This window comes from Tachypleus tridentatus, chromosome 10, assembly GCF_004210375.1.
Source record: "Tachypleus tridentatus isolate NWPU-2018 chromosome 10, ASM421037v1, whole genome shotgun sequence".
In the NCBI taxonomy this organism is placed as follows: Eukaryota; Metazoa; Arthropoda; class Merostomata; order Xiphosura; family Limulidae; genus Tachypleus; species Tachypleus tridentatus.
In genome coordinates this window covers 118,825,861-118,893,789 of record NC_134834.1, presented here as the reverse complement: position 1 = coordinate 118,893,789, position 67,929 = coordinate 118,825,861, and the positions used below count along the sequence as shown (strand labels likewise).

The window sequence follows — 67,929 nt, the reverse complement described above, 5'->3', positions numbered from 1 at the left end:
GAAAACCCACCAGTGTGGTAAATAAAGTAGTACAGTTAGAAAACCCACCAGTGTGGTAAATAAAGTAGTACAGTTAGAAAACCCACTAGTGTGGTAACAAAGTAGTACAGTTAGAAAACCCACCAGTGTGGTAAAAGAAAGTAGCACAGTTAGAAAACCCAACTAGTGTGGTAAATAAAGTAGTACAGTTAGAAAACCCACCAGTATGGTAAATAAAGTAGTACAGTTAGAAAACCCACCAGTGTGGTAAATAAAGTAGTACAGTTAGAAAGCCCACTAGTATGGTAAATAAAGTAGTACAGTTAGAAAACCCAACTAGTGTGGTAAAGAAAGTAGTACAGTTAGAAAACCCACCAGTGTGGTAAATAAAGTAGCACAGTTAGAAAACCCAACTAGTGTGGTAAATAAAGTAGTACAGTTAGAAAACCCACTAGTGTGGTAAACAAAGTAGTAGAAAATCCACTCCAGGTGGTAACAGTAGTAAAGAAAACCCCAAGTAGCACACAGTTAGAAAACCCACTAGTGTGGTAAATAAAGTAGCACAGTTAGAAAACCCAATTAGTGTGGTAAATAAAGTAGTACAGTTAGAAAACCCAAGCTAGTGTGGTAAATAAAGTAGTACAGTTAGAAAACCCACTAGTGTGGTAAATGGTAAAGTAGTACAGTTAGAAAACCCAATTAGTGTGGTAAATAAAGTAGTACAGTTAGAAAACCCACCAGTGTGGTAAATAAAGTAGTACAGTTAGAAAACCCACTAGTATGGTAAATAAAGTAGTACAGTTAGAAAACCCAATAGTGTGGTAAATAAAGTAGTACAGTTAGAAAACCCACCAAATAAAGTAGCACAGTGGTAAATAAAGTAGTACAGTTAGAAAACCCATCTAGTGTGGTAAATAAAGTAGTACAGTTAGAAAAAAATAACTAGTGTGGTAAACAAAGTAGTACAGTTAGAAAACCCACTAGTGTGGTAAATAAAGTAGTACAGTTAGAAAACCCACCAGTGTGGTAAATAAAGTAGTACAGTTAGAAAACCCACTAGTGTGGTAAATAAAGTAGTACAGTTAGAAAACCCACTAGTGTGGTAAATAAAGTAGCACAGTTAGAAAACCCACCAGTGTGGTAAATAAAGTAGTACAGTTAGAAAACCCACTAGTGTGGTAAATAAAGTAGTACAGTTAGAAAACCCACCAGTGTGGTAAATAAAGTAGTACAGTTAGAAAACCCACCAGTGTGGTAAATAAAGTAGTGGTTAAAAACCCACTAGTGTGGTAAATAAAGTAGTACAGTTAGAAAACCCACCAGTGTGGTAAATAAAGTAGTACAGTTAGAAAACCCAATTAGTGTGGTAAATAAAGTAGTACAGTTAGAAAACCCACCAGTGTGGTAAATAAAGTAGTACAGTTAGAAAACCCACTAGTGTGGTAAATAAAGTAGTACAGTTAGAAAACCAACCAGTGTGGTAAATAAAGTAGTACAGTTAGAAAACCCACTAGTGTGGTAAATAAAGTAGTACAGTTAAGAAAACCCACTATGTGGTAAATAAAGTAGTACAGTTAGAAAACCCACTTAGTGTGGTAAATAAAGTAGTACAGTTAGAAAACCCACTAGTGTGGTAAATAAAGTAGTACAGTTAGAAAACCCACTAGTGTGGTAAATAAAGTAGAAAACCCAGTTAGAAAAACCCACTAGTGTGGTAAATAAAGTAGTACAGTTAGAAAACCCACTAGTGTGGTAAATAAAGTAGTACAGTTAGAAAACCCACTAGTGTGGTAAATAAAGTAGTACAGTTAGAAAACCCACTAGTGTGGTAAATAAAGTAGTACAGTTAGAAAACCCAACTAGTGTGGTAAATAAAGTAGTACAGTTAGAAAACCCACTAGTGTGGTAAATAAAGTAGTACAGTTAGAAAACCCACTAGTGTGGTAAATAAAGTAGTACAGTTAGAAAACCCACTAGTGTGGTAAATAAAGTAGTACAGTTAGAAAACCCACTAGTGTGGTAAATAAAGTAGTACAGTTAGAAAACCCACTAGTGTGGTAAATAAAGTAGTACAGTTAGAAAACCCACCAGTGTGGTAAATAAAGTAGTACAGTTAGAAAACCCACTAGTGTGGTAAATAAAGTAGTACAGTTAGAAAACCCACTAGTGTGGTAAAAACCCAACTAGTGGTAAATAAAGTAGCACAGTTAGAAAACACTAGTGTGGTAAATAAAGTAGTACAGTTAGAAAACCCACTAGTGTGTGGTAAATAAAGTAGTACAGTTAGAAAACCCACTAGTGTGGTAAATAAAGTAGTACAGTTAGAAAACCCAATAGTGTGGTAAATAAAGTAGTACAGTTAGAAAACCCACCAGTGTGGTAAATAAAGTAGTACAGTTAGAAAACCCACTAGTGTGGTAAATAAAGTAGTACAGTTAGAAAACCCACCAGTGTGGTAAATAAAGTAGTACAGTTAGAAAACCCACCAGTGTGGTAAATAAAGTAGTACAGTTAGAAAACCCACTAGTGTGGTAAATAAAGTAGTACAGTTAGAAAACCCACTAGTGTGGTAAATAAAGTAGTACAGTTAGAAAACCCACCTAGTGTGGTAAATAAAGTAGTACAGTTAGAAAACCCACTAGTGTGGTAAATAAAGTAGTACAGTTAGAAAACCCACTAGTGTGGTAAATAAAGTAGTACAGTTAGAAAACCCACCAGTGTGGTAAATAAAGTAGTACAGTTAGAAAACCCACTAGTGTGGTAAATAAAGTAGTACAGTTAGAAAACCCACTAGTGTGGTAAATAAAGTAGTACAGTTAGAAAACCCACTAGTGTGGTAAATAAAGTAGTACAGTTAGAAAACCCACTAGTGTGGTAAATAAAGTAGTACAGTTAGAAAACCCACTAGTGTGGTAAATAAAGTAGTACAGTTAGAAAACCCACTAGTGTGGTAAATAAAGTAGTACAGTTAGAAAACCCACTAGTGTGGTAAATAAAGTAGTACAGTTAGAAAACCCACTAGTGTGGTAAATAAAGTAGTACAGTTAGAAAACCCACTAGTGTGGTAAATAAAGTAGTACAGTTAGAAAACCCACTAGTGTGGTAAATAAAGTAGTACAGTTAGAAAACCCACTAGTGTGGTAAATAAAGTAGTACAGTTAGAAAACCCACTAGTGTGGTAAATAAAGTAGTACAGTTAGAAAACCCACTAGTGTGGTAAATAAAGTAGTACAGTTAGAAAACCACACTAGTGTGGTAAATAAAGTAGTACAGTTAGAAAACCCACTAGTGTGGTAAATAAAGTAGTACAGTTAGAAAACCCACTAGTGTGGTAAATAAAGTAGTACAGTTAGAAAACCTCACTAGTGTGGTAAATAAAGTAGTACAGTTAGAAAACCCACCAGTGTGGTAAATAAAGTAGTACAGTTAGAAAACCCACTAGTGTGGTAAATAAAGTAGCACAGTTAGAAAACCCACTTAGTGTGGTAAATAAAGTAGTACAGTTAGAAAACCCACTTAGTGTGGTAAATAAAGTAGTACAGTTAGAAAACCCACTAGTGTGGTAAATAAAGTAGTACAGTTAGAAAACCCACCAGTGTGGTAAATAAAGTAGTACAGTTAGAAAACCCACTAGTGTGGTAAATAAAGTAGTACAGTTAGAAAACTCACTAGTGTGGTAAATAAAGTAGTACAGTTAGAAAACCCACTAGTGTGGTAAATAAAGTAGCAGTAGAAAACCCACCAGTGAAAAATAAAGTAGTACAGTTAGAAAAACCAGTGTGGTAAATAAAGTAGTACAGTTAGAAAACCCACTAGTGTGGTAAATAAAGTAAGTACAGTTAGAAAACCCACTAGTGTGGTAAATAAAGTAGTACAGTTAGAAAACCCACTAGTGTGGTAAATAAAGTAGTACAGTTAGAAAACCCACTAGTGTGGTAAATAAAGTAGTACAGTTAGAAAACCCACTAGTGTGGTAAATAAAGTAGTACAGTTAGAAAACCCACCAGTGTGGTAAATAAAGTAGTACAGTTAGAAAACCCACTTAGTGTGGTAAATAAAGTAGTACAGTTAGAAAACCCACTAGTGTGGTAAATAAAGTAGTACAGTTAGAAAACCCACCAGTGTGGTAAATAAAGTAGTACAGTTAGAAAACCCACTAGTGTGGTAAATAAAGTAGTACAGTTAGAAAACCCACCAGTGTGGTAAATAAAGTAGTACAGTTAGAAAACCCACTATGTGGTAAATAAAGTAGTACAGTTAGAAAACCCACTAGTGTGGTAAATAAAGTAGTACAGTTAGAAAACCCACTAGTGTGGTAAATAAAGTAGTACAGTTAGAAAACCCACCAGTGTGGTAAATAAAGTAGTACAGTTAGAAAACCCACCAGTGTGGTAAATAAAGTAGTACAGTTAGAAAACCCACTAGTGTGGTAAACAAAGTAGTACAGTTAGAAAACCCACTTAGTGTGGTAAATAAAGTAGTACAGTTAGAAAACCCACTAGTGTGGTAAATAAAGTAGTACAGTTAGAAAACCCACTAGTGTGGTAAATAAAGTAGTACAGTTAGAAAACCCACTAGTGTGGTAAATAAAGTAGTACAGTTAGAAAACCCACTAGTGTGGTAAATAAAGTAGTACAGTTAGAAAACCCAATAGTGTGGTAAATAAAGTAGTACAGTTAGAAAACCCACTAGTGTGGTAAATAAAGTAGTACAGTTAGAAAACCCACTAGTGTGGTAAATAAAGTAGTACAGTTAGAAAACCCACCAGTGTGGTAAATAAAGTAGTACAGTTAGAAAACCCACTAGTGTGGTAAATAAAGTAGTACAGTTAGAAAACCCACTAGTGTGGTAAATAAAGTAGTACAGTTAGAAAACCCACTAGTGTGGTAAATAAAGTAGTACAGTTAGAAAACCCACTAGTGTGGTAAATAAAGTAGTACAGTTAGAAAACCCACTAGTGTGGTAAATAAAGTAGTACAGTTAGAAAACCCACTAGTGTGGTAAATAAAGTAGTACAGTTAGAAAACCCACTAGTGTGGTAAATAAAGTAGTACAGTTAGAAAACCCACTAGTGTGGTAAATAAAGTAGTACAGTTAGAAAACCCACTAGTGTGGTAAATAAAGTAGTACAGTTAGAAAACCCACTAGTGTGGTAAATAAAGTAGTACAGTTAGAAAACCCACCAGTGTGGTAAATAAAGTAGTACAGTTAGAAAACCCACTAGTGTGGTAAATAAAGTAGTACAGTTAGAAAACCCACTAGTGTGGTAAATAAAGTAGCACAGTTAGAAAACCCATTAGTGTGGTAAACAAAGTAGTACAGTTAGAAAACCCACTAGTGTGGTAAATAAAGTAGTACAGTTAGAAAACCCACTAGTGTGGTAAACAAAGTAGTACAGTTAGAAAACCCATTAGTGTGGTAAATAAAGTAGTACAGTTAGAAAACCCACTAGTGTGGTAAATAAAGTAGTACAGTTAGAAAACCCACTAGTGTGGTAAATAAAGTAGTACAGTTAGAAAACCCATTAGTGTGGTAAATAAAGTAGTACAGTTAGAAAACCCACTAGTGTGGTAAATAAAGTAGTACAGTTAGAAAACCCACTAGTGTGGTAAATAAAGTAGTACAGTTAGAAAACCCACTAGTGTGGTAAATAAAGTAGTACAGTTAGAAAACCCACTAGTGTGGTAAATAAAGTAGTACAGTTAGAAAACCCAATAGTGTGGTAAATAAAGTAGTACAGTTAGAAAACCCACTAGTGTGGTAAAAAAATAAAGTAGTACAGTTAGAAAACCAACTAGTGTGGTAAATAAAGTAGCACAGTTAGAAAACCCACCATTGTGGTAAATAAAGTAGTACAGTTAGAAAACCCACTAGTGTGGTAAATAAAGTAGTACAGTTAGAAAACCCACTAGTGTGGTAAATAAAGTAAAAACCCACAGTAAGTAGTAAAAAACCCACTAGTGTGATAAATAAAGTAGTACAGTTAGAAAACCCACTAGTGTGGTAAATAAAGTAGTACAGTTAGAAAACCCACTAGTGTGGTAAATAAAGTAGTACAGTTAGAAAACCCACTAGTGTGGTAAATAAAGTAGTACAGTTAGAAAACCCACTAGTGTGGTAAATAAAGTAGTACAGTTAGAAAACCCACTAGTGTGGTAAATAAAGTAGTACAGTTAGAAAACCCACTAGTGTGGTAAATAAAGTAGTACAGTTAGAAAACCCACTAGTGTGGTAAATAAAGTAGTACAGTTAGAAAACCCATTAGTGTGGTAAATAAAGTAGTACAGTTAGAAAACCCACTAGTGTGGTAAATAAAGTAGTACAGTTAGAAAACCCACTAGTGTGGTAAATAAAGTAGTACAGTTAGAAAACCCACCAAGTGTGGTAAATAAAGTAGTACAGTTAGAAAACCCACTAGTGTGGTAAATAAAGTAGTACAGTTAGAAAACCCACTAGTGTGGTAAATAAAGTAGTACAGTTAGAAAACCCACTAGTGTGGTAAATAAAGTAGTACAGTTAGAAAACCCACTAGTGTGGTAAATAAAGTAGTACAGTTAGAAAACCCACCAGTGTGGTAAATAAAGTAGTACAGTTAGAAAACCCATCAGTGTGGTAAATAAAGTAGTACAGTTAGAAAACCCACTAGTGTGGTAAATAAAGTAGTACAGTTAGAAAACCCATTAGTGTGGTAAATAAAGTAGTACAGTTAGAAAACCCACTAGTGTGGTAAATAAAGTAGTACAGTTAGAAAACCCACTAGTGTGGTAAATAAAGTAGTACAGTTAGAAAACCCACTAGTGTGGTAAATAAAGTAGTACAGTTAGAAAACCCAATAGTGTGGTAAATAAAGTAGTACAGTTAGAAAACCCACCATGTGGTAAATAAAGTAGTACAGTTAGAAAACCCACTAGTGTGGTAAATAAAGTAGTACAGTTAGAAAACCCACTAGTGTGGTAAATAAAGTAGTACAGTTAGAAAACCCACTATGTGGTAAATAAAGTAGTACAGTTAGAAAACCCACTATGTGTAGTAAATAAAGTAGTACAGTTAGAAAACCCACAGTTAGTGTGGTAAATAAAGTAGTACAGTTAGAAAACCCACTTAGTGTGGTAAATAAAGTAGTACAGTTAGAAAACCCACTAGTGTGGTAAATAAAGTAGTACAGTTAGAAAACCCACTAGTGTGGTAAATAAAGTAGCACAGTTAGAAAACCCACTAGTGTGGTAAATAAAGTAGTACAGTTAGAAAACCCACTAGTGTGGTAAATAAAGTAGTACAGTTAGAAAACCCACTAGTGTGGTAAATAAAGTAGTACAGTTAGAAAACCCACTAGTGTGGTAAATAAAGTAGTACAGTTAGAAAACCCACTAGTGTGGTAAATAAAGTAGTACAGTTAGAAAACCCATTAGTGTGGTAAATAAAGTAGTACAGTTAGAAAACCCACTAGTGTGGTAAATAAAGTAGTACAGTTAGAAAACCCACTAGTGTGGTAAATAAAGTAGTACAGTTAGAAAACCCACTAGTGTGGTAAATAAAGTAGTACAGTTAGAAAACCCACTAGTGTGGTAAATAAAGTAGTACAGTTAGAAAACCCAAGTAGTGTGGTAAATAAAGTAGTACAGTTAGAAAACCCACTAGTGTGGTAAATAAAGTAGTACAGTTAGAAAACCCACTAGTGTGGTAAATAAAGTAGTACAGTTAGAAAACCCACTAGTGTGGTAAATAAAGTAGTACAGTTAGAAAACCCACCAGAAAACCCATGGTAAATAAAGTAGTACAGTTAGAAAACCCACTAGTGTGGTAAAAACCCACAAAGTAGTACAGTTAGAAAACCCACCAGTGTGGTAAATAAAGTAGTACAGTTAGAAAACCCACTAGTGTGGTAAATAAAGTAGTACAGTTAGAAAACCCACTAGTGTGGTAAATAAAGTAGTACAGTTAGAAAACCCACCAGTGTGGTAAATAAAGTAGTACAGTTAGAAAACCCACTAGTGTGGTAAATAAAGTAGTACAGTTAGAAAACCCACTAGTGTGGTAAATAAAGTAGTACAGTTAGAAAACCCACTAGTGTGGTAAATAAAGTAGTACAGTTAGAAAACCCACTAGTGTGGTAAATAAAGTAGTACAGTTAGAAAACCCACTAGTGTGGTAAATAAAGTAGTACAGTTAGAAAACCCACTAGTGTGGTAAATAAAGTAGTACAGTTAGAAAACCCACTAGTGTGGTAAATAAAGTAGTACAGTTAGAAAACCCACTAGTGTGGTAAATAAAGTAGTACAGTTAGAAAACCCACTTAGTGTGGTAAATAAAGTAGTACAGTTAGAAAACCCACTAGTGTGGTAAATAAAGTAGTACAGTTAGAAAACCCACTAGTGTGGTGGTAAAGAAAACCCACTAGTGTGGTAAATAAAGTAGTACAGTTAGAAAACCCACTAGTGTGGTAAATAAAGTAGTACAGTTAGAAAACCCACTAGTGTGGTAAATAAAGTAGTACAGTTAGAAAACCCACTAGTGTGGTAAATAAAGTAGTACAGTTAGAAAACCCACTAGTGTGGTAAATAAAGTAGTACAGTTAGAAAACCCACTAGTGTGGTAAATAAAGTAGTACAGTTAGAAAACCCACCAGTGTGGTAAATAAAGTAGTACAGTTAGAAAACCCACTAGTGTGGTAAATAAAGTAGTACAGTTAGAAAACCCACTAGTGTGGTAAATAAAGTAGTACAGTTAGAAAACCCACTAGTATGGTAAATAAAGTAGTACAGTTAGAAAACCCACTAGTGTGGTAAATAAAGTAGTACAGTTAGAAAACCCAACAGTGTGGTAAATAAAGTAGTACAGTTAGAAAACCCACTAGTGTGGTAAATAAAGTAGCACAGTTAGAAAACCCACTAGTGTGGTAAATAAAGTAGTACAGTTAGAAAACCCACTAGTGTGGTAAATAAAGTAGTACAGTTAGAAAACCCACTAGTGTGGTAAATAAAGTAGTACAGTTAGAAAACCCACCAGTGTGGTAAATAAAGTAGTACAGTTAGAAAACCCACTAGTGTGGTAAATAAAGTAGTACAGTTAGAAAACCCACTAGTGTGGTAAATAAAGTAGTACAGTTAGAAAACCCAATAGTGTGGTAAATAAAGTAGTACAGTTAGAAAACCCACTAGTGTGGTAAATAAAGTAGTACAGTTAGAAAACCCACTAGTGTGGTAAATAAAGTAGTACAGTTAGAAAACCCACTAGTGTGGTAAATAAAGTAGTACAGTTAGAAAACCCACTAGTGTGGTAAATAAAGTAGTACAGTTAGAAAACCCACTATGTGGTAAATAAAGTAGTACAGTTAGAAAACCCACTAGTGTGGTAAATAAAGTAGTACAGTTAGAAAACCCACTAGTGTGGTAAACAAAGTAGTACAGTTAGAAAACCCACCAGTGTGGTAAATAAAGTAGTACAGTTAGAAAACCCACTAGTGGTAAATAAAGTAGTACAGTTAGAAAACCCACTAGTGTGGTAAATAAAGTAGTACAGTTAGAAAACCCACTAGTGTGGTAAATAAAGTAGTACAGTTAGAAAACCCACTAGTGTGGTAAATAAAGTAGTACAGTTAGAAAACCCACTAGTGTGGTAAATAAAGTAGTACAGTTAGAAAACCCATTAGTGTGGTAAATAAAGTAGTACAGTTAGAAAACCCACTAGTGTGGTAAATAAAGTAGTACAGTTAGAAAACCCACTAGTGTGGTAAATAAAGAAGTACAGTTAGAAAACCCACTAGTGTGGTAAATAAAGTAGTACAGTTACAGTTAGAAAACCCACAGTTAGAAAACCCACCAGTGGTAAATAAAGTAGTACAGTTAGAAAACCCACTAGTGTGGTAAACAAAGTAGTACAGTTAGAAAACCCACTAGTGTGGTAAATAAAGTAGTACAGTTAGTGTGGTAAATAAAGTAGTACAGTTAGAAAACCCACTAGTGTGGTAAACAAAGTAGTACAGTTAGAAAACCCACCAGTGTGGTAAATAAAGTAGTACAGTTAGAAAACCCACTAGTGTGGTAAATAAAGTAGTACAGTTAGAAAACCCACTAGTGTGGTAAATAAAGTAGTACAGTTAGAAAACCCACTAGTGTGGTAAATAAAGTAGTACAGTTAGAAAACCCACTAGTGTGGTAAATAAAGTAGTACAGTTAGAAAACCCACTAGTGTGGTAAATAAAGTAGTACAGTTAGAAAACCCACTAGTGTGGTAAATAAAGTTAGTACAGTTAGAAAACCCACTAGTGTGGTAAATAAAGTAGTACAGTTAGAAAACCCACTAGTGTGGTAAATAAAGTAGTACAGTTAGAAAACCCACTAGTGTGGTAAATAAAGTAGTACAGTTAGAAAACCCAACTAGTGTGGTAAATAAAGTAGTACAGTTAGAAAACCCACTAGTGTGGTAAATAAAGTAGTACAGTTAGAAAACCCACTAGTGTGGTAAATAAAGTAGTACAGTTAGAAAACCCACTAGTGTGGTAAATAAAGTAGTACAGTTAGAAAACCCACTAGTGTGGTAAATAAAGTAGTACAGTTAGAAAACCCAACTAGTGTGGTAAATAAAGTAGTACAGTTAGAAAACCCACTATGTGGTAAATAAAGTAGTACAGTTAGAAAACCCACTAGTGTGGTAAATAAAGTAGTACAGTTAGAAAACCCACTAGTGTGGTAAATAAAGTAGTACAGTTAGAAAACCCACTAGTGTGGTAAATAAAGTAGTACAGTTAGAAAACCCACTAGTGTGGTAAATAAAGTAGTACAGTTAGAAAACCCACCAGTGTGGTAAATAAAGTAGTACAGTTAGAAAACCCACTAGTGTGGTAAATAAAGTAGTACAGTTAGAAAACCCACTAGTGTGGTAAATAAAGTAGTACAGTTAGAAAACCCACTAGTGTGGTAAATAAAGTAGTACAGTTAGAAAACCCACTAGTGTGGTAAATAAAGTAGTACAGTTAGAAAACCCACTTAGTGTGGTAAATAAAGTAGTACAGTTAGAAAACCCACTAGTGTGGTAAATAAAGTAGTACAGTTAGAAAACCCACCAGTGTGGTAAATAAAGTAGTACAGTTAGAAAACCCACTAGTGTGGTAAATAAAGTAGTACAGTTAGAAAACCCACCAGTGTGGTAAATAAAGTAGCACAGTTAGAAAACCCACTAGTGTGGTAAACAAAGTAGTACAGTTAGTAGTGGTAAATAAAGTAGTACAGTTAGAAAACCCACCAGTGTGGTAAATAAAGTAGCACAGTTAGAAAACCCACTAGTGTGGTAAATAAAGTAGTACAGTTAGAAAACCCACTAGTGTGGTAAATAAAGTAGTACAGTTAGAAAACCCACTAGTGTGGTAAATAAAGTAAACAGTTAAAGTAGTACAGTTAGAAAACCCACTAGTGTGGTAAAATAAAGTAGTACAGTTAGAAAACCCACTAGTGTGGTAAATAAAGTAGTACAGTTAGAAAACCCACTAGTGTGGTAAACAAAGTAGTACAGTTAGAAAACCCACTCAGTGTGGTAGTGTGGTAAATAAAGTAGTACAGTTAGAAAACCCACTAGTGTGGTAAATAAAGTAGTACAGTTAGAAAACCCACTAGTGTGGTAAATAAAGTAGTACAGTTAGAAAACCCACTAGTGTGGTAAATAAAGTAGTACAGTTAGAAAACCCACTAGTGTGGTAAATAAAGTAGTACAGTTAGAAAACCCACCAGTGTGGTAAATAAAGTAGTACAGTTAGAAAACCCACCAGTGTGGTAAATAAAGTAGTACAGTTAGAAAACCCACTTAGTGTGGTAAATAAAGTAGCACAGTTAGAAAACCCATTAGTGTGGTAAATAAAGTAGTACAGTTAGAAAACCCACTAGTGTGGTAAATAAAGTAGCACAGTTAGAAAACCCACCAGTGTGGTAAATAAAGTAGTACAGTTAGAAAACCCACTAGTGTGGTAAATAAAGTAGCACAGTTAGAAAACCCACTAGTGTGGTAAATAAAGTAGTACAGTTAGAAAACCCACTAGTGTGGTAAATAAAGTAGTACAGTTAGAAAACCCACTAGTGTGGTAAATAAAGTAGTACAGTTAGAAAACCCACTAGTGTGGTAAATAAAGTAGTACAGTTAGAAAACCCACCAGTGTGGTAAATAAAGTAGTTAGAAAACCCACAGTGTAAACAGTTAGAAAACCCAATAGTGTGGTAAATAAAGTAGTACAGTTAGAAAACCCACTAGTGTGGTAAATAAAGTAGTACAGTTAGAAAACCCACCAGTGTGGTAAATAAAGTAGTACAGTTAGAAAACCCACTAGTGTGGTAAATAAAGTAGTACAGTTAGAAAACCCACTAGTGTGGTAAATAAAGTAGCACAGTTAGAAAACCCAACTAGTGTGGTAAATAAAGTAGCACAGTTAGAAAACCCACTAGTGTGGTAAATAAAGTAGTACAGTTAGAAAACCCACCAGTGTGGTAAATAAAGTAGTACAGTTAGAAAACCCACTAGTGTGGTAAATAAAGTAGTACAGTTAGAAAACCCACTAGTGTGGTAAATAAAGTAGTACAGTTAGAAAACCCACTAGTGTGGTAAATAAAGTAGTACAGTTAGAAAACCCACTAGTGTGGTAAAGTTAGAAAACCCACTCAGTGTAAAGTAGTACAGTTAGAAAACCCACTAGTGTGGTAAATAAAGTAGTACAGTTAGAAAACCCACCAGTGTGGTAAATAAAGTAGTACAGTTAGAAAACCCACTAGTGTGGTAAATAAAGTAGTAGAGTACAGTTAGAAAACCACTAGTGTAGAAAACCCAGTAGCACAGTTAGAAAACCCAACTAGTGTGGTAAATAAAGTAGTACAGTTAGAAAACCCACTAGTGTGGTAAATAAAGTAGTACAGTTAGAAAACCCACTAGTGTGGTAAATAAAGTAGTACAGTTAGAAAACCCACTAGTGTGGTAAATAAAGTAGCACAGTTAGAAAACCCACTAGTGTGGTAAATAAAGTAGTACAGTTAGAAAACCCACTAGTGTGGTAAAACAAAGTAGTACAGTTAGAAAACCCACTAGTGTGGTAAAAAGTAAAGTAGTACAGTTAGAAAACCCACTAGTGTGGTAAATAAAGTAGTACAGTTAGAAAACCCACTAGTGTGGTAAATAAAGTAGTACAGTTAGAAAACCCACCAGTGTGGTAAATAAAGTAGTACAGTTAGAAAACCCACTAGTGTGGTAAATAAAGTAGTACAGTTAGAAAACCCACTAGTGTGGTAAATAAAGTAGTACAGTTAGAAAACCCACCAGTGTGGTAAATAAAGTAGCACAGTTAGAAAACCCACTAGTGTGGTAAATAAAGTAGTACAGTTAGAAAACCCACTAGTGTGGTAAATAAAGTAGTACAGTTAGAAAACCCACTAGTGTGGTAAATAAAGTAGTACAGTTAGAAAACCCACTAGTGTGGTAAATAAAGTAGTACAGTTAGAAAACCCACTAGTGTGGTAAATAAAGTAGTACAGTTAGAAAACCCACTAGTGTGGTAAATAAAGTACAGTTAGAAAACCCACTAGTGTGGTAAACAAAGTAGTACAGTTAGAAAACCCACTAGTGTGGTAAATAAAGTAGTACAGTTAGAAAACCCACTAGTGTGGTAAATAAAGTAGTACAGTTAGAAAACCCACTAGTGTGGTAAATAAAGTAGTACAGTTAGAAAACCCACTAGTGTGGTAAATAAAGTAGTACAGTTAGAAAACCCACTAGTGTGGTAAATAAAGTAGTACAGTTAGAAAACCCACTAGTGTGGTAAATAAAGTAGTACAGTTAGAAAACCCACTAGTGTGGTAAATAAAGTAGTACAGTTAGAAAACCCACTAGTGTGGTAAATAAAGTAGTACAGTTAGAAAACCCACTAGTGTGGTAAATAAAGTAGTACAGTTAGAAAACCCACTAGTGTGGTAAATAAAGTAGTACAGTTAGAAAACCCACTAGTGTGGTAAATAAAGTAGTACAGTTAGAAAACCCACTAGTGTGGTAAATAAAGTAGTACAGTTAGAAAACCCACTAGTGTGGTAAATAAAGTAGTACAGTTAGAAAACCCACTAGTGTGGTAAATAAAGTAGTACAGTTAGAAAACCCACTAGTGTGGTAAATAAAGTAGTACAGTTAGAAAACCCACTAGTGTGGTAAATAAAGTAGTACAGTTAGAAAACCCACTAGTGTGGTAAATAAAGTAGTACAGTTAGAAAACCCACTAGTGTGGTAAATAAAGTAGTACAGTTAGAAAACCCACTAGTGTGGTAAATAAAGTAGTACAGTTAGAAAACCCACTAGTGTGGTAAATAAAGTAGTACAGTTAGAAAACCCACTAGTGTGGTAAATAAAGTAGTACAGTTAGAAAACCCACTAGTGTGGTAAATAAAGTAGTACAGTTAGAAAACCCACTAGTGTGGTAAATAAAGTAGTACAGTTAGAAAACCCACTAGTGTGGTAAATAAAGTAGTACAGTTAGAAAACCCACTAGTGTGGTAAATAAAGTAGTACAGTTAGAAAACCCACTAGTGTGGTAAATAAAGTAGTACAGTTAGAAAACCCACTAGTGTGGTAAATAAAGTAGTACAGTTAGAAAACCCACTAGTGTGGTAAATAAAGTAGTACAGTTAGAAAACCCACTAGTGTGGTAAATAAAGTAGTACAGTTAGAAAACCCACTAGTGTGGTAAATAAAGTAGTACAGTTAGAAAACCCACTAGTGTGGTAAATAAAGTAGTACAGTTAGAAAACCCACTAGTGTGGTAAATAAAGTAGTACAGTTAGAAAACCCACTAGTGTGGTAAATAAAGTAGTACAGTTAGAAAACCCACCAGTGTGGTAAATAAAGTAGTACAGTTAGAAAACCCACCAGTGTGGTAAATAAAGTAGTACAGTTAGAAAACCCACTAGTGTGGTAAATAAAGTAGCACAGTTAGAAAACCCACTAGTGTGGTAAATAAAGTAGCACAGTTAGAAAACCCACTAGTGTGGTAAATAAAGTAGTACAGTTAGAAAACCCACTAGTGTGGTAAATAAAGTAGTACAGTTAGAAAACCCATTAGTGTGGTAAATAAAGTAGTACAGTTAAAAACCCAAAGTAGTAAATAAAGTAGTACAGTTAGAAAACCCACTAGTGTGGTAAATAAAGTAGTACAGTTAGAAAACCCATTAGTGTGGTAAATAAAGTAGTACAGTTAGAAAACCCACTAGTGTGGTAAATAAAGTAGTACAGTTAGAAAACCCATTAGTGTGGTAAATAAAGTAGTACAGTTAGAAAACCCACTAGTGTGGTAAATAAAGTAGTACAGTTAGAAAACCCACTAGTGTGGTAAATAAAGTAGTACAGTTAGAAAACCCACTAGTGTGGTAAATAAAGTAGTACAGTTAGAAAACCCACTAGTGTGGTAAATAAAGTAGTACAGTTAGAAAACCCACTAGTGTGGTAAATAAAGTAGTACAGTTAGAAAACCCACCAGTGTGGTAAATAAAGTAGTACAGTTAGAAAACCCACTAGTGTGGTAAATAAAGTAGTACAGTTAGAAAACCCACTATTAGTGTGGTAAATAAAGTAGTACAGTTAGAAAACCCACCAGTGTGGTAAATAAAGTAGTACAGTTAGAAAACCCAACTAGTGTGGTAAATAAAGTAGTACAGTTAGAAAACCCACTAGTGTGGTAAATAAAGTAGTACAGTTAGAAAACCCACCACTAGTGTGGTAAATAAAGTAGTACAGTTAGAAAACCCACTAGTGTGGTAAATAAAGTAGTACAGTTAGAAAACCCACTAGTGTGGTAAATAAAGTAGTACAGTTAGAAAACCCACTAGTGTGGTAAATAAAGTAGTACAGTTAGAAAACCCACTAGTGTGGTAAATAAAGTAGTACAGTTAGAAAACCCACTAGTGTGGTAAATAAAGTAGTACAGTTAGAAAACCCACTAGTGTGGTAAATAAAGTAGTACAGTTAGAAAACCCACCAGTGTGGTAAATAAAGTAGCACAGTTAGAAAACCCACTAGTGTGGTAAATAAAGTAGTACAAGAAAACCCACTAGTGTGTGAAATAAAGTAGTACAGTTAGAAAACCCACTAGTGTGGTAAATAAAGTAGTACAGTTAGAAAACCCAATAGTGTGGTAAATAAAGTAGTACAGTTAGAAAACCCACTAGTGTGGTAAATAAAGTAGTACAGTTAGAAAACCCACTAGTGTGGTAAATAAAGTAGTACAGTTAGAAAACCCACTAGTGTGGTAAATAAAGTAGTACAGTTAGAAAACCCACTAGTGTGGTAAATAAAGTAAAGTAGAACAGTTAGAAAACCCAGTTAAAAACCCAGTGTGGTAAATAAAGTAGTACAGTTAGAAAACCCACCAGTGTGGTAAATAAAGTAGTACAGTTAGAAAACCCACTAGTGTGGTAAATAAAGTAGTACAGTTAGAAAACCCACTAGTGTGGTAAATAAAGTAGTACAGTTAGAAAACCCACTAGTGTGGTAAATAAAGTAGTACAGTTAGAAAACCCACTAGTGTGGTAAATAAAGTAGTACAGTTAGAAAACCCACTAGTGTGGTAAATAAAGTAGTACAGTTAGAAAACCCACTAGTGTGGTAAATAAAGTAGTACAGTTAGAAAACCCACCAGTGTGGTAAATAAAGTAGTACAGTTAGAAAACCCACTAGTGTGGTAAATAAAGTAGTACAGTTAGAAAACCCACTAGTGTGGTAAATAAAGTAGTACAGTTAGAAAACCCACTAGTGTGGTAAATAAAGTAGTACAGTTAGAAAACCCACTAGTGTGGTAAATAAAGTAGTACAGTTAGAAAACCCACTAGTGTGGTAAATAAAGTAGTACAGTTAGAAAACCCACTAGTGTGGTAAATAAAGTAGTACAGTTAGAAAACCCACTAGTGTGGTAAATAAAGTAGTACAGTTAGAAAACCCACCAGTGTGGTAAATAAAGTAGTACAGTTAGAAAACCCACTAGTGTGGTAAATAAAGTAGTACAGTTAGAAAACCCACTATTGTGGTAAATAAAGTAGTACAGTACAAACCCAGAAATAAAGTAGCACAGTTAGAAAACCCACTAGTATGGTAAATAAAGTAGTACAGTTAGAAAACCCACTAGTGTGGTAAAGTAAAAACCCACTAGTACAGTTAGAAAACCCACTAGTGTGGTAAATAAAGTAGTACAGTTAGAAAACCCACTAGTGTGGTAAATAAAGTAGTACAGTTAGAAAACCCACTAGTGTGGTAAATAAAGTAGTACAGTTAGAAAACTCACTAGTGTGGTAAATAAAGTAGTACAGTTAGAAAACAGTTGGTAAAAAAGTAAGCACAGTTAGAAAACTCAAAGTGTGGTAAATAAAGTAGTACAGTTAGAAAACCCACTAGTGTGGTAAATAAAGTAGTACAGTTAGAAAACCCACTAGTGTGGTAAATAAAGTAGTACAGTTAGAAAACCCACTAGTGTGGTAAATAAAGTAGTACAGTTAGAAAACCCATTAGTGTGGTAAATAAAGTAGTACAGTTAGAAAACCCACTAGTGTGGTAAATAAAGTAGTACAGTTAGAAAACCCACTAGTGTGGTAAATAAAGTAGTACAGTTAGAAAACCCATTAGTGTGGTAAATAAAGTAGTACAGTTAGAAAACCCACTAGTGTGGTAAATAAAGTAGTACAGTTAGAAAACCCACTAGTGTGGTAAATAAAGTAGTACAGTTAGAAAACCCACTAGTGTGGTAAATAAAGTAGTACAGTTAGAAAACCCACTAGTGTGGTAAATAAAGTAGTACAGTTAGAAAACCCACTAGTGTGGTAAATAAAGTAGTACAGTTAGAAAACCCACTTAGTGTGGTAAATAAAGTAGTACAGTTAGAAAACCCATTATTGTGGTAAACAAAGTAGTACAGTTAGAAAACCCACTAGTGTTGTAAATAAAGTAGTACAGTTAGAAAACTCATTAGTGTCATAAATAAAGTAGTACAGTTAGAAAACCCACTAGTGTGGTAAATAAAGTAGTACAGTTAGAAAACTCACTACTGTGGTAAATAAAGTAGTACAGTTAGAAAACCCACTAGTGTGGTAAATAAAGTAGTACAGTTAGAAAACCCATTAGTGTTGTAAATAAAGTAGTACAGTTAGAAAACCCACTAGTGTGGTAAATAAAGTAGTACAGTTAGAAAACCCACACTAGTGTGGTAAATAAAGTAGTACAGTTAGAAAACTCACTATTATGGTAAATAAAGTAGTACAGTTAGAAAACTCACTATGTGGTAAATAAAGTAGTACAGTTAGAAAACTCAATAGTGTGGTAAATAAAGTAGTTCAGTTAGAAAACTCACAAGTATGGTAAATAAAGTAGTACAGTTAGAAAACTAACTAGTGTGGTAAATAAAGAAGTACAGTTAGAAAACTCACTATTGTGGTAAATAAAGTAGTACAGTGAGAAAGCTCACTAGTATGGTAAATAAAGTAGTACAGTTAGAAAACTCACTAGTGTGGTAAAGAAAGTAATACAGTAAGAAAACTCACTAGTGTGATAAATGGAGTAATATAGTTAGAAAACTCAGTAGTGTGGTAAATAAAGTAGTACAGTTAGAAAACTCACTAGTGTGGTAAATAAAGTAGTATAGTTAGAAAACTCACTAGTGTGGTAAATAAAGAAGTACAGTTAGAAAACTCACTAGTATGGTAAATAAAGTAGTACAGTTAGAAAACTCAATAGTGTGGTAAATAAAGTAGTACAGTTAGAAAACTCACTAGTGTGGTAAATAAAGTAGTACAGTTAGAAAACCCACTAGTGTGGTAAATAAAGTAGTACAGTTAGAAAACTTAATAGTGTGGTAAATAAAGTAGTACAGTTAGAAAACCCACTAGTGTGGTAAATAAAGTAGTACAGTTAGAAAACTCACTATGTGGTAAATAAAGTAGTACAGTTAGAAAACTCACTAGTGTGGTAAATAAAGTAGTACTGTTAGAAAACCCACTGTGTGGTAAACAAGTAGTACAGTTAGAAAACCCACTAGTGTGGTAAATAAAGTAGTACAGTTAGAAAACCCACTAGTGTGGTAAATAAAGTAGTACAGTTAGAAAACTCACTAGTGTGGTAAATAAAGTAGTACAGTTAGAAAACGCTCTATGTGGTAAAGGAAGTAGTACAGTTAGAAAACTCACTAGTGTGGTAAATAAAGTAGTACAGTTAGAAAACTCATTAGTGTGGTAAATAAAGTAGTACAGTTAGAAAACTCACTAGTGTGGTAAATAAAGTAGTACAGTTAGAAAACTCACTAGTGTGGTAAATAAAGTAGTACAGTTAGAAAACTCACTAGTGTGGTAAATAAAGTAGTACAGTTAGAAAACTCAATAGTGTGGTAAATAAAGTAGTACAGTTAGAAAACTCACTATGTGGTAAATAAAGTAGTACAGTTAGAAAACTCACTAGTGTGGTAAATAAAGTAGTACAGTTAGAAAACTCACTAGTGTGGTAAATAAAGTAGTACAGTTAGAAAACTCACTAGTGTGGTAAATAAAGTAGTACAGTTAGAAAACTCACTATGTGGTAAATAAAGTAGTACAGTTAGAAAACTCACTAGTGTGGTAAATAAAGTAGTACAGTTAGAAAACTCATTAGTGTGGTAAATAAAGTAGTACAGTTAGAAAACTCATTAGTGTGGTAAATAAAGTAGTACAGTTAGAAAACTCACTAGTGTGGTAAATAAAGTAGTACAGTTAGAAAACTCACTAGTGTGGTAAATAAAGTAGTACAGTTAGAAAACTCACTAGTATGGTAAATAAAGTAGTACAGTTAGAAAACTCACTAGTGTGGTAAATAAAGTAGTACAGTTAGAAAACTCACTTATTGTGGTAAATAAAGTAGTACAGTTAGAAAACTCACTAGTGTGGTAAATAAAGTAGTACAGTTAGAAAACTCACTAGTATGGTAAATAAAGTAGTACAGTTAGAAAACTCACTAGTGTGGTAAATAAAGTAGTACAGTTAGAAAACTCACTAGTGTGGTAAATAAAGTAGTACAGTTAGAAAACTCACTAGTGTGGTAAATAAAGTAGTACAGTTAGAAAACTCACTAGTGTGGTAAATAAAGTAGTACAGTTAGAAAACTCACTAGTATGGTAAATAAAGTAGTACAGTTAGAAAACTCACTAGTGTGGTAAATAAAGTAGTACAGTTAGAACACTTACTAGTGTGGTAAATAAAGTAGTACAGTTAGAAAACCCACTAGTGTGGTAAATAAAGTAGTACAGTTAGAAAACTCACTAGTATGGTAAATAAAGTAGTACAGTTAGAAAACTCACTAGTGTGGTAAATAAAGTAGTACAGTTAGAAAACTCACTAGTGTGGTAAATAAAGTAGTACAGTTAGAAAACTCACTAGTGTGGTAAATAAAGTAGTACAGTTAGAAAACTCACTAGTGTGGTAAATAAAGTAGTACAGTTAGAAAACTCACTAGTGTGGTAAATAAAGTAGTACAGTTAGAAAACTCACTAGTGTGGTAAATAAAGTAGTACAGTTAGAAAACTCACTAGTGTGGTAAATAAAGTAGTACAGTTAGAAAACTCACTAGTATGGTAAATAAAGTAGTACAGTTAGAAAACTCACTAGTGTGGTAAATAAAGTAGTACAGTTAGAAAACTCACTAGTGTGGTAAATAAAGTAGTACAGTTAGAAAACTCACTAGTGTGGTAAATAAAGTAGTACAGTTAGAAAACTCACTAGTGTGGTAAATAAAGTAGTACAGTTAGAAAACTCACTAGTGTGGTAAATAAAGTAGTACAGTTAGAAAACTCACTAGTGTGGTAAATAAAGTAGTACAGTTAGAAAACTCACTAGTGTGGTAAATAAAGTAGTACAGTTAGAAAACTCACTAGTGTGGTAAATAAAGTAGTACAGTTAGAAAACTCACTAGTGTGGTAAATAAAGTAGTACAGTTAGAAAACTCACTAGTGTGGTAAATAAAGTAGTACAGTTAGAAAACTCACTATGTGGGTAAATAAAGTAGTACAGTTAGAAAACTCACTAGTGTGGTAAATAAAGTAGTACAGTTAGAAAACTCACTAGTGTGGTAAATAAAGTAGTACAGTTAGAAAACTCACTAGTGTGGTAAATAAAGTAGTACAGTTAGAAAACTCACTATGTGGTAAATAAAGTAGTACAGTTAGAAAACTCACTAGTGTGGTAAATAAAGTAGTACAGTTAGAAAACTCATTATTGTGGTAAACAAAGTAGTACAGTTAGAAAACTCACTATGTGGTAAATAAAGTAGTACAGTTAGAAAACTCACTAGTGTGGTAAATAAAGTAGTACAGTTAGAAAACTCACTAGTGTGGTAAATAAAGTAGTACAGTTAGAAAACTCACTAGTGTGGTAAATAAAGTAGTACAGTTAGAAAACTCACTAGTGTGGTAAATAAAGTAGTACAGTTAGAAAACTCACTATTATGGTAAATAAAGTAGTACAGTCAGAAAACTCACTAGTATGGTAAATAAAGTAGTACAGTTAGAAAACTCACTAGTGTGGTAAATAAAGTAGTACAGTTAGAAAACTCACTAGTATGGTAAATAAAGTAGTACAGTTAGAAAACTCACTAGTATGGTAAATAAAGTAGTACAGTTAGAAAACTCACTAGTGTGGTAAATAAAGTAGTACAGTTAGAAAACTCACTAGTGTGGTAAATAAAGTAGTACAGTTAGAAAACTCATTAGTGTGGTAAATAAAGTAGTACAGTTAGAAAACTCACTAGTGTGGTAAATAAAGTAGTACAGTTAGAAAACTCACTATGTGGTAAATAAAGTAGTACAGTTAGAAAACTCACTAGTGTGGTAAATAAAGTAGTACAGTTAGAAAACTCACTGTGTGGTAAATAAAGTAGTACAGTTAGAAAACTCACTAGTGTGGTAAATAAAGTAATACAGTTAGAAAACTCACTAGTGTGGTAAATAAAGTAGTATAGTTAGAAAACTCATTAGTGTAATAAATAAAGTAGTACAGTTAGAAAACTCACTAGTGTGGTAAATAAAGTAGTACAGTTAGAAAACTCACTTAGTGTGGTAAACAAAGTAGTACAGTTAGAAAACTCACTATGTTGTAAATAAAGTAGTACAGTTAGAAAACTCATTAGTGTGGTAAATAAAGTAGTACAGTTAGAAAACTCATTAGTGTGGTAAATAAAGTAGTACAGTTAGAAAACTCATTAGTGTGGTAAATAAAGTAGTACAGTTAGAAAACTCACTAGTGTGGTAAATAAAGAAGTACAGTTAGAAAACTCACTAGTATGGTAAATAAAGTGGTACAGTTAGAAAACTCAATAGTGTGGTAAATAAAGTAGTACAGTTAGAAAACTCACTATGTGGTAAATAAAGTAGTACAGTTAGAAAACTCACTAGTGTGGTAAATAAAGTAGTACAGTTAGAAACCTCACTGGTGTGGTAAATAAAGTAGTACAGTTAGAAAACTCACTATGTTGTAAATAAAGTAGTACAGTTAGAAAACTCACTATGTTGTAAATAAAGTAGTACAGTTAGAAAACTCATTAGTGTCATAAACAAAGTAGTACAGTTAGAAAACTCATTAGTGTGGTAAATAAAGTAGTACAGTTAGAAAACTCATTAGTGTGGTAAATAAAGTAGTTCAGTTAGAAAGCTAACTAGTGTGATGAATAAAGTAGTACACTTAGAAAACTCACTAATGTGGTAAATAAAGAAGTACAGTTAGAAAACTCACTAGTATGGTAAATAAAGTAGTACAGTTAGAAAACTCAATAGTGTGGTAAATAAAGTAGTACAGTTAGAAAACTCATTATTGTTGTAAACAAAGTAGTACAGTTAGAAAACTCACTAGTGTGGTAAATAAAGTAGTACAGTGAGAAAGCTCACTAGTATGGTAAATAAAGAAGTACATTGAGAAAGCTCACTATTGTGGTAAATAAAGTAGTACAGTGAGAAAGCTCACTAGTATGGTAAATAAAGTAGTACAGTTAGAAAACTCACTAGTGTGTTAAAGAAAGTAGTATAGTTAGAAAACTCACTAGTGTGGTAAATAAAGTAGTACAATTAGAAAGCTCACTAGTATGGTAAATAAAGTAGTACAGTTAGAAAACTCATTAGTGTGGTAAATAAAGTAGTACAGTTAGAACACTTCTAGTGTGGTAAATAAAGTAGTACAGTTAGAAAACCCACTAGTGTGGTAAATAAAGTAGTACAGTTAGAAAACTTACTACTATAGTAAATAAAGTAGTACAGTGAGAAAACTCACTAGTGTGGTAAATAAAGTAGTACAGTTAGAAAACTCATTAGTGTGGTAAATAAAGTAGTACAGTTAGAAAACTCACTAGTGTGGTAAATAAAGTAGTACAGTTAGAAAACTCACTAGTGTGGTAAATAAAGTAGTACAGTTAGAAAACTCACTAATATGGTAAATAAAGTAGTACAGTTAGAAAACTCACTAGTGTGGTAAATAAAGTAGTATAGTTAGAAAACTCACTAGTGTGGTAAATAAAGTAGTACAGTTAGAAAGCTCACTAGTATGGTAAATAGAATAGTACAGTTATAAAACTAACTAGTGTGGTAAATAAAGTAGTACAGTTAGAAAATTCACTAGTGTGGTAAATAAATTAGTACAGTTAGAACACTTACTAGTGTGGTAAATAAAGTAGTACAGTTAGAAAACCCACTAGTGTGGAAAATAAAGTAGTATAGTTAGAAAACTCACTAATGTGGTAAATAAAGTAGTACAGTTAGAAAGCTCACTAGTATGGTAAATAAAGTAGTACAGTTAGAAAACTAACTAGTGTGGTAAATAAAGTAGTACAGTTAGAAAATTCACTAGTGTGGTAAATAAAGTAGTACAGTTAGAACATTCACTAGTGTGGTAAATAAAGTAGTACAGTTAGAAAACCCAATAGTGTGGTAAATACAGTAGTACAGTTAGAAAACTCACTATGTGGTGAACAAAGTAGTACAGTTAGAAAACTCACTAATGTGGTAAATAAAGAAGTACCGTTAGAAAACTCACTAGTATGGTAAATAAAGTGGTACAGTTAGAAAACTCAATAGTGTGGTTAATAAAGTAGTACAGTTAGAAAACTCACTATGTGGTAAATAAAGTAGTACAGTTAGAAAACTCACTGGTGTGGTAAATAAAGTGGAACAGTTAGAAAACTCATTATTGTGGTAAACAAAGTAGTACAGTTAGAAAACTCACTATGTTGTAAATAAAGTAGTACAGTTAGAAAACTCATTAGTGTCATAAACAAAGTAGTACAGTTAGAAAACTCATTAGTGTGGTAAATAAAGTAGTACAGTTAGAAAACTTACTACTATAGTAAATAAAGTAGTACAGTTAGAAAACTCACTAGTGTGGTAAATAAAGTAGTACAGTTAGAAAACTCACTATTATGGTAAATAAAGTAGTACAGTCAGAAAACTCACTAGTATGGTAAATAAATTAGTACAGTTAGAAAACTCAATAGTGTGGTAAATAAAGTAGTTCAGTTAGAAAACTCACAAGTATGGTAAATAAAGTAGTACAGTTAGAAAACTCACTAGTATGGTAAATAAAGTAGTACAGTTAGAAAACTCAATAGTGTGGTAAATAAAGTAGTACAGTTAGAAAACTCACAAGTGTGGTAAATAAAGTAGTACAGTTAGAAAACTCACTAGTGTAATAAATAAAGTAGTACAGTTAGAAAACTCACTAGTGTGGTAAATAAAGTAGTACAGTTAGAAAACTCACTATGTGGTAAACAAAGTAGTACAGTAAGAAAACTCACAAGTGTGATAAATAAAGTAGTACAGTTAGAAAACTCACTGTGTGGTAAACGAAGTAGTATAGTTAGAAAACTCACAAGTGTGGTAAATAAAGTAATACAATTAGAGAACTCACTAGTGTGGTAAATAAAGTAGTATAGTTAGAAAACTCATTAGTGTAATAAATAAATTAGTACAGTTAGAAAACTCACTAGTGTGGTAAATAAAGTAGCACCGTTAGAAAACTCACTAGTGTGGTAAACAAAGTAGTACAGTTAGAAAACTCACTATGTTGTAAATAAAGTAGTACAGTTAGAAAACTCATTAGTGTCATAAACAAAGTAGTACAGTTAGAAAACTCATTAGTGTGGTAAATAAAGTAGTACAGTTAGAAAACTCACTAGTGTGGTAAATAAAGTAGTACAGTTAGAAAACTCACTAGTGTGGTAAATAAAGTGGTACAGTTAGAAAACTCAATAGTGTGGTTAATAAAGTAGTACAGTTAGAAAACTGACTATGTGGTAAAGCAAGTAGTACAGTTAGAAAACTCACTAGTGTGGTAAATAAAGTAGTACAGTTAGAAACCTCACTGGTGTGGTAAACAAAGTAGTACAGTTAGAAAACTCACTATGTTGTAAATAAAGTAGTACAGTTAGAAAACTCACTATGTTGTAAACAAAGTAGTACAGTTAGAAAACTCATTAGTGTCATAAACAAAGTAGTACAGTTAGAAAACTCATTAGTGTGGTAAATAAAGTAGTACAGTTAGAAAGCTAACTAGTGTGATGAATAAAGTAGTACACTTAGAAAACTCACTGATGTGGTAAATAAAGAAGTACAGTTAGAGAACTCACTAGTATGGTAAATAAAGTGGTACAGTTAGAAAACTCAATAGTGTGGTAAATAAAGTAGTACAGTTAGAAAACTCACTATGTGGTAAAGAAAGTAGTACAGTTAGAAAACTCACTAGTGTGGTAAATAAAGTAGTACAGTTAGAAAACTCATTATTGTGGTAAACAAAGTAGTACAGTTAGAAAACTCACTAGTGTGGTAAATAAAGTAGTACAGTGAGAAAGCTCACTAGTATGGTAAATAAAGTAGTACAGTTAGAAAACTCACTAGTATGGTAAATAAAGTAGTACAGTAAGAAAACTCACTAGTGTGATAAATAAAGTAATATAGTTAGAAAACTCACTGTGTGGTAAACAAAGTAGTACAGTTAGAAAACTCACTAGTGTGGTAAATAAAGTAGTACAGTTAGAAAACTCACTATGTGGTAAATAAAGTAGTACAGTTAGAAAACTCACTAGTGTGGTAAATAAAGTAGTACAGTTAGAAAACTCACTAGTATGGTAAATAAAGTAGTACAGTTAGAAAACTCATTAGTGTGGTAAATAAAGTTGTACAGTTAGAAAATTCACTAGTGTGGTAAATAAAGTAGTACAGTTAGAAAACTTACTACTATAGTAAATAAAGTAGTACAGTGAGAAAACTCACTAGTGTGGTAAATAAAGTAGTACAGTTAGAAAACTCATTAGTGTGGTAAATAAAGTAGTACAGTTAGAAAACTCACTAGTGTGGTAAATAAAGTAGTACAGTTAGAAAACTCACTAGTGTGGTAAATAAAGTAGTACAGTTAGAAAACTCACTAGTGTGGTAAATAAAGTAGTACAGTTAGAAAACTCACTAGTATGGTAAATAAAGTAGTACAGTTAGAAAACTCACTAGTGTGGTAAATAAAGTAGTACAGTTAGAAAACTCACTAGTGTGGTAAATAAAGTAGTACAGTTAGAAAACTCACTAGTGTGGTAAATAAAGTAGTACAGTTAGAAAACTCACTAGTGTGGTAAATAAAGTAGTACAGTTAGAAAACTCAATAGTGTGGTAAATAAAGTGGTACAGTTAGAAAACTCACTAGTGTGGTAAATAAAGAAGTACAGTTAGAAAACTCACTAGTATGGTAAATAAAGTAGTACAGTTAGAAAACTCACTAGTGTGGTAAATAAAGTAGTACAGTTAGAAACCTCACTAGTGTGGTAAATAAAGTAGTACAGTTAGAAAACTCATTATTGTGGTAAACAAAGTAGTACAGTTAGAAAACTCACTATGTTGTAAATAAAGTAGTACAGTTAGAAAACTCATTAGTGTCATAAACAAAGTAGTACAGTTAGAAAACTCATTAGTGTGGTAAATAAAGTAGTACAGTTAGAAAACTTACTACTATAGTAAATAAAGTAGTACAGTCAGAAAACTCACTAGTGTGGTAAATAAAGTAGTACAGTTAGAAAACTCATTAGTGTTGTAAATAAAGTAGTACAGTTAGAAAACTCACTAGTGTGGTAAATAAAGTAGTACAGTTAGAAAACTCACTAGTGTGGTAAATAAAGTAGTACAGTTAGAAAACTCACTAGTATGGTAAATAAAGTAGTACAGTTAGAAAACTCACTAGTATGGTAAATAAAGTAGTACAGTTAGAAAACTCAATAGTGTGGTAAATAAAGTAGTACAGTTAGAAAACTCACTAGTGTGGTAAATAAAGAAGTACAGTTAGAAAACTCACAAGTATGGTAAATAAAGTAGTACAGTTAGAAAACTAACTAGTGTGGTAAATAAAGAAGTACAGTTAGAAAACTCACTATTGTGGTAAATAAAGTAGTACAGTGAGAAAGCTCACTAGTATGGTAAATAAAGTAGTACAGTTAGAAAACTCACTAGTGTGGTAAAGAAAGTAGTACAGTAAGAAAACTCACTAGTGTGATAAATAGAGTAATATAGTTAGAAAACTCACTAGTGTGGTAAATAAAGTAGTATAGTTAGAAAACTCATTAGTGTAATAAATAAAGTAGTACAGTTAGAAAACTCACTAGTGTGGTAAATAAAGTAGTACAGTTAGAAAACTCATTATGTGGTAAACAAAGTAGTACAGTTAGAAAACTAACTAGTGTGGTAAATAAAGAAGTACAGTTAGAAAACTCACTATTGTGGTAAATAAAGTAGTACAGTGAGAAAGCTCACTAGTATGGTAAATAAAGTAGTACAGTTAGAAAACTCACTAGTGTGGTAAAGAAAGTAGTACAGTAAGAAAACTCACTAGTGTGATAAATGGAGTAATATAGTTAGAAAACTCAGTAGTGTGGTAAATAAAGTAGTATAGTTAGAAAACTCATTAGTGTAATAAATAAAGTAGTACAGTTAGAAAACTCACTAGTGTGGTAAATAAAGTAGTACAGTTAGAAAACTCACTATGTGGTAAACAAAGTAGTACAGTAAGAAAACTCACAAGTGTGATAAATAAAGTAGTACAGTTAGAAAACTCACTGTGTGGTAAACAAAGTAGTATAGTTAGAAAACTCACAAGTGTGGTAAATAAAGTAATACAATTAGAGAACTCACTAGTGTGGTAAATAAAGTAGTATAGTTAGAAAACTCATTAGTGTAATAAATAAATTAGTACAGTTAGAAAACTCACTAGTGTGGTAAATAAAGTAGCACCGTTAGAAAACTCACTAGTGTGGTAAACAAAGTAGTACAGTTAGAAAACTCACTATGTTGTAAATAAAGTAGTACAGTTAGAAAACTCATTAGTGTCATAAACAAAGTAGTACAGTTAGAAAACTCATTAGTGTGGTAAATAAAGTAGTACAGTTAGAAAACTCATTAGTGTGGTAAATAAAGTAGTAATGTTAGAAGACTCCTTAATATTGAAAATAAACTAGTGACATTGAAGATATGTTTAGTGTGGAAGAAAAGTAGTAAAATTAGAGATCTCATTAATATGGTAAATAAAGAAGTAAAGATAGGAGACTCATTTTTTTGGTAAATAAAGAAGTAAAGATAGGAGACTCATTTTTTTGGTAAATAAAGTAGTAAAATTAGAGGTTCCATTAGTGTGGTAAATAAAATATTACAAAGTTAGAGGTCATACAGTGTGATAAATAAAGTAGTTAAGTTATAGGACACATTAGTGTTGTAAATAAAGTAGCACAGTTAGAAATCTCACTAGAGTGGTGAAGAAAGCAGATAAGTTAAAAACTCATTAGTGTGGTAAATAGAGTAGTTAAGTTATATGACACATTAGTGTTGTAAATAAAGTAGCACAGTTAGAAGTCTCACTAGAGTGGTGAAGAAAGCAGATAAGTTAAAAACTCATTAGTGTGGTAAATAGAGTAGTAAAGTTATATGACACATTAGTGTTGTAAATAAAGTATTAAAGCATGAGAACTCATGAGCGTATGAAATAAAGCAGTAAAGTTAGAATATTAATTCGTAAGATAAACAAAGTATTAAAGATACAGGACTCATGAGTGTGGAAATCAAGAAGTAAAGTAACAGAACACATGATTGTGGAAAGAAAGTAATAAAGTAACAGAACACATGAGTGTGGAAAGAAAGTAATAATGTAACAGAACACATGATTGTGGAAAGAAAGTAATAATGTAACAGAACACATGAGTGTGGAAAGAAAGTAATAATGTAACAGAACACATGAGTATGGAAAGAAAGTAATAATGTAACAGAACACATGAGTGTGGAAAGAAAGTAATAAAGTAACAGAACACATGATTGTGGAAAGAAAGTAATAAAGTAACAGAACACATGATTGTGGAAAGAAAGTAATAATGTAACAGAACACATGATTGTGGAAAGAAAGTAATAATGTAACAGAACACATGATTGTGGAAATAAAGTAATAATGTAACAGAACACATGATTGTGGAAAGAAAGTAATAATGTAACAGAACACATGATTGTGGAAAGAAAGTAATAATGTAACAGAACACATGAGTGTGGAAAGAAAGTAATAATGTAACAGAACACATGAGTGTGGAAAGAAAGTAATAATGTAACAGAACACATGATTGTGGAAAGAAAGTAATAAAGTAACAGAACACATGATTGTGGAAAGAAAGTAATAATGTAACAGAACACATGAGTGTGGAAAGAAAGTAATAATGTAACAGAACACATGATTGTGGAAAGAAAGTAATAATGTAACAGAACACATGAGTGTGGAAATCAAGAAGTAAAGTAACAGAACACATAAGTGTGGAAATCAAGAAGTAAAGTAACAGAACACATAAGTGTGGAAATAAAGTAGTAATGTTCCTTAATATTGTAAAAAAGTAGTTCTTAGTGTGGTAAATAAAGGAGAAAGGCTTGAGGACTCATTAGTGTTGTACAGTAGGAAAATTAAAGAACTCATGAAAGTATCAAATAAAGTACTAAAGTAAGAGGACTCATTACTGTGGTGAATAAAGTAGTAAGGTTAGAGAACTCTTTAATATTGTAAATAAAGTAGTAAAGGTCAGGACTCATTAGTCAGGTAAAGAAAGAAGGAAAGTTAGGGCACTCATTTCCATGGTAAATGAAGTTGTAAAGATGTAGGACTCATTAGTGTGGTAAATAAAGTTGTAAAAGTAGAGGACTTATTTGTGTGGGAAGTAAAGTACTAAAGTTAGAGGATTTAGAGTGTGATAAATAAAGTACTGCAGTTAGAGGACACACTAATGTTGTAAATAAAATAGAAAACTTAGAGGACTCATTTGTTTGGAAAATAGAGGAGCAATGTTATAGGACACATTAGTGTTTTAAATAAAGTATTAAAGTTAGAGGATTCTTTAGTGTGGTGAATAATGTAGTAATATTTGAGAACTCATCAGCTTGGTAAATAAAGTAGTAAAGATAGTGGACACATTAATGTGGTATATAGAGTTCTAAAGTTACAGGACACATTAATGTGGTAAATAGAGTTCTAAAGTTACAGGACACATTAATGTGGTAAAGAGTTCTAAAGTTACAGGGCTCATTAGTGTGGTAAATAGAGTTCTAAAGTTACAGGACACATTAATGTGGTAAATAGAGTTCTAAAGTTACAGGGCTCATTAGTGTGGTAAAGAGTTCTAAAGTTACAGGACTAATTAGTATTATAAATAAGGTAGTAAAGTTACAGGACTTAGTAGTATTATAAATAAGGTAGTAAAGTTACAGGACTAATTAGTATTATAAATAAGGTAGTAAAGTTACAGGACCAATTAGTATTATAAATAAAATAGTAAAGTTACAGGACTCATTAATGTGGTAAATAAAGTAGTAAAGTTACAGGACTCATTAATGTGGTAAATAGAGTTCTAAAGTTACAGGACACATTAATGTGGTAAATAGAGTTCTAAAGTTACAGGGCTCATTAGTGTGGTAAAGAGTTCTAAAGTTACAGGACTAATTAGTATTATAAATAAGGTAGTAAAGTTACAGGACTTAGTAGTATTATAAATAAGGTAGTAAAGTTACAGGACTAATTAGAATTATAAATAAGGTAGTAAAGTTACAGGACCAATTAGTATTATAAATAAAATAGTAAAGTTACAGGACTCAGTAGTGTGGTAAATAAAGAAGTGTTACCATGCATAATTTCGTATGTACATAAACATATATTTATATACACAATAACTTTTTAGTTTTATAACTCATCAACAGTTAGAAAGCGTTAACTGATCAATACTGATTTTTGTAGACTATTGATGGGTATACCTGTGATTTTCAGTTTGAAAAAATGTTTAAGAAGTATTCCAAGTTCTTATAGCCATTATGAAATATATCTGAAAGTACGTGGAGCTATCATGAAACTTATTTCAAAGTATCTAGAACTATTATTGAAGTTATTTGAAAGTACCTAGAGCTATTATGAAAACTATAACGAAGTAACTAGACCTATCATGAAAGTTATTTCAATGTATCTAGACCTATCATGAAAGTTATATCAAAGTACCTAGAGCTATCATGGAGCTTATAATAATAAACATTCTAGTGCTTCAAACTCAAATCAATTTTCGTATGAATTAATTTTAATAAAGTGACAGGTGAAAAAAACAGATACACAAAAAATAGGAAAGTTCATATAAATGTGTATATATGTAATCCTAACTATATATGTATATATACATGTAACTACACCACGTTTATTTGATCCTGCATATATATATATATATAGACATATAAATACACCATGTTAATTTCATCCTAGATACATAAATAAATACACCATGTTAATATGATCCTACATATAGGTATATATAAATACACCATGTTAATTTCAACCTACATATATTTAAATACACCATGTTATTCTTCAGTACTTGAAGAGTCTTGCTGTTCATCTTCCTTGAAACACTGTTGAAGATAAGTCTCTTCCTTCATTTTACGATTTTGAACAAAAAAAACTGTTCCCAGAGAAATGATGACAAGACAGAGAAGTCCAGCAAGTCCAACAAGCTAAATTTGGTAAAGTATAATATCATTCGATGTCAACAACTACCCCTAGATTAAATGAAGATAATACTGTGTTACAACACTGATTATGTCAATAAAACATTCAATCCAGATTTAAGTAGACGTATGGTGTGATAGAAGAATGAGTTTGTCAGTAGAAATTTTATCTTAGGTTGAGGTAAAGACACTATTTGATAGAAGAATGAGTTTGTCAGTAGAAAGTTTATCTTAGGTTGAGGTAAAGACACTATTTGATAGAAGAATGAGTTTGTCAGTAGAAAGTTTATCTTAGGTTGAGGTAAAGACACTATTTGATAGAAGAATGAGTTTGTTAGTAGAAAGTTTATCTTAGGTTGAGGTAAAGACACTATTTGATAGAAGAATGAGTTTGTCAGTAGAAAGTTTATCTTAGGTTGAGGTAAAGACACTATTTGATAGAAGAATGAGTTTGTTAGTAGAAAGTTTATCTCTGGTTGAGGTAAAGACACTATTTGATAGAAGAATGAGTTTGTTAGTAGAAAGTATATCTCTGGTTGAGGTAAAGACACTATTTGATAGAAGAATGAGTTTGTTAGTAGAAAGTTTATCTTAGGTTGAGGTAAAGACACTATTTGATAGAAGAATGAGTTTGTTAGTAGAAAGTATATCTCTGGTTGAGGTAAAGACACTATTTGATAGAAGAATGAGTTTGTCAGTAGAAAGTTTATCTTAGGTTGAGGTAAAGACACTATTTGATAGAAGAATGAGTTTGTCAGTAGAAAGTTTACCTCTGGTTGAGGTAAAGAAACTATTTGATAGAAGAATGAGTTTGTCAGTAGAAAGTTTATCTTAGGTTGAGGTAAAGACACTATTTGATAGAAGAATGAGTTTGTTAGTAGAAAGTTTACCTCTGGTTGAGGTAAAGACACTATTTGATAGAAGAATGAGTTTGTTAGTAGAAAGTTTACCTCTGGTTGAGGTAAAGACACTATTTGATAGAAGAATGAGTTTGTCAGTAGAAAGTTTATCTCTGGTTGAGGTAAAGACACTATTTGATAGAAGAATGAGTTTGTTAGTAGAAAGTTTATCTCTGGTTGAGGTAAAGACACTATTTGATAGAAGAATGAGTTTGTTAGTAGAAAGTTTATCTCTGGTTGAGGTAAAGAAACTATTTGATAGAAGAATGAGTTTGTCAGTAGAAAGTTTATCTTAGGTTGAGGTAAAGACACTATTTGATAGAAGAATGAGTTTGTTAGTAGAAAGTTTATCTTAGGTTGAGGTAAAGACACTATTTGATAGAAGAATGAGTTTGTTAGTAGAAAGTTTACCTCTGGTTGAGGTAAAGACACTATTTGATAGAAGAATGAGTTTGTCAGTAGAAAGTTTATCTCTGGTTGAGGTAAAGACACTATTTGATAGAAGAATGAGTTTGTTAGTAGAAAGTTTATCTTAGGTTGAGGTAAAGACACTATTTGATAGAAGAATGAGTTTGTTAGTAGAAAGTTTACCTCTGGTTGAGGTAAAGACACTATTTGATAGAAGAATGAGTTTGTTAGTAGAAAGTTTATCTCTGGTTGAGGTAAAGACACTATTTGATAGAAGAATGAGTTTGTCAGTAGAAAGTTTATCTTAGGTTGAGGTAAAGACACTCTTTGATAGAAGAATGAGTTTGTCAGTAGAAAGTTTATCTCTGGTTGAGGTAAAGACACTCTTTGATAGAAGAATGAGTTTGTTAGTAGAAAGTTTATCTTAGGTTGAGGTAAAGACACTATTTGATAGAAGAATGAGTTTGTTAGTAGAAAGTTTATCTTAGGTTGAGGTAAAGACACTATTTGATAGAAGAATGAGTTTGTTAGTAGAAAGTTTATCTTAGATTGAAGTAAAGACACTCTTTGATAGAAGAATGAGTTTGTCAGTAGAAAGTTTATCTTAGGTTGAGGTAAAGACACTCTTTGATAGAAGAATGAGTTTGTCAGTAGAAAGTTTATCTCTGGTTGAGGTAAAGACACTATTTGATAGAAGAATGAGTTTGTTAGTAGAAAGTTTACCTCTGGTTGAGGTAAAGACACTATTTGATAGAAGAATGAGTTTGTCAGTAGAAAGTTTATCTCTGGTTGAGGTAAAGACACTATTTGATAGAAGAATGAGTTTGTTAGTAGAAAGTTTATCTCTGGTTGAGGTAAAGACACTATTTGATAGAAGAATGAGTTTGTTAGTAGAAAGTTTACCTCTGGTTGAGGTAAAGACACTATTTGATAGAAGAATGAGTTTGTCAGTAGAAAGTTTATCTCTGGTTGAGGTAAAGACACTATTTGATAGAAGAATGAGTTTGTTAGTAGAAAGTTTATCTTAGGTTGAGGTAAAGACACTATTTGATAGAAGAATGAGTTTGTTAGTAGAAAGTTTACCTCTGGTTGAGGTAAAGACACTATTTGATAGAAGAATGAGTTTGTTAGTAGAAAGTTTATCTCTGGTTGAGGTAAAGACACTATTTGATAGAAGAATGAGTTTGTCAGTAGAAAGTTTATCTTAGGTTGAGGTAAAGACACTCTTTGATAGAAGAATGAGTTTGTCAGTAGAAAGTTTATCTCTGGTTGAGGTAAAGACACTCTTTGATAGAAGAATGAGTTTGTTAGTAGAAAGTTTATCTTAGGTTGAGGTAAAGACACTATTTGATAGAAGAATGAGTTTGTCAGTAGAAAGTTTATCTTAGGTTGAGGTAAAGACACTATTTGATAGAAGAATGAGTTTGTTAGTAGAAAGTTTATCTCTGGTTGAGGTAAAGACACTATTTGATAGAAGAATGAGTTTGTCAGTAGAAAGTTTACCTCTGGTTGAGGTAAAGACACTATTTGATAGAAGAATGAGTTTGTCAGTAGAAAGTTTACCTCTGGTTGAGGTAAAGACACTATTTGATAGAAGAATGAGTTTGTCAGTAGAAAGTTTATCTTAGGTTGAGGTAAAGAAACTATTTGATAGAAGAATGAGTTTGTTAGTAGAAAGTTTATCTCTGGTTGAGGTAAAGACACTATTTGATAGAAGAATGAGTTTGTCAGTAGAAAGTTTATCTTAGGTTGAGGTAAAGACACTATTTGATAGAAGAATGAGTTTGTTAGTAGAAAGTTTATCTTAGGTTGAGGTAAAGAAACTATTTGATAGAAGAATGAGTTTGTCAGTAGAAAGTTTATCTTAGGTTGAGGTAAAGACACTCTTTGATAGAAGAATGAGTTTGTCAGTAGAAAGTTTATCTTAGATTGAGGTAAAGACACTCTTTGATAGAAGAATGAGTTTGTCAGTAGAAAGTTTATCTTAGATTGAGGTAAAGACACTATTTGATAGAAGAATGAGTTTGTTAGTAGAAAGTTTATCTTAGGTTGAGGTAAAGACACTATTTGATAGAAGAATGAGTTTGTTAGTAGAAAGTTTATCTCTGGTTGAGGTAAAGACACTCTTTGATAGAAGAATGAGTTTGTTAGTAGAAAGTTTATCTCTGGTTGAGGTAAAGACACTATTTGATAGAAGAATGAGTTTGTCAATAGAAAGTTTATCTTAGGTTGAGGTAAAGACACTCTTTGATAGAAGAATGAGTTTGTCAGTAGAAAGTTTATCTCTGGTTGAGGTAAAGAAACTATTTGATAGAAGAATGAGTTTGTCAGTAGAAAGTTTATCTTAGATTGAGGTAAAGACACTATTTGATAGAAGAATGAGTTTGTTAGTAGAAAGTTTATCTTAGGTTGAGGTAAAGACACTATTTGATAGAAGAATGAGTTTGTCAATAGAAAGTTTATCTCTGGTTGAGGTAAAGACACTATTTGATAGAAGAATGAGTTTGTCAGTAGAAAGTTTATCTTAGGTTGAGGTAAAGACACTATTTGATAGAAGAATGAGTTTGTTAGTAGAAAGTTTATCTTAGGTTGAGGTAAAGACACTATTTGATAGAAGAATGAGTTTGTTAGTAGAAAGTTTATCTCTGGTTGAGGTAAAGACACTATTTGATAGAAGAATGAGTTTGTCAGTAGAAAGTTTATCTTAGATTGAGGTAAAGACACTATTTGATAGAAGAATGAGTTTGTTAGTAGAAAGTTTATCTCTGGTTGAGGTAAAGAAACTATTTGATAGAAGAATGAGTTTGTCAGTAGAAAGTTTATCTTAGATTGAGGTAAAGACACTATTTGATAGAAGAATGAGTTTGTTAGTAGAAAGTTTATCTTAGGTTGAGGTAAAGACACTATTTGATAGAAGAATGAGTTTGTCAATAGAAAGTTTATCTCTGGTTGAGGTAAAGACACTATTTGATAGAAGAATGAGTTTGTCAGTAGAAAGTTTATCTTAGATTGAGGTAAAGACACTATTTGATAGAAGAATGAGTTTGTTAGTAGAAAGTTTATCTTAGGTTAAGGTAAAGACACTATTTGATAGAAGAATGAGTTTGTTAGTAGAAAGTTTATCTCTGGTTGAGGTAAAGACACTATTTGATAGAAGAATGAGTTTGTCAGTAGAAAGTTTATCTTAGGTTGAGGTAAAGACACTCTTTGATAGAAGAATGAGTTTGTCAGTAGAAAGTTTATCTCTGGTTGAGGTAAAGAAACTATTTGATAGAAGAATGAGTTTGTCAGTAGAAAGTTTATCTTAGATTGAGGTAAAGACACTATTTGATAGAAGAATGAGTTTGTTAGTAGAAAGTTTATCTTAGGTTGAGGTAAAGACACTATTTGATAGAAGAATGAGTTTGTCAATAGAAAGTTTATCTCTGGTTGAGGTAAAGACACTATTTGATAGAAGAATGAGTTTGTTAGTAGAAAGTTTATCTCTGGTTGAGGTAAAGACACTATTTGATAGAAGAATGAGTTTGTCAGTAGAAAGTTTATCTTAGGTTGAGGTAAAGACACTCTTTGATAGAAGAATGAGTTTGTTAGTAGAAAGTTTATCTCTGGTTGAGGTAAAGACACTATTTGATAGAAGAATGAGTTTGTCAGTAGAAAGTTTATCTTAGGTTGAGGTAAAGACACTCTTTGATAGAAGAATGAGTTTGTCAGTAGAAAGTTTATCTCTGGTTGAGGTAAAGAAACTATTTGATAGAAGAATGAGTTTGTCAGTAGAAAGTTTATCTTAGATTGAGGTAAAGACACTATTTGATAGAAGAATGAGTTTGTTAGTAGAAAGTTTATCTTAGGTTGAGGTAAAGACACTATTTGATAGAAGAATGAGTTTGTCAATAGAAAGTTTATCTCTGGTTGAGGTAAAGACACTATTTGATAGAAGAATGAGTTTGTCAGTAGAAAGTTTATCTCTGGTTGAGGTAAAGAAACTATTTGATAGAAGAATGAGTTTGTCAGTAGAAAGTTTATCTTAGATTGAGGTAAAGACACTATTTGATAGAAGAATGAGTTTGTTAGTAGAAAGTTTATCTTAGGTTGAGGTAAAGACACTATTTGATAGAAGAATGAGTTTGTCAATAGAAAGTTTATCTCTGGTTGAGGTAAAGACACTATTTGATAGAAGAATGAGTTTGTCAGTAGAAAGTTTATCTTAGGTTGAGGTAAAGACACTATTTGATAGAAGAATGAGTTTGTTAGTAGAAAGTTTATCTTAGGTTGAGGTAAAGAAACTATTTGATAGAAGAATGAGTTTGTCAGTAGAAAGTTTATCTTAGGTTGAGGTAAAGACACTCTTTGATAGAAGAATGAGTTTGTCAGTAGAAAGTTTATCTTAGATTGAGGTAAAGACACTATTTGATAGAAGAATGAGTTTGTCAGTAGAAAGTTTATCTTAGGTTGAGGTAAAGACACTATTTGATAGAAGAATGAGTTTGTTAGTAGAAAGTTTATCTTAGGTTGAGGTAAAGACACTCTTTGATAGAAGAATGAGTTTGTCAGTAGAAAGTTTATCTTAGATTGAAGTAAAGACACTATTTGATAGAAGAATGAGTTTGTTAGTAGAAAGTTTATCTTAGATTGAGGTAAAGACACTATTTGATAGAAGAATGAGTTTGTCAGTAGAAAGTTTATCTCTGGTTGAGGTAAAGACACTCTTTGATAGAAGAATGAGTTTGTCAGTAGAAAGTTTATCTTAGATTGAAGTAAAGACACTCTTTGATAGAAGAATGAGTTTGTCAGTAGAAAGTTTATCTTAGATTGAGATAAAGACACTATTTGATAGAAGAATGAGTTTGTTAGTAGAAAGTTTATCTTAGATTGAGGTAAAGACACTATTTGATAGAAGAATGAGTTTGTCAGTAGAAAGTTTATCTCTGGTTGAGGTAAAGACACTCTTTGATAGAAGAATGAGTTTGTCAGTAGAAAGTTTATCTTAGTTGAGGTAAAGACACTCTTTGATAGAAGAATGAGTTTGTCAATAGAAAGTTTATCTTAGATTGAGGTAAAGACACTATTTGATAGAAGAATGAGTTTGTCAGTAGAAAGTATATCTTAGGTTGAGGTAAAGACACTATTTGATAGAAGAATGAGTTTGTCAGTAGAAAGTATATCTCTGGTTGAGGTAAAGACACTCTTTGATAGAAGAATGAGTTTGTCAGTAGAAAGTTTATCTCTGGTTGAGGTAAAGACACTATTTGATAGAAGAATGAGTTTGTCAGTAGAAAGTTTATCTTAGGTTGAGGTAAAGACACTATTTGATAGAAGAATGAGTTTGTTAGTAGAAAGTTTATCTCTGGTTGAGGTAAAGACACTATTTGATAGAAGAATGAGTTTGTCAGTAGAAAGTTTATCTTAGATTAAGGTAAAGACACTATTTGATAGAAGAATGAGTTTGTCAATAGAAAGTTTATCTTAGATTGATGTAAAGAAACTATTTGATAGAAGAATGAGTTTGTCAGTAGAAAGTTTATCTTAGGTTTAGATAAGATTAACATTCCTGTAGAACAGATAAACTGTTCTTATGGCAGCAGCTGTGTATATATCACTTTAAAGCATACATTATTACTGTTTTTTTATTGTAAATAGAATGGTCACATATTCTAGTTGTAATGTGACAAAGAAAAAGATACAATGTAAACATCAAGTTTGGAGCTGGTTTCAGGACGATGAATATCTGAACGATGTTCTTCTCCAGTCCAGATAGTACACATATGGTAAACCATAACATTTGGGTTAAAGTCAACATGATTAATCTCAGCGCTCTTCCAGCCTTTCTCACACCTGCACCATCCATTAGCCTCCATCACACCTTTGTGGCAGCGGATGTTCTACCAAAAGTGAAATAAATCATGAAGATATTCATTACATTCTCTGCTAACTGTCTGTATTGTCAGCAAAACTAAAAATCAAATACTCACTGCCATTTGTCAACATTTAAACAGATACACACCAATCACTATCACCTAATTGTTTGCACTGTCACTACAACTAACAACCAAATACTCTGAGTTAATTGTTACTTATAGCTAGCAAATACACACATTCAGCTAACAGCATATATAACTATAGCATATACGAATTCCATTATGTAAGGTCCTTCTTTATCGACACTATACAACCATACACTGTTGGACATTCTTGTTTAATGATTTAGTACAACCATACATTGTTGGACATTCATGTTTAATGATTTTGTACAACCATAGGCTCAGAGACAGTCTTCTTTAATAATTTAGTACAACCATATACAAATGAACATTTTTGTTTAATGATTTATTACAACTATACACTGATGGATATTAGTAAAACCATACACTGATAAACATTAGTACAATTATGCACTGTTGTAAATTATTACAGCTATATATTCTTGTTTACTGATTTAGTACAACCATACACTGATGGACATTAGTACAACAATGCACAATTGGACATTATTACACTATATATTCTTGGCCATTCTTGTTTAATGATTTAGTACAACCATACACTCTGAGACATTATTGTTTAATGATTTAATACAACCATACACTGATGGACTTTCTTGTTTATTGATTTCAAACAACCATGCACTAATGGACATTCTTCTTTAATGATTTAGTACAACCATACACTGATAAACATTAGTACAAACATGCACCATTTGACATCATTACACTATATACTCTTGGACATTCTTGTTTAATGATTCACTTGAACTATACACTCTGAGACATTCTTGTTTAATTATTTACTACAACCATACACTGATAAACATTTTGTTTAATGATTTAGTACAACCATACGCTGATAAACATTTTGTTTAATTATTTACTACAACCATACACTGATAAACATTTTGTTTAATGATTTAGTACAACCATACGCTGATAAACATTTTGTTTAATTATTTACTACAACCATACACTGATAAACATTTTGTTTAATTATTTACTACAACCATACACTGATAAACATTTTGTTTAATGATTTAGTACAACCCTACACTGATGGACATTAGTACAATCATGCACTGTTGAACATTATTAAAGCTATATATTCTTGGATCTTATTGTTTTATGATTTAGTTCAACCATACACTGATGGACTTTCTTGTTTAATGATTTATTACAACTATACCCTCTGAGATGTTGTTTAATGATTTATTAGAACCGTACACTGATTCACATTTTTGGTTAATGATTTAATACAGCTGTACAGTGTTGAACATTTTTGTTTAATGATTTAGTACAACCATACACTGTTGGACATTCCTTGTTTAATGATTTAGTACAACCATACACTGTTGGACATTCCTCGTTTAATGACATAGTACAACCATACACTGTTGGACATTCCTCGTTTAATGATATAGTACAACCATACACTGTTGGACATTCTTGTTTAATGATTTAATACAGCCATACACTCTGAGACGTTCTTGTTTAATGATTTAGTACAACCATACACTGTTGGACATTCTTGTTTAATGATTTAGTACAGCCATACACTGTTGAACATTCTTGTTTAATGATATAGTACAGCCATACACTGATGGATCTTATTGTTTAATGATTTAGTACAACCATACACTGATGGACTTTGTTGTTTAATGATTTTTACGACTATACCCTCTGAGATGTTGTTTAATGATTTGTTACGACTATACCCTCTGAGATGTTGTTTAATGATTTTTACGACTATACCCTCTGAGATGTTGTTTAATGATTTGTTACGACTATACCCTCTGAGATGTTGTTTAATGATTTGTTACGACTATACCCTCTGAGATGTTGTTTAATTATTTAGTAGAACCGTACACTGATGGACATTGTTGTTTAATGATTTGTTACAACTATACCCTCTGAGATGTTATTTAATGATTTATTACGACTATACCCTCTGAGATATTGTTTAATGATATATTACGATTATACCCTCTGAGATGTTGTTTAATGATTTAGTACAACCGTACACCGATAGTCAATATTAGAAGTCTATATTCTTGGACATTCTTGTTTAAGAGTTTTAAGGTTAATTAATTTTTTTCACTAATTAAAATATTGTATAAACATAAGTACAAAAACCCAAGATACGATAGTGAGACCATATAATTTAAGTTTTTGTGACTAATTATTACTATAGTATTGGATAATAGATGTGTTACTCTATTTGTTAATGTTGCAGCTAACTGAATTGTATTTATTACAATCTTAAAATAGTTTACATACACTATAATCCATAATATATATTTTATTCTCACAGAAGATGCGATTATTCTTATAACAGTGAAGGTTTACAGAATCTAAAGAAATCCTTACCAGTGGTAATCCACTGTAACGTTTCAATGTTGGTCCAGGAATTCCAGTTTCCATCTGTTTTGTATCCTTCTCAGTAAACTCATTGGCCAACCGCCTACAAGTATTACTAATGGGAACATATGCCTGAAAATCAAAGTTACACAATTAACTATCATGTTAATCATAGAAATATATAACTTGAAAGGTTCTATGGAAAGTGTTACATTGATATACACATATGGATGTATCGTTAGTGACTCAGTAGACATACATGACACATTCTAAATTGGCAGAGTAGGTCATACTCCAACCGCAACTTGTCCCGAAACAGTGTCTGATGTTAAATATGACGATGTCCTCAATACCCTACGATGTCCTCAATACCCTAAGATGTCCTCAATACCCTGTACAGAACCAACAGACACTAAAGATCAAAATTCCTCCCTGACGACATGAGCCTTTATATCAGTGTCTGAATCAACAACGTCAGATCATCTGATCAAGTAACGTCTACATGTGGAAACAAACACACTGGGTAATATATCCTTTTCTTGACATAATATGGTCAGTTTTTTTTACAGAAATGGCAGGCAGGCCTTGGTGGTTCTAATGAAGGTTAATCCTGACTGTCTGAAGACTTAGAACGAGAGGATTTATTTTCTTTATAAGAATCCTCAACTTTAGTACATTTAATATATACAGGTTTTTGCTGAGATGGTAAAAACTTATTTTAATTAATTATTGTTTTATGTGTTAAACTGTGGTTATCGGAAAGAGCGATGTAGTGTTTCAACTTCCATTTCTCCAAGTAAGTTTGAGGTCATCACTTGGACAACATTTTAAGTTCCTCAATTAGAAATAATTGTCTTACTATGAGGAAAATGTTGCCAATGTCGATATAATTACACCACAGAATGAAACTCTTTATAATTACACCACAGAATGAAACTCTTTATAATGACACCACAGAATGAAACTCTTTATAATTGCACTACAGAATGAAACTCTTTATAATTGCACTACAGAATGAAACTCTTTATAATTACACCACAGAATGAACCTCTTTATAATTACACCACAGAATGAAACTCTTTATAATTACACCACAGAATGAAACTCTTTATAATTACACCACAGAATGAACCTCTTTATAATTACACCACAGAATGAAACTCTTTATAATTACACCACAGAATGAAACTCTTTATAATTACACCACAGAATGAAACTCTTTATAATTACACCACAGAATGAAACACTTTATAATTACACCACAGAATGAAACTCTTTATAATTACACCACAGAATGAAACTCTTTATAATTACACCACAGAATGAAACTCTTTATCGTGGGAGAATTCCATATAAGTTTGGTTATCTTGAAATGTTTCTCGATAACGGTACTAACTCGTAATCTTTGAGAAAAGCTGCTTTGATCTTATCATAATCCATACGGTAGGAAACCTTCTCAAAATGTTGTAAATATTTATCAACTTCATTATCATTGAATGGTGGTACTTTAATATATCAATTATGATCAAACTTGTTATTTTGCCTTGTTCTATCGGAGTTCAGTCTAATCCCCATTTCTTTCAGCTTAATTTCCTTCTTGGCTTCAATACGGATCTGTTCGGTCACAAGACGTTTGTTTCAGCTTCTACATGCGCTTTTCAAGTTCGGGTTGTTTAAGTTTTAGCTAAACTTATCTCTGTCACCTAACCCTAGTCGAGTCATTTTCTCAACGCTTCTTCACGCAATAATATGTTTGTAAGATATCTTTTCTCATTGTGCATGTATATATTGACATACCGGATCACTCCTGATAGATATATATAGATATACCTAACTTTCATGTATGCCACGTCACGTCGCACTTAATTTCTAGAAATAGGAGGCGTCATAACAGCTAACATGAATTTATCCCGAAGGAATATTTCAATTAATGTCTGCCAATTACAATTTTAATGACGAGGGTGATAGGAAGCCATGATGGTGCTAGTGCGTTATGTGAAACCTTTCAAGTGTGTTAAGTATTGATACAATAAGCCTATTCACGGCAGGTTCAATCCGACACCTTACCAAGCTCCCTAACGAAACTCTCACGGTGTACAAACAAAATTAAGCCCAGAGGTTTCTTCTACACCCGTTTGGTTTAAACCTTTTCACCAAGAAAAACCAAAGTTTCTGACCATTCGGGTTGTCTTTTAGGATCCAAACTCTCTTTGATATTTGAAAGATCTAAAGCCAAAATTTCTGCCACAGTTTGTAATGGATTATAATGGAGTATAAAGTAAAGACATGGTGTTGGATCACTTAGACCGGAGCCAAGTGCATGAAATGTATTATAAAAGTAAAAATATAGGTTCATTTTAAACTTCAATCATTTACAAACTGAAACCATTTCTATTACTTCAACAAACAAACAAACCTCTTTAATCAACGGATACTATAAATTAAGAAACAACAAATATTTTTCCAATTGCATTGTATACGTTTCATTTTATACTTTAAGCAGATCGACTTAAAACAATGTTAGGTTATAGTTTTATTGGTAAGCATGACGACACATTGTTAGAACGTACTGTCACCAGCTTTCTTATATATTAATATTGTTAATCTAAGTGATTTTTACCAATTATTAATTCCATGAATGATCTTAAGTTTGATTGGCCCACAAAGAAGACGTTTGACTCCTCGACTGTATATTTTGCCTATTTGTTGGTCAAGTTTCTTTGAGTTAGCTAGGAACCACGAGGAGTGAGGTGGTAGTAATTACCCCGTTATTTATGAATGGTTATATGCTACTGTAATCTGGTAGTTATGTAGATACATATATAAACCAGTGGTAATATATACAAAACGTTGATCATCTGGTAGTAATAACTTACAATATCCGGATGGTTTCCTTCTGATTTGGATATACATTCTGGAACTTTTTCACAGAGTCTTGAATTCTCATCAAAGAAGTTCCTGTTGCCACTATACTTGTTTACACAGTCAACCGGATGACACTCATCCAAAGGATCTTCATCATCACTTTTGCAGTCGTATATTTCAACGAATTTCAAATAATCTAATCATATTGAAATAACCGATAGATTAACACTGACTTCAGTGCAATGTCAACAACGCTTCTCTAACTTAATCCGATGATTTTACTAATATTTTTAAGAAATTAGTCTATTACAACTTATTTGTGTTGATCTAGTTGACTTCACAAAGTTATTTCACTAAATATTCAGTAATACTACAAATCTAAAACACTTAACACTGGACAACTAATCTAGATTCAAGAAACAACACAAACCATAATTTGTCCATAGACTGAAAGACACTAATAGTTTCTTTGTTGTTGTTTTACAATTTTGCGCAAAGCTACACGAGGGCTATCTGCGCTAGCTGTCTCTAATTTAGCAGTGTAAAACTAGAGGGAAGGCAGCTAGTCATCACCACCCACCGCCAACTCTTGGGCTATTTTTTTTACTTAAAAATAGTGGGATTGATCGTAACTTTATAACGTCCCCACGGCTGAAAGGGCGAGCATTTTTGATGTGACGGGAATTTGAACCCGCGACCTTCAGATTATGAGTCGAATGTCTTAACCACCTGGCCATGCCATGCCCCATAAATATTGTATCAAAAACCTGTTGAGATGAAACATATTTATGTGTGCCAAACAGGATATGTATCATCATTTGGATTTCCTTTTTGATGTATTTCCTATATTTGTTCGTGTAATTGTACCCTAAACAAATTTAATATTTCTATCCGAAAGGTTTGATCTCTGAAGAATTTACAGCTAAAGATCCCTGAGATCTGCTTATCAAATGCCAAAATTTTCTCTTGACAAATAATATGTTTTGGGTACAATAGGTGTGAAATTTTTCTATACCAATATTTCTCTAGGTGTGAAATCTTTCTATACCAATATTTCTCTAGGTGTGAAATTTTTCTATATCAATATTTCTCTAGGTGTGAAATCTTTCTATACCAATATTTCTCTAGGTGTGAAATCTTTCTATACCAATATTTCTCTAGGTGTGAAATTTTTCTATATCAATATTTCTCTAGGTGTGAAATCTTTCTATACCAATATTTCTCTAGGTGTGAAATCTTTCTATACCAATATTTCCCTAGGTGTGAAATTTTTCTATACCAATATTTCCCTAGGTGTGAAATTTTTCTATATCAATATTTCTCTAGGTGTGAAATCTTTCTATACCAATATTTCTCTAGGTGTGAAATCTTTCTATACCAATATTTCTCTAGGTGTGAAATCTTTCTATACCAATATTTCTCTAGGTGTGGAATCTTTCTATACCAATATTTCCCAGGATAAACAATTAAAAATGATTTCTGCCCTTTGCATTCTACAACATACTGACTGTCATCATGGATTGATGCGAAAATGTTTCACTTTATCCATTCATCAGTTAGTTGTTTATATATATATAAACAGAACCATAAGGATTAGTACAAATCCTTTCCCCAAATTTGTACTCACGTATTAAAGAAAACTTCCTTACCTTACAATCATTATAACAGGATGTTTAAACCTTGAACATATTATTAAACAAAACTTCCTTACCTTACAATCATTATAACAGGATGTATAAACCTTGAACTTATTATTAAATAAAACTTCCTTACCTTACAATCATTATAACAGGATGTATAAACCTTGAACTTATTATTAAATAAAACTTCCTTACCTTACAATCATTATAACAGGATGTATAAACCTTGAACTTATTATTAAATAAAACTTCCTTACCTTACAATCATTATAACAGGATGTATAAACCTTGAACTTATTATTAAATAAAACTTCCTTACCTTACAATCATTATAACAGGATGTATAAACCTTGAACTTATTATTAAATAAAACTTCCTTACCTTACAATCATTATAACAGGATGTATAAACCTTGAACTTATTATTAAATAAAACTTCCTTACCTTACAATCATTATAACAGGATGTATAAACCATGAACTTATTATTAAATAAAACTTCCTTACCTTACAATCATTATAACAGGATGTATAAACCTTGAACTTATTATTAAATAAAACTTCCTTACCTTACAATCATTATAACAGGATGTATAAACCTTGAACTTATTATTAAATAAAACTTCCTTACCTTACAATCATTATAACAGGATGTATAAACCTTGAACTTATTATTAAACAAAACTTCCTTACCTTACAATCATTATAACAGGATGTATAAACCTTGAACTTATTATTAAATAAAACTTCCTTACCTTACAATCATTATAACAGGATGTATAAACCTTGAACTTATTATTAAATAAAACTTCCTTACCTTACAATCATTATAACAGGATGTATAAACCTTGAACTTATTATTAAATAAAACTTCCTTACCTTACAATCATTATAACAGGATGTATAAACCTTGAACTTATTATTAAATAAAACTTCCTTACCTTACAATCATTATAACAGGATGTATAAACCTTGAACTTATTATTAAATAAAACTTCCTTACCTTACAATCATTATAACAGGATGTATAAACCTTGAACTTATTATTAAATAAAACTTCCTTACCTTACAATCATTATAACAGGATGTATAAACCTTGAACTTATTATTAAACAAAACTTCCTTACCTTACAATCATTATAACAGGATGTATAAACCTTGAACTTATTATTAAATAAAACTTCCTTACCTTACAATCATTATAACAGGATGTATAAACCTTGAACTTATTATTAAATAAAACTTCCTTACCTTACAATCATTATAACAGGATGTATAAACCTTGAACTTATTATTAAATAAAACTTCCTTACCTTACAATCATTATAACAGGATGTATAAACCTTGAACTTATTATTAAATAAAACTTCCTTACCTTACAATCATTATAACAGGATGTATAAACCTTGAACTTATTATTAAAAAACTTCCTTAAAACTTCCTTACCTTACAATCATTATAACAGGATGTATAAACCTTGAACTTATTATTAAATAAAACTTCCTTACCTTACAATCATTATAACAGGATGTATAAACCTTGAACTTATTATTAAATAAAACTTCCTTACCTTACAATCATTATAACAGGATGTATAAACCTTGAACTTATTATTAAATAAAACTTCCTTACCTTACAATCATTATAACAGGATGTATAAACCTTGAACTTATTATTAAATAAAACTTCCTTACCTTACAATCATTATAACAGGATGTATAAACCTTGAACTTATTATTAAATAAAACTTCCTTACCTTACAATCATTATAACAGGATGTATAAACCTTGAACTTATTATTAAATAAAACTTCCTTACCTTACAATCATTATAACAGGATGTATAAACCTTGAACTTATTATTAAATAAAACTTCCTTACCTTACAATCATTATAACAGGATGTATAAACCTTGAACTTATTATTAAATAAAACTTCCTTACCTTACAATCATTATAACAGGATGTATAAACCTTGAACTTATTATTAAATAAAACTTCCTTACCTTACAATCATTATAACAGGATGTATAAACCTTGAACTTATTATTAAATAAAACTTCCTTACCTTACAATCATTATAACAGGATGTATAAACCTTGAACTTATTATTAAATAAAACTTCCTTACCTTACAATCATTATAACAGGATGTATAAACCTTGAACTTATTATTAAATAAAACTTCCTTACCTTACAATCATTATAACAGGATGTATAAACCTTGAACTTATTATTAAATAAAACTTCCTTACCTTACAATCATTATAACAGGATGTATAAACCTTGAACTTATTATTAAATAAAACTTCCTTACCTTACAATCATTATAACAGGATGTATAAACCTTGAACTTATTATTAAATAAAACTTCCTTACCTTACAATCATTATAACAGGATGTATAAACCTTGAACTTATTATTAAATAAAACTTCCTTACCTTACAATCATTATAACAGGATGTATAAACCTTGAACTTATTATTAAATAAAACTTCCTTACCTTACAATCATTATAACAGGATGTATAAACCTTGAACTTATTATTAAATAAAACTTCCTTACCTTACAATCATTATAACAGGATGTATAAACCTTGAACTTATTATTAAATAAAACTTCCTTACCTTACAATCATTATAACAGGATGTATAAACCTTGAACTTATTATTAAATAAAACTTCCTTACCTTACAATCATTATAACAGGATGTATAAACCTTGAACTTATTATTAAATAAAACTTCCTTACCTTACAATCATTATAACAGGATGTATAAACCTTGAACTTATTATTAAATAAAACTTCCTTACCTTACAATCATTATAACAGGATGTATAAACCTTGAACTTATTATTAAATAAAACTTCCTTACCTTACAATCATTATAACAGGATGTATAAACCTTGAACTTATTATTAAATAAAACTTCCTTACCTTACAATCATTATAACAGGATGTATAAACCTTGAACTTATTATTAAATAAAACTTCCTTACCTTACAATCATTATAACAGGATGTATAAACCTTGAACTTATTATTAAATAAAACTTCCTTACCTTACAATCATTATAACAGGATGTATAAACCTTGAACTTATTATTAAATAAAACTTCCTTACCTTACAATCATTATAACAGGATGTATAAACCTTGAACTTATTATTAAAACTTCCTTAAAACTTCCTTACCTTACAATCATTATAACAGGATGTATAAACCTTGAACTTATTATTAAATAAAACTTCCTTACCTTACAATCATTATAACAGGATGTATAAACCTTGAACTTATTATTAAATAAAACTTCCTTACCTTACAATCATTATAACAGGATGTATAAACCTTGAACTTATTATTAAATAAAACTTCCTTACCTTACAATCATTATAACAGGATGTATAAACCTTGAACTTATTATTAAATAAAACTTCCTTACCTTACAATCATTATAACAGGATGTATAAACCTTGAACTTATTATTAAATAAAACTTCCTTACCTTACAATCATTATAACAGGATGTATAAACCTTGAACTTATTATTAAATAAAACTTCCTTACCTTACAATCATTATAACAGGATGTATAAACCTTGAACTTATTATTAAATAAAACTTCCTTACCTTACAATCATTATAACAGGATGTATAAACCTTGAACTTATTATTAAATAAAACTTCCTTACCTTACAATCATTATAACAGGATGTATAAACCTTGAACTTATTATTAAACAAAACTTCCTTACCTTACAATCATTATAACAGGATGTATAAACCTTGAACTTATTATTAAATAAAACTTCCTTACCTTACAATCATTATAACAGGATGTATAAACCTTGAACTTATTATTAAATAAAACTTCCTTACCTTACAATCATTATAACAGGATGTATAAACCTTGAACTTATTATTAAATAAAACTTCCTTACCTTACAATCATTATAACAGGATGTATAAACCTTGAACTTATTATTAAATAAAACTTCCTTACCTTACAATCATTATAACAGGATGTATAAACCTAAACCTTGAACTTATTATTAAATAAAACTTCCTTACCTTACAATCATTATAACAGGATGTATAAACCTTGAACTTATTATTAAATAAAACTTCCTTACCTTACAATCATTATAACAGGATGTATAAACCTTGAACTTATTATTAAATAAAACTTCCTTACCTTACAATCATTATAACAGGATGTATAAACCTTGAACTTATTATTAAATAAAACTTCCTTACCTTACAATCATTATAACAGGATGTATAAACCTTGAACTTATTATTAAATAAAACTTCCTTACCTTACAATCATTATAACAGGATGTATAAACCTTGAACTTATTATTAAACAAAACTTCCTTACCTTACAATCATTATAACAGGATGTATAAACCTTGAACTTATTATTAAATAAAACTTCCTTACCTTACAATCATTATAACAGGATGTATAAACCTTGAACTTATTATTAAATAAAACTTCCTTACCTTACAATCATTATAACAGGATGTATAAACCTTGAACTTATTATTAAATAAAACTTCCTTACCTTACAATCATTATAACAGGATGTATAAACCTTGAACTTATTATTAAACAAAACTTCCTTACCTTACAATCATTATAACAGGATGTATAAACCTTGAACTTATTATTAAATAAAACTTCCTTACCTTACAATCATTATAACAGGATGTATAAACCTTGAACTTATTATTAAATAAAACTTCCTTACCTTACAATCATTATAACAGGATGTATAAACCTTGAACTTATTATTAAATAAAACTTCCTTACCTTACAATCATTATAACAGGATGTATAAACCTTGAACTTATTATTAAACAAAACTTCCTTACCTTACAATCATTATAACAGGATGTATAAACCTTGAACTTATTATTAAATAAAACTTCCTTACCTTACAATCATTATAACAGGATGTATAAACCTTGAACTTATTATTAAATAAAACAAAACTTCCTTACCTTACAATCATTATAACAGGATGTATAAACCTTGAACTTATTATTAAATAAAACTTCCTTACCTTACAATCATTATAACAGGATGTATAAACCTTGAACTTATTATTAAATAAAACTTCCTTACCTTACAATCATTATAACAGGATGTATAAACCTTGAACTTATTATTAAATAAAACTTCCTTACCTTACAATCATTATAACAGGATGTATAAACCTTGAACTTATTATTAAATAAAACTTCCTTACCTTACAATCATTATAACAGGATGTATAAACCTTGAACTTATTATTAAATAAAACTTCCTTACCTTACAATCATTATAACAGGATGTATAAACCTTGAACTTATTATTAAATAAAACTTCCTTACCTTACAATCATTATAACAGGATGTATAAACCTTGAACTTATTATTAAATAAAACTTCCTTACCTTACAATCATTATAACAGGATGTATAAACCTTGAACTTATTATTAAATAAAACTTCCTTACCTTACAATCATTATAACAGGATGTATAAACCATGAAGTTATTATTAAATAAAACTTCCTTACCTTACAATCATTATAACAGGATGTACAAGCCGTGTACTACTTATTTATGAAAACTTCCTTACCTTACCATCATTATAACAGGATGTATAAACCTTGTACTACTATTATTAAGGAAAACTTCCTTACCTTGCCATCATTATAACAGGATGTATAAACCTTGTACTACTTATTTATGAAAACTTCCTTACCTTACAATCTTTATAACAGGATGTACAAACTGTGAACTTATTATTAAACAAAACTTCCTTACCTTACCATCATTATAACTGGATGTATAAACCTTGAACTTACTTATTAAAGAAAACTTCCTTACCTTACCATCATTATAACTGGATGTACAAGCCGTGTACTACATATTAAGGAAAACTTCCTTACCTTGCCATCATTACAACTGGATGTACAAGCTGTGTACTACTTATTAAGGAAAACTTCCTTACCTTGCCATCATTACAACTGGATGTACAAGCCGTGTACTACTTATTAAAGAAAACTTCCTTACCTTGCCATCGTTACAACTGGATGTACAAGCCGTGTACTACTTATTCAGGAAAACTTCCTTACCTTGCCATCATTACAACTGGATGTACAAGCCGTGTACTACTTATTAGGAAAACTTCCTTACCTTGCCATCATTACAACTGGATGTACAAGCCGTGTACTACTTATTCAGGAAAACTTCCTTACCTTGCCATCATTACAACTGGATGTACAAGCCGTGTACTACTTATTAAGGAAAACTTCCTTACCTTGCCATCATTACAACTGGATGTACAAACCGTGTATACTACTTATTAAGGAAAACTTCCTTACCTTGCCATCGTTACAACTGGATGTACAAGCCGTGTACTACTTATTAAGGAAAACTTCCTTACCTTGCCATCATTACAAGTGGATGTACAAGCCGTGTACTACTTATTATGGAAAACTTCCTTACCTTGCCATCATTACAACTGGATGTACAAGCCGTGTACTACTTATTAAGGAAAACTTCCTTACCTTGCCATCATTACAACTGGATGTACAAGGTGTGTACTACTTATTAAGGAAAATTTCCTTACCTTGCCATCATTACAACTGGATGTACAAGCCGTGTACTACTTATTAAGGAAAACTTCCTTACCTTGCCATCATTACAACTGGATGTACAAGCCGTGTATACTACTTATTAAGGAAAACTTCCTTACCTTGCCATCGTTACAACTGGATGTACAAGCCGTGTACTACTTATTAAGGAAAACTTCCTTACCTTGCCATCATTACAACTGGATGTATAAACCTTACTCTACTGATTCACTTGTGTTTCTGTTTGTGCTTCAACATTTTTAACAACACTTTACTTGTACTTATGTGTGTTTAAACCTTGTTGACAGTTAACTAAGTATATTGCAAAATATATGATAAATATATATATTATAATAATGTGAGGAAAGAAACATTGTCTATTATATATAATATGGAAAATACTTTAAAGAAATGTTTAGCTGATAAACAATTCATAGAGGTTATAATGTTGTAGAGAGTATGAAAATAAAATGAAAAATATACTGTAACACAAAATATGATAAAATATTAAATCTTAGTGACAAGTTTAAACCTTGAAGCACATAAAAACTCAGTATGTTGATAATAGTGAGAGATGTTTGAAACAGATGTACAGAATGAAACTTGATTATTATTTTTATATAAACAGAACATCAAACTATAAGCAGAATAAAAATCATAGTATGCAAAGAAGAGAACTGTATTACTTTTAAAGAAGCGAGGTAGTTGGGAAAGTGAACCTCGTGGAATGTACGTATTAAACTCGATGTCTTCCGTCAACTGTCCTCCATCTGAGGAGAATATCCTGATCCTACAGTTTCCTTTCCGGTCATGCAGGTACTTTTGGGAATAAAGAGATGACGTACTGATAAAAAGCTTGGATTTAAGAATGTCCCTATTAGTAATACAGAAATTAGTACTGGATTTATGTTAACATTTCTTTTATCAAATATTGAAGTTTTAAAAAGACACCTGTTTAAATAATATTCATAAAATGTAGACTGAATAAATCATGTTTGTACTATGATTGAATTAAGATCAAGCCTAGGCATGGCCAGGTGGTTTAAGGCGTTTGACTCCCTGTCGCACCAAACATGCTCGCTCTTTCAGTGGTGGGGCGTTATTATGTGACGCTCAATCCCACTATTCGTTGGTAAAAAAAAGTAGCTCAAGAGTTGAGAGTGGGTGGTGAATACGAGCTGTCTTACCTCTAGTCTAACACTGCTAAATGAGGGATGGATAGCAAAGATAGCTCTCGAGTAATTTTGCGCGAAATTCAGAAACAAACAAATTAAAGTTCTGACGTAATTTCATCATTAATGATTTGATTTAATTTTATCATTAAAGTTCTGGCAGAATTTCATCATTAAAGGTTTTATTTAATTTTATCGTTAAAGTTCTGACAGAATTTCTTCATTAAAGGTTTGATTTAATTTTATCATTAAAGTTCTGACAGAATTTCATCATTAAAGGTTTTATTTAATATCATCATTAAAGGTTTTATTTAATATCATCATTAAAGTTCTGACGTAATTTCATCATTAAATGTTTTATTTAATTTTATCGTTAAAGTTCTGACAGAATTTCTTCATTGAAGGTTTTATTTAATTTTATCATTAAAGTTCTGACGTAATTTCATCATTAAAGGTTTTATTTAATTTTATCATTAAAGTTCTGACGTAATTTCATCATTAAAGGTTTTATTTAATATCATCATTAAAGTTCTGACGTAATTTCATCATTAAAGGTTTTATTTAATTTTATCGTTAAAGTTCTGACAGAATTTCTTCATTAAAGGTTTGATTTAATTTCAAATTTTTTTTCTGAGATGTTTTGTTATAGAATATTTTTCTTTTCCAAATTTCATAATTTTTTATGCTTGATTCAGATATTTTGTTATGAATTTTTCTATATATCATTACTAGTTTTTCCACAAATTTGGATAATTGACAGTAATACAGAGAGTGTTTTATTGGAACCACCCAATAAATCTCTTATTATTTACCGTAGTTGGATAGAGAAGAGTCATGGTCTTTGTGGTTCCTGGAAAGATATTCCCCATGTGACCTCCAATAAGGTGAATTGACTGTTGTGGTGAAGAAAATGGGGTCATGAGAACTTTGTCCAATTTTAGTTTAAGACTGATGTATCTCATCAAAATAAAATCATTTTAATTTAACTAACACTTGATTTATTATTTTATCTTTTTAAATTAACCTAAAGGTCATACATTACATGTTATATGTAACGTTATTTAAATACAGTTTTCTCTTAATATATCGTGTTAAAGACATCTTATGATTTCCATAAACGTAGTTATTACCAAACCAAAATGACAACTTCACAACATTACCTGTAAACAAAATTAATTACATGAGTATCAGAGCAAATGAGTACAATGTATAATGACATTTATACAAGCACAAAAAAAAAATGTAATCAGAGTCTGATTAAAGTAAGAACTGGTAAGTTACAAACTAGGTAGGAGGTTAGTGTACAGTTACAATAAAACATCATGTACAACTATAGTCTGTGAACCAGTCAGTTGAAATTAGACACAAATCATGAGAAATGTCAATGTGTAAACGAGTCAGTTGAAATTAGAAATCATGAGTAATGTTCACGTGTGAACGAGTCATTTCAAATTAGATACAAATCAGGAGTAATGTTAGTGTGTGAACCAGCCACTTGAGATTAGAGAGTAGTCATCAGTAAAGTTAGTGAGTGAACGAGTCAGTTGAAATTAGATGCAAACAATGAGTAATGTTAGTGTGTGAAAGAGTCACTTGATATTAGACACAAATTATAAATAATAATTTGTGAACGAGTCACTTGAACTCTACACTGTGAATGTTCAAGATACCTCACAATCTTCTCTCTTATTAATTTTCTCACAGCATTTCTCCTGGGTGACAAAGAGGTCGTAAGGAATCCTTCCAATGTTCAGTACAGTCAGGTCTAAAGATAAAGAGTGAATAAATAAATAAGGTGAAGGAGGTTCCTGCGACAAACTGTGTTTGTAATAAGGTTTCAGTGGATTCCTGTGTGTAGTGGAGGATAAGGGTATTAAAGAGATGAGCTATGGGTGAAGATTAAATGGACTCATGAGATAAACTGTGAGTGCGGTGGTTAAGGAAATTCATTTGGGTGATACATTTTAAATAGACAGTTGTTTTCTTTAATTAACTGGTATAACTGCCACTAGGATATAAATCATTGGATTTATATGTTTAAAAGAATAGTATTCCTGTTATGTTGAATTTTTCATTGGTAGACTGCCTTATTAGATAAATAGATGTGGAAGGACTATGATTATAAAATCATCATTTAAGGTTTATATAACATTGTTACATACACTTAAAAGCTTGTTTATATAATATTATTATTACACACAATGGTATGCTAGTTTTATACAATATTATTATACAATTTGGGGTGGTAGTTTGATAAAATAATATTAATAGCACTAGTATAGAACTTTTATATAATATTATTAACACAGTGGTATGGCAGTTTTACATATTATTACACACACAAGTATAGTAGTTTTATATAATAAACACTGTTGTACTAGTGTTATATAATATTTTTACGCATACCAATACGGTAGTTTTATATAATATTCTTTCTTACACATACAGGTATAGTAGTGTAATATAATATCATCACACATCTGGTATGATAGTTTTAAATAATACCACACACACGAGTACGATAGTTTTATATAATATTACTAAACACATAGGTGTGGTAGTTTTACATACCATTATAACATACATTGGTATGGTTGTTTTCTATAACATTATTACATATACTGCTATGATTCTTCCAAATAATAATATTACACACACTGGTGTTGTAGTTTTATATAATATTATTACACACAAGTGTAGTAGTTATATATAATAATATTACACACACTGGTGTTGTAGTTTTATATAATATTATTACACACATGTGTAGTAGTTATATATAATAATATTACACACACTGGTGTTGTAGTTTTATATAATATTATTACACACATGTGTAGTAGTTATATATAATAATATTACACACACTGGTGTTGTAGTTTTATATAATATTATTACACACATGTGTAGTAGTTATATATAATAATATTACACGCACTAGCATGGTAGATTCACATAATATTATCACACACACTGGTATGATAGTTATATATAATATTATTACACACACTGGTATGGTATTTCTATATAATACTATTACACAAAGTGGTATGGTAGTTCTATATAATACTATTTCACACACACGTATGGCAGTTTTGTATCATATCATTACAATGGCATAGGTGTGTTTCATAAGCCCCTCGCTAGTACAGCGGTATGTCTCCGGATTTACAACGTTAAAATCAGCGGTTCGATTCTCCGCGGTGGGCTGAGTAGATAGCTCTATGTGGCTTTGCTATAAGAAACACACACACATAAAGTGTTTTATAATATTATTACACATACCTTTCTCATAGTATCATATAATATTATTACAGATCGTAGTTTTATATGATATGATTATCCGTACTGATATGGTAGTTTTATATAATATTATTATACATACTTGTTTTGTAGTTTTATATAATATTATTACACACACTGATGTGGTAGTTTTATATAATATTATTATTCATACTTATTTTGTAGTTTTATATAATATTATTACACACACTGATGTGGTAGTTTTATATAATATTATTATACATACTTGTTTTGTAGTTTTATATAATATTATTACACACACTGATGTGGTAGTTTTATAAAATATAATTTATTAGACACACCGGTATTTTTGTTTTGTATAATATTATTATACACATTGGTATGTTAGTTTTATATAGTAAATTTACCCACATTATTGTGGTAGTTTTATATAATATTATTACACACTGGTGTGGTAGTTTTATGTGATATTATTACACACACTAATATGGTAATTTCATATAATACTATTACACAGACTGGTATGTTTATCTTCCACATCTAGTATCCCAGGTGTTTGTGGTAATGTGTTTGTATTCCTTATTAACTGTCCCGGGTATTTGTAGTAATGTGTTTATCTTACTTACCAAATGTCTAGGTTATCTGTAGTAATGTGTTTCTCTTTCTTACCAAGTGTCCTGGGTATCTGTAGTAATGTGTTTCTCTTTCTTACCAAGTGTCCTGGGTATCTGTAGTAATATGTTTATCTTACATGTTTTACATATTGAAATTACCTAGTTTATAACGTTTCACTAGGGTCGGTCTCCTGTCCTAAGTATAGTCTGATACAGTGTTAATCATATGTTTGTTAAATGGTCCCAGAATAACATTGTCTCAAATGATCTGAATCGATATTTATGACTTTTTACAACTTATTATTTTAATAATAAAATAACGCGACGTAACTTATTCCCACATGGTCATTTATTATGAGATAAATTAGCAACATAAGATAAGGTCATTAATATATGCTGATATCGAAAAAATTAAATTTATTTTCTTCTGAAAACTGGTATTTGAATATTTCCTAGCTTTATATAAGTTATTTTTTTTTTTATGTTACAAAGCCACATCGGGCTATCTGCTCAGCCCACCGAGGAGAATCGAACTCCTGATTTTAGAGTTATAAATCCGGAGACTTACCGCTGTACTAGCGGTGGTATTATATAATTTAAAGTAAACGAATGTTGAGTCATGAAGGGTTCCCGATCATTTGTAATACGTTTAAAGCATAACTTACATATAGCAAGACCACAGTCGTCTTGACGAATGGCTTCAACTCCTTTATCCTTGATGTTTAACATGTGAAAAGAAAGACTAGTTATTGTTACCAGAGTGTGATTTACCAACATCAGTATAAACTGAAATCGTTTATCTTTAAAGGTAATAAAAAATCCTTACTATAGAGGGCGCCATAGAATGTCCAGAAATATCTCTTCAACACGCACTTTCATCCTTGCTGTACACTTTAAAATATGTGGTTGCAAGGTGATAAGCATGTATCAGTTACTATACGTGATTGAAAATGTTTATAAAGTGACACTGAAAAGGGAAACAAGTAATCTATCTCAACTTGTTCATGATACAATTATATTTTGTATTAGAATATGTTTGGATAAAAAAATCAGTGATATGGCAAGTTAAGTGATTTAACCTCACCTTAACGATAAGTAACAGTTCTTCATGTTTCTTATCCATGTCAGAAGTCGCTTGACTTGTAGTCACTGTTTCTTCCCCTTCAATGGCAGAAAATGTCTTAATTATATCAGGGTTTTCTTGTATTCCCACAAAACACCCATGTCTTAGCAGGAAGCAGAGAATAACCGTGATAAAAACTGTACTTTGTGTCTCCATTTTATCTCTAAAGAAAAACACACTTACTAATCATCACACCTAACAATGAAAACACGTCATTAGTACAACAAAGGCACGGTATGTGATAAAGAACACAGTTAATATCTATCACAAGTAGGAATAGCCGGGCTTATGGTGTAAGGTCATGACGTCACTGAATATAGAAGTAATCCGTGAATACGTGAAACTTCGTTAGGTAAAAATTGGGAATAACACAATTGATGGAGTGTAACTTAATCGATATAGATATAACAAGATAGTAATGTAGATGAAGAAACAGTGTTGAAAATAATATCGAAAGTTACATGCATAATGTGTTAATAACTAGTAGTTTAATGGAACTTATTTGTAATTACGACAGCCACCATGTTAATATCTATAATAGTATGTCATATTAATCTTCCTGTTCGTTCATATTCACGTAGCCGTTTATTGTTATCTTTTTTTTATCTGTAAACCTAAATTAGTGTCCCCCAGTGACACAGCTCTGAATCTAAGGGTTTAGAATGCTATAATGGGGAATTCGATTTGTTTCGGTAGAAACGGCACCTTGCCTGATGAGGCTTTACTATATTAAAAATAAATACATATTTAGATTACTAATTTTAAATATTTAATTAAAGTGTTTGTTTTAACAGAAAGTCGTATTGGGCTATCTGCTGGTTCCACATGTTGACAACATGCCTACGAAAAATGTTTCGCAATATTTTATGAGAAAATTTATTGTTATAACCTCTATTTATAATCTAGACGTTTCTAAGTTTATATTGTTCATTAACCGTGAGAAGGTGCCTCTATTTATAATCTAGACGTTTCTAAGTTTATATTGTTCATTAACCGTGAGAAGGTGCCTCTATTTATAATCTAGACGTTTATATTGTTGTTTAAACATAAGGAGGCGCCTCTGTTTCTAATCTAGACGTTTCTAGAAGCTTAATCGGTAGGTTAAAAGATGCTTTCTTATGCAGCCTTTACGTCTGGAACTTTCTCCTCAGTCCACAAGTCATCCACTGGAGTCAGTTACTGTGTTAGTAACTTTGTTATTCGACCAAAGAGTAATCAATCACTGTATAATACTGTCAGTTTGTACATTACTGTCAATCACGTCGTTAGTTCAGATCTGTGGATGTTGAGTTTTGTTTCGGTGAAGAAACAGAGACGCGAAATTTACCAGTAGAATTTTTGTTAGACTAGTTTACTTGTGAATTCAGGCCTATTGGTGAACTTAACATATAACTTATTGCTTAAGAACTAAGATAACACTATGAAGAGTAATGCAAGCCCTTTTCATTCACATATTTATCTTAAAATTCACTTAAGTTTATTACCTACTACACAAGATGTGAAGCAAACCATTCCATAGGCTAACTACACTGTGAGAGAGAGAAAAGTTGCTTGAGATGAAGATGGCTCCTATCCTGCCAAAAGAATCATTAGTCTTACAAAGAACATAACAAATGGACATCATAAATTCCCACTGTAATCATAAACATCTCAATCACATTCTCTCTAACTCTTCTTTCTTAAGAGAAAACAACTTCAGAGATCTTCATCTTTCCTCGTACGACAATTTTTCCACTATAGGAATTATCTTAGCAGCCATCCTTTGGATCTTTTCCAACAATTCAATGTCATTTCTAAGGTAAGGAGCCTAAAACTGAACACAATACTCCACATGTGACCTAACCGAAAATTATAACCTCTGTAGACTTGTATTCATGATTACTCTAGATACACAAAGTCCTTTTGCCTTGCAGCTAGCAACAGCACACTGCTTGCATAGTTTAAGAAATTGATCAAGCATTACACAAATATTTATCTTCCATAACATTGTTAAATTTTTTTTTCTATCCAAACTATAATAATCCACATGCATTATCTTACATTTATTATAATTAAAACCCAGATGCCATTTACTCGGCCAACTCACTAAATTATCGGAATATCTTTGATATCACCAGTAAATATAAGTAATTTATTGACCATTCCTTTATCTGTGTCACTGATGCAAATCAAAAGTCCTTAGACCGAGTCATGAGGTACACCATTAGTGACATTAATCCCGTTTGACTTAACTCTGTTTAGAACAACTGTCTTTTCACTTGCGTCCAGCAACTTTTCACTTTAATTAGCTAACTCATATCCCATACTTGTTATATGGCACCTTTTAGAATGTTTTTTTAGTATCCAAGTACACCAAAGATACACCCATATCTCATCTATACAAGCAGTACAATTTTCAAAGAAATGTTAAAATACTTTTATGATAAGTTTTACCTTTGTTCGTTTGTTTCTGAATTTCGTGTAAACTTCACGAGGGCTATCTGCGCTAGCCGTTCCTAATTTAGCAGTCTAAAGGAAGGCAGCTAGTCATCACCACCCACCGCCAATTCTTGGGCTGCTCTTTTACCAACAAATAGAGGAATTGACAATCACTTTATAACGCACCCAGAGCTGAAAGGACAAGCATGTTCGGTGTAACGAAGATTCGAACCCGCGACCCTCGGATTGCGAGTCGAGTGGCTTAACCACCTGACGATGCCGGACTTTTTTCCGTAGTGAAATAATGTTTACTGCTTAATAAAATAAAATTACAAACTTTGTTAACTAGTTCTGAAATGCATCTTTTATCAATTTCCAAGAACTCTTCGCACATCTCATGTTAGATTAATAGGTGGTTAAGTTGACAATATAATTTAAACAAAACGTTTTTGTTATCCTTATGTAGACTGGACTTTCCAATTTTATTATTTTACTGAATGGTTTGTTTGTTTTTAAATTTCACGCAAACCTACACGAGGGTTATCTGCGCTAGCTGTCCCAAATTTAACAGAGTAAGACTAGAGGGAAGGCAGCTAGTCATCACCACCCACCACCAATTATTGGGCTACTTTTTTACCAACGAAGAGAGGAATTAACCGTCACTTTATAACGCCTTCACGGCTAAAAGGACGTGCATGTTTGGTGCGACGAAGATTCGAACCTGCGACCTCAGATTGCTAGTCGAACGCCTTAACCCACCTGGCCATGTCGGGCCTACTGAATGGACCATCCATAACCCGGGAAAACCCCACCAACAACAAAAATCAATACATTTCTCACAATTATAACATAATGTTTTAACTTTCTCTTTCTTCTTAGAACAGGAAAATTACATTATGAAAACAATTTTTATTCATAAATTTTCTAAATACTTATTCTGACCATGAACATTTATTTTGTTAAAAATTATTACCTTTTTTTTCTGAGAATTTCGGGAAATCTTTACATCACCCTTAGTTTACGCGTACACCCCTTTCTGTCTTAAAAGTTGAGTGCATTTTGTTGCACAATTAATTAGGCTTACGTATTATTAAAGTCAATTTTACTTAAGCCTAATATTAATAGTAGTATATGGTTATGTTATGGAATTCAGTATGAAGATATCCCGATGACTAAGATTAGTTTTACTTGTGAAATGTTGATTCTGGTAAGTTTAATGTTCGTTGTTCCAAAATTAAAACTAATGAATACTAAAGCGCGTATTTATTTTGTCTTTTATGTTAGGTGAGGTGGCAAAGAGGTTTGTTACAACATGCAAATATAATAACATTAGTTACGCCACTGTGCCTAATGGTTAGTATTTAGTAGTAGTACTAATCTAAGAATAAGCGTGAAGAAAGCTAGAATAAATTAGTAATCTCAAATGTTAAGCTATTAAATTAAATGTAACGTTAATATTAAAGTTCTGTGGTGAAGGAAAAATACAGAATTTTTATAACAGTTTTGTACCTTTAAACTGAAATATATATATATATAAATATTTCTTTAACTCAGCTTTCTCCAAATGCAAAAGTGTAGTACTGATATGTCAAATCTAAATGGCACGTTCTTGAAAAGAACTAATTTCGTTTGGATTAATGTCTATGAAGCGTAAGAATAACTTTTTTCAAATTTGTTGTAAATTCCACGAATTGCGTATATTTTGATTAGGTAGACAATGAAATATTAATTGGTAGTGCATGTAATAATAACTAATATAAATAAAATCAAGAACTCAATTTTTTTAAAAAGAAACATTGACCAATTAACTTCTGAATAAGATCACACTATTTTGAAATCAGAAATGAAAACTGTGTCAAGAAATAAAATTTTAGACATTTATTAAACGTTAAGATAAAAATTGAAGTACGCATAGGGCTTTTTGTTTTATTCCGTTTAAAAAAGTATATAATGACAAACAAGTTACTGAGCTAGAAATAATCTTTAAGGTATTCGATACAATTATTGTTAATTATTTTAATATCACTATGTAGTGTTGAAGATATACCATTAAGATGCATCTTAATTAACATAGTATTTTTACAATTCAAGACTTTTATACTCTTAGTGAATTACATGATTTGTTTCGAATGTTCGCGCAAAACTACGTAAGAGCTATTTTCGCAGTCTTAATTCTGAACTGTTGATAAACAAGGGGAAAGATAACTACTCAACACCACCTAGTACCAACAGGTGGACGACTCTGAGCAAACAGAAAGGTTCGACTCTCACGTAACACACCCATCATACAAAGTACACAAAATATGGGTCCTCCGTTTCATGGTTCAGTACGCCTCAATTTAAGTTGTACGTCTATTACGATTAAGGCCAAATTTAAATTAATTAACTTTACTGAAATTCGTAGGTAGTTATTATAGATCCTCAGTATCTAGGCTGTAAGTTTGAGAGCTTAATTAAGACTCAAACAAGTAGGCTTAGATACAAATGCGGACAGAGTACAGATAGCCCTTTGTGTAGCTACTTGTTTAGAGAATCCAAGTGGCAATATGAATTTGTTTTTTTACATACTAGCTGTGGTACCTGTCTGGATGAAAGATTTGTAAATTCATGATTAATGAAAGGTTATTTTAGGACTGCTAAAATTGCTTCCACAACACGCCTATAAAATTTGCAAAACAAAAGGTGAAATCGCAAATTTGTATCTCCGCATAGACTCGGCAAACCTTCATGCCAAATTTGGTGGAGATTCATCAATAGAGGACGAAGTAATGGGATAAAACATAACAACCACGAAACGCAAAAATTAAAAATTTATATGTACCACTGAACCTAATGAACTTCCAGGCGAATTTTGGTGAAGATCCATCGACACCCTGTAAAGTAGTGGCGTGGACATACAATAGACGTGCTATTATATTTATATAGATAAGTAGTCACGTGGACAGGCGGCACTGTTATATTCATATAGATGTTGCATTCTGTGAGCTGTCTTGTTCTCTACACTTTATTTTCTTGGAATCTATCATAAAATTTATGAAATGTTAATCGTATCGTAGACTGAAACGCACAATACAGGTAGCACCAGTAAATTCTAGTTACCTTTCATCAACCGTTTCGCTATGATCAAGGAACGAATGTCTTTTAAACGCAGCTTAATATAATATTTGTAGTTATTGAATCTCATCTTCCACTAGAGTTACACTGTTTATATTTTGAAGAAGAAAGATTACTTATTTTGCTCGTTATTTATTAATAATCTTACATTAGCTTTTCTCGATAATGTTATTAGCATTATACATTTTGAGGCACTCCTGACTGTATGTTTATAATGAATTTACCAAAACATATTTGGCATTATTTTGAACTTGTCTTTATCGTTTTGTTTTTTTGTTTTTTGATATTAAACGTGGATGGGCAGCTGTGTTGATTCGTTCTTTCATGGACCCAACCAACATGTATTGTTAAAAGTACTAAAGGAAAACAATATTTAAATATCGTAAGAAGTCTAGAGTAATTGAAATGAAATCAACATAATAGTTTAGATTTGAAGAGACGATTTATTACAAACATACCCTAGAGAAGCGTTACGTATAGATACAAAGCTTTGGGCAGCAATACTGTTGTCGCCATCTTTTATCATCACCACGAAATCCCAGAATTTCTAAAAAATGAAGAAATAAACTATGAACGGTTTTGTATTAAAAAAATAGAGACTAATGATAATAAATTATATCGTAATTTTAAGAAAATATTTCATCCTAGGAAAAGCCTTGAAATGCAGAGAGAAATATCAGTAAACATTATAATAGCTTAAAAGGTGCCACTTAAAAAAATACAAAAATACTACCAATGTGCGAAAAAAATGTTCATTTTGCTACTGCAGAAGGTTTTAAGTAATAAAATGAAAGGTTGCAACTCGACCCTGGAGAGTAAACGTTCAGAGTAGAAACCTGTGATATTATTACTGTTGGCTATCTGGCTGGTAAGTAGAATGTGTGATGAGACGGGAGGGAGTTCTAATTTGAGAGATTAAAAGCTAGCTTGTAATGTGCGAAGAACAACCGTAATTCAACGCATTTAGGTATATGTGCTATGATATTAAATCTGGAAGCAACTTTGCATAAAATATAACTTAATCAATTACACGGTTATTGAGACAGAATCCACAAACATCCAGTGCAAAGTCAACAAATCATCAAAGTGTTGTAACCTTCCATAGGAGCTAGGCCTAAATTAACATTAAATATGCGTGTTTTCCTATAGTAAAGTAGTGTACTATCTATATGCAGTGTTAAATTATATTACTAATGTAAACAACTCTGTACAACAATAGTATATTAGCTATTTTAATCATTGGCTATCATATAAGTACATCTTTGCACTACTGAAACAACACGTCGTGTTCCATTCTTCTGGGGTACTTTTCCATACATAACTGTCATAACGTTTCAGTGTTGATAACAGTGTCATAATGAACGTGTTTAATTAAAGGTAGAGCACTCAGTCTTTGGTTTGTATACACCTAAGATAATTATTAAACTAGCAGAGAACAGATGTCGGACATTAACACGAACATAAAATTAAAGGGATCTGTCGTAAAGAACCAGGCTAACAAAACATGACAGTGGAAATACAGTTTTGGGCTTCCAGTACAAAGTTTCAACAGAACTTTCTACATCAAACTACAGAGAAACCTGTCTAAGCCGAAAACTGCAATAGGGCTAAGACCTGTACAAGCCGGAAATATCAAAACTTTGCAGCATTATCTTAAAGGTGAATTTTCAACAAATTTAATAATTGCCTTAGAAACTGTACTTTGGTTAGGTATAATTTCTGTGTGGTTGCCATATTTTTAAACACTTTAGTTTTTGAGTAAAAAATGAAAAAATATGCGGGTCCTCGAACTCAAGTTCCTTTCGATCGTTCGGCTGTTTCCGTAACGTACGTTTTACAACTATGACGTAATAGTTGCCAAACACGCTTCGTTTCGCGCCGACTATTGCGTTCCTTTCAGTTCTGGTGTTTTATGTAAATCTATCGGTGCTTTTTTCGGATTACATACTTTGTGAGACTATTTTTGTCTTGATATTGCTATTTTATGTTTATTTTATGATAACATGGTTTACTGCGTTGGTTATGGTTGTAAAAACGGTTCGGCATCGGGCAAAGGCTTCTTTTCGTTACCGTGCTAGGAGAAGGAACCGGCAAGGTGGCGACAGTGGGTGCGGATGGTCATAGGAAGAACTGGACTCTTTCACACCATGCAAAGCTTTGTCAAGATCACTTTGAACGCTCGTGTTTTGTGTCGGATCCCACTGTTTTGGATTACGTGGGTTTCAAGCCAGGCAGGTTGAGACTGAAAAAAACCATCGGCAGTAAACAGGATCGTCCCCACCATCTTTCCTCGTGTAGAACTGAGGACTGATCTCAGTCTGCAACATACAGGTTCCATCCCTCTGAAGCCATCTCTTGCCATCACGAAAAGAACAAACTTAAAGGTATGTATGCAGTATAAAGCGATAAACAATAACTAGTATAATATAAAGTTTTTGAAGAATGTAACTAGACATACACATTTCACATTCATGAACGTGTTTTGCATTTGTGGCACCTGAAAGTCAGTGAAACCTTTATTTTCTGGTCTAGACAGTGGACAAATCTATTCCAAATAGAGTATATCCTAAGTTTGAAAGCTGGTAGATCATTCTGTAGATGTTTTTGTATCATTTTTAAATATGAAAAAGTTTGAAGAATTCCATTTTTCAAATTTAACATTTCAAGATAAGTTAACTATTCAGACTGCTACATCTAGTTTGATTTTATACACAGAATTATGACTTATAATTGAATTTTGTTACGAGTCATAAATATCTGGTACAATGATTGTGGAAGGGCTAAGTATTAGTTACCATAGTCGGCAAAGTATAAACAAATTTTGTTTGTTTGTTTGGAATTTCGCACAAAGCAACTCGAGGGCTATCTGTGTTAGCCGTCCCTAATTTAGCAGTGTAAGACTAGAGGGAAGGCAGCTAGTCATCACCACCCACCGTCAACTCTTGGGCTACTCTTTTACCAACGAATAGTGGGACTGACCGAAACATTATAACGCCCCCATGGCTGGGAGGGCGAGCATGTTTTGGCGCGACTCGGGCGCGAACCCGCGACCCTCAGATTACGAAGCGCACGCCTTAACGCGCTAGGCCATGCCAGGCTCTATAAACAAATAAAACCCAGTCTGTGATACCAATAATTTATAAACATCAGACAGGTTTCGAGACGCTTAAAATTGCACGTGAAATAATACAGATTTGTTGTCATGACTTAGGCTTACCATTCTTCCACTGGAGGTATGACAGACTCGCAACCGGCCTGGGCGCTATCAGTATCACTCACAGTTCCGCTACTCTCGTTCGTGGAACTGTCCTCATCACTAGAACTTTTCAGATCTGTGTCAAGAGTAACTGTTCTAGGTTCGTTCAGAGTAGGTTCGAATTGATATGGTGCTACTCAACACAAAGTCAAAGCAGACTCCGCCTCTGTTTCTCCTATGCACTGGCCAC

The 67,929-nt window shown here is 31.9% G+C and overlaps 1 protein-coding gene across 2 annotated transcripts; it reads right to left on the bottom strand.

Moving 5' to 3' along the window:
• Positions 1-31,590: 31,590 nt before the first annotated feature.
• On the bottom strand, positions 31,591-59,167 carry LOC143228193 (uncharacterized). Of its 2 annotated transcripts, XM_076459499.1 has the most exons (9): positions 58,913-59,167; positions 58,494-58,542; positions 55,621-55,715; positions 54,763-54,843; positions 53,465-53,597; positions 44,534-44,718; positions 41,667-41,789; positions 38,997-39,194; positions 31,591-32,014 (listed from the first exon to the last, which is right to left on the bottom strand). In XM_076459499.1, exons 1-9 carry the CDS (start codon positions 59,105-59,107, stop codon positions 31,865-31,867), a joined length of 1,209 nt encoding a protein of 402 aa, XP_076315614.1. In that variant the 5' UTR covers positions 59,108-59,167; the 3' UTR covers positions 31,591-31,864. The 2 variants fall into 2 exon arrangements, with proteins under 2 accessions (XP_076315614.1, XP_076315615.1); XM_076459500.1 differs by lacking the exon at positions 54,763-54,843.
• Positions 59,168-67,929: the final 8,762 nt, after the last annotated feature.

Excerpts from the sequence above, each read along its gene's own strand:
- LOC143228193 (XM_076459499.1), bottom strand. The coding sequence starts at position 59,107 with ATGGAGACACAAAGTACAGTTTTTATCACGGTTATTCTCTGCTTCCTG. Across the intron at positions 44,719-53,464 it reads ACTACCTCGCTTCTTTAAAA|ATTATTTGAAATTCGTTGAA; the intron begins GTAATACAGTTC and ends CAATATGATTAG. Across the intron at positions 41,790-44,533 it reads AAGGAAACCATCCGGATATT|GCATATGTTCCCATTAGTAA; the intron begins GTAAGTTATTAC and ends TTTGATTTTCAG.